This window comes from Apodemus sylvaticus, chromosome 5, assembly GCF_947179515.1.
Source record: "Apodemus sylvaticus chromosome 5, mApoSyl1.1, whole genome shotgun sequence".
Classification (NCBI taxonomy): Eukaryota; Metazoa; Chordata; class Mammalia; order Rodentia; family Muridae; genus Apodemus; species Apodemus sylvaticus.
In genome coordinates this window covers 67,169,176-67,241,264 of record NC_067476.1, presented here as the reverse complement: position 1 = coordinate 67,241,264, position 72,089 = coordinate 67,169,176, and the positions used below count along the sequence as shown (strand labels likewise).

The window sequence follows — 72,089 nt, the reverse complement described above, 5'->3', positions numbered from 1 at the left end:
TTAAAAGGGGTTTGTTGATGTTTTCTCCTGACTGGTAAGCTCTTACAACAGGAATAAGCTGCCTCATATTGTTTTTGGGACATCTGGTATGAGGAGTGAGGGCTCCCAACCATATAATGTTTCCGTAGTCAGTGCACATCCTTATGGGTTAGCTCAGGAATGTCCCATGAGACTAATCCAGCTATTAGGACACAGATCTCAGGGAAAAGAGAGGGCCACCAAGTACATGGAGAGGTGACTTTGGAAGTGGACCAGACCATGTCCCCTGTTTGTGATAATACCTGCCAAGTAAGGGTCATAGGCTCGTGGGGGTTGCTATTCTTTGGCAGTGAGCAGGCAGCATAGGTGCAGCTGAAGAGGATCACCAGTCTGCTCCAGCTTACAGGAGTCATCTCAGGCTGTAGGGGGTTCTGCGTTGACATGAGATGCATGGATCCAAGCAGGGATACCATCAACTTTGATGGGGTAGGACTAGTTAGAAGTACCAGGTAAGATCCTTTCCATCTGGGCTCGAAGGAAGGTCCTTGAAGCAAGGGGAGTGCTCATCCTTGAAGCCGGCAGGAGTGCTGGTCTTTGAAGCCGACAGGGAGTGCTATCTTAAGGTTGATGGTTTTCTAATTTGCACTATGTCTAGGCTAATTGCTAGGGGTTTAAAATTTTTGAGTTGGGGTCTCTCAACAGCAGGTGTTGGCAAGAATGTGGAGAAAAAGGAACACTCCTCCACTGCTGGTAGGATTGCAAGCTGATACAACCACTCTGGAAATCAGTCTGGCTGTTCCTCAGAAAACTGGGAACAACACTTCTTGAAGACCCTGCTATACCACTCATGAGTATATACCTAGAGGATTCTCCAGCATGTAATAAGGATACATGCTTCACTATGTTCATAGCATTCCTATTTAAAATAGCCAGAAGCTGGAAAGAACGCTAATGTCCATCAATGGAGGAATGGATACAAAAAATGTGGTATATATACACAATGGAGTACTACAGCCATTAGAAAGAATTAATTCATGAAATTCTTAGACAAGTGGATAGAGCTGGAGAACATCATCCTAAGTGAGATAACCTAGTCTCAAAAGAACACTCATGGTATGCACTCACTGATAAGCAGATATTAGCCAAGAATCTTGGAATACCCAAGACACAATCCACAAATCAAATTGCCATGGTGGCCCAGTGTAATTGTAAGACCCCCAAAAACCAAGGGTGCCCCAGCACCCCACGCCTCAGAAGGCGACACCCAAATCACTCTCTAGAAACCGTTTCGATGCAATAGCATGAGGATCTCTTTATTCCAGAATTCTGGGTTCCACAGCCGTACAACACGCAGGGGTAGAGGACTGAGGACCACGAGTGCCGAATTGCAACAGCTTTTGTAAGTTTAAAACAAAGCCCTCGAATCACAAGCCAATCATTTCTTAGCATGGAAAGCCCATGAAATGCGAGCCAATCACGACAGCTTCTATAAGTTTACAACATAGCCTGCGATTCACAAACAAATCATTTCTTAGCATGGAGAGCCTGCGAAATGGAAGCCAATTGATTTGTACCACTCAATAGTTTTTAGGCCAATCAGTTTAAATTATCGGAGCCCGTACTCAGTGAACCAATTAGTTTCCTATTTTCTTGAATGTCTACAGCTATGTGAACTCCTGCATAGGGGTAATGGCATAAGTTTACAGAAGCAAGAAAAGCTTAGCCCATTTCCAGTTACCTTATGGGGCCAGGATCACCTATTCAAGGCCTTTCTGCTAGCTCTAAACAAAGGGCCGGCTCTGGAATGTGACCTCTTACCTAGTTTCTAACAAAGCGAGATAGCATTTTAAACTTCTGACTTCTTGGGGTCATTAGAGTTAGGCTGTATTATTTTCTATCCTTTCACTCCCCACTTCTTTCTTGTCAATAGTTCTTATCTTAGAACTATAGAGCTAAATCTCTGACTCCATATATTCTGGATTGTCCTGCCCTAAATCTCTGATATTGTTGGCATAGCATAAGAATCTGCACAGCACTTATTCTTTCCCTAATAAAAGCTATTAACTGGCTAATAACACAGGTTCCAATTGTAAGCAAAAGTAGTAAAATTATAAATGGTCTCATCAAAGCAGAAAGCAGGGTGGTCAAGAGTACAAGATAAGGGTCTTTCACCAAGACTCAATATTTTTTCACAGTGGTGTCTAACATAGACCGAATCTCCAAATTGGAAGCTATGTGAGACTTCTCTTGAGTAGGCCTCCCAGAGCTGCTTCCACACTTGCTGCCTCACCCACTCAAGGGCCTTGAGCCTAGAGAACAAAAGCCTGAAGCAAAAAGGGTAGGAGAGCTATCTAATCATTAATACCAGTCTCTGTGGTCAATTTGGTAAGGGTTTCTTTCATCAGGGTTCCAGCAACAGTTCCTGAAGCCTTCTTATACAGATCCAGTCACCTATCTGGAAGCAGTGAGGAGTCTCTGGCATGCCTGGAGCATTTAAGGCAAGTCATATATAGTGGGACACCTCTTGGGAGGACCCCGTGGACACCAAAGGAGTTGGGGTATCAACGAGGATCTCTAGGGGGCTCAGGTTAAAATGGTAGGGGCTCTTCAGAAACAAGGGGAGAGGCACCACCCAGCCTGAGCCAGTCTCCAAGGTCAATTTAGTTAAGGTCTCTCATAGCCTTTTGTTTATTCTCCCTACCTGCCTTGAGCCCTGGGGAACAGTACATCCAATAATGTTTCCAATTAGTCCCCAATATCTCTGTCAATTTCTGACTTACCTTAGAAACAAAAACAGAACCATTGTCTGATCTAATTACCTTGGGCACTATGAAACTTGAAAATTTTTCTTCTAACCTTGGCAGCTGTTTCCTGCTTCAACTCATCTAGATAAAAGTATCTATAAATGCTATAAGATATTTTATAACCATATTCTCCTGCCATAGCTTTTATAAAAGCTCTTAATATACTCTAGGCTGTTCTCTTCTAGGTCTTTTGCCCTGTTTACTCTTTACTGCATAAGCATTTACTTGCTGGCATATCTTACACTGTTCTATTATCTCTCTAGCCTAAAACCTGGGTCATAAATATATACATTTGGTCCCTTAACTGCCAGGACAGTTTTTTTTTTAATCCCCTAAATGAATCCATCTGTGCATTTGGCCTAGTGAGTTCTTGGCTTACATTCTGGGGAGTATAGTTCTCCCTTCTTGTGTGTACCCTCTCTTGATCATAGTTGGTAGGGTGGCTAGCAATCTCAGTCCTTTTTTAGGTGAGGCTGTTCCTTAATTTTGTCCTATTTCCCAATGGGTGTCTCTTACAGACTCATAATCAGTATAGGCTCCTGTATATCCATTCCTGGAGCCACTTGCTCTGCCTGGCTATTGCCCATTGAGTCTTTTCCCTTTGCACATCCTGGGCAGTGAATACTCACAGTGGCTGACTTCATTAGGACATCTAAGAGGTCCAAGATTTCCTGTTGGTTTCCTCTGATGTGAGCTGTCCTCTTGGCATATATCCCTGTGGACATGGGCTGTGGCAAAGGCATACCTGTAATCCATGTGGCTGTTGATTATCTTGCTGGATCCAAGTTCCAAGGTCTTGGGGAGGGCAGTGAGCTCCACTTTCTGCATTGACATGCCAGGGGGTAAAGATTCTTCTACCTAGATGACATTTGTGCCGTCCACCATAGCAGCACCTGCTTCCATCATGGAGAAAACTGCTCCGGTCTGTAGCAACTTTTAGCAGGGGTCAGTCTCTCTTTTTGGGCCAGTTAGCTGCAGCCCATTGGGCAGGAAGCATATCTGCCCCCTCCCCATTTTGGAAAATATGTCTTACTCCAACAGAGAGTAGGAACAGTCTGGGGTGACCCTAAATGGATGGGCTACCCATCCCATCCCTAGCTCCGCTGTTCTTCCGGTAGTCCATGAATACATTTTGGTGCCAGGGGCTTCTTGGATCCAAGATCTATTCTTGGAAACAGCACCATTGGTTTGGAAAACCGAGTGTTGAGCTCCTGTGTCCACCAAGAACTGAGTGGATTTCTCTTTCACTCCCACAGTTATCCTGGGCTGGGGAGGTGGTCAGAAAACCCATCTCCCCTAGTCGCTGTCTTCACCCAGGGCTAAGACCTGGGCTTGCCATTTTGGGGCACTTTTCCCAAGACCTGGGAATTCCTGCTCCTGACTTCTATTTCTTAGGGCACACTCTGGCTCAGGGGCCTCTTTCTTTATAGTATGCACATTTCTGTCTCCCTTTTCTGCTTTTTCTAACTATTATATCCAGAATTCTCTGTAGCTTCCTTCTCTGTTATTTTCTTTCTTTTTTCTCAGTTTCTTCTCCTCCTCTGTCTCCCTGTCTCAGCAAACTGTATTATATCTCTCTATAGACTTTCTCAATAACCTATATTACTAAATACTTCTACAGACCTTCTCAGAAACCTGCACCAAGTCCCTCTAGCCTCTGAAGCTTTTTCCTGATATCTCTACTAGTCCTGTCTATAAGAGCCATTGTCATAGTAGCTTTATATTCCGGGCCCCTGGATTCATAGCATGTATATTGGCAGAATGCCTCTATGAGCTGCCCTAAAAAGGCTGTAGGTGACTCATCTGGTACCTGCTCAACCTTACATACCTTGGCCAAATTTGTGGGCTGCCATGCCCTTGAGACCTGCCAATGGAGTCTGGTGTTGGTCTGTCAGATGCCTCTTACCTTTTGTCTGAGGGGGTAATCTTTTTGGCTTCCTGTATTATAAATAAAACAGTCTCAAACAGATTAATTAGTCTCTTGGGAAATATACGCTTAGTGAGAGAGCTACCATGGTATCAGGATAGGTGGTCTCAGGTCCTCTCCTGCTCAATTCTGTGGTCCTCTCTAAATATCAATTGAGCATAATTATTACCATTTTGTAAATTATAAACTATAAGATAGACATAATAGCTAGTTTATCATCCCTGTCAATTAAACAGATGAAAACGCTTTTCATCTGTATTATCCTAAAAAGATTATCAGAATTAACACTTAATGTTGCGTTCCATAGCTGCCTGCCACTACTACGAACTGGGTTGCTAGAACTTTAATGTCAGTCAGACCTTTTAACAGTTTGGGCAAGCCCTTCCCCCCAGACCCCAGGCTGAGTTCCAGTGAAGTCATCTGGCAGTTATTGACTCTACTGCTGGGTGGGTCACCTGCTTAATTCAGGAATTTGCAGACCTGGAAGAACAACGTGCTTAACCTTCTTTGAGCTTCTCCACCCTAGGTGGAGCAGGATCCTGACTAGCACAGGAATCCATGCTCAACAAAAGCTGGGAGAAGTTCACCTTGACCAATGTCCAAGTACACTCTTTGCGCTCCACCCTAGGATAAAAATTCCCACTGTAACCTACCTCCCTATTATGCCCTAATGTCAGATTCCTGCCCAAAGCCAGGGATTGTCCTTGACCAAAGTCAAGTTCCTACCATGTGGCATGACCATACCCAATATGGCAATACAACTTACGAATTAACATTGTAAGAATTGACTTATGTACTGGCTTTAAATTTTATGTCACCTGAAAATCATTTATTTAAATTTATATCAGCTTTCTCAAGATTAAAAAGCTTGGGCTATCTGTGAGACTAACACTCTTCAACCCTATCAGAAATCTAAGAGTGGCCAATATTAACTGAAAATATAGAGAAAGCTTAACATAGCTTTTAAGACATAAACATCACATACCATGAATTTTTGACGTTTTTGAAAACCAACTATCTATGTAAAGTGATGTGGACTGTTGTCTATTAAACTATCTTCAGCTATTTCTGATTAAAACCTAGAAAACACCCTAACAATAAACTCAGAGCCTTATATTTCTATTTAGCCCTAAACTCATAGGCTTAAACATCTTAAATCGGTAATAATAACAAAGAACTGGGTGTAAATCCTGTACTTTTAAATTTAGCAATTATACCAATGAAAACCTTGATTTTCTATCAAAATAAACCCTGTATCAAATAAGAACTTATGCCTTGAACTTAATACCAATTATAAAGATTTTAGTATCACAAAGACAGATTTTTTTCACTTAATATTTTAGAATCTAGTCTTCTAGAGGTCTCCCTTATTTTGACCTCTCTCCCAGAGGAACAATATAACCACAAAGTTTGACATCACATCGACCATAACAATTTAAACAAGTTAAAATAAAAGAAATAAACCATTTGTACCAACTTAAACCCAAAATTCTCGCACCTGCCACATTGAATGTCTTGTTAAGACTTGTTTTCCTTTTCAGGGGGCATCAGAGCCCAAGTATTTTGTCTCTCCTTTTGTTCTAAGTTGGCGCACGTGAGGTGTGCTTGAGTCATATGACCTGATTTTGGTGCCACAGAGTTGCTTTTCAGTCAAAGACAAAATAATATCATTCTTCTAAGTCCAAGAACACAAAACATGATACAAAACAACACCCCATAGACACCCTGACCCTGCCATCCTCAGGCCTCTAGATTCAAGAAGACAGAGAAAGGAAAATCACACTATTTGCCCCTAGAGGGGCCCAGTTTCAGACACCAGGCATCCCTGCACACATAGCAGGGATCAGATAAAACATATTTCAGCAAAGCATGGCTTCCATCATTACTGACTTGCTGTTTACAGATGGAGGAGAGCCTTATTCAGCTCTCTCCTGGGTTTAAAGTTTCCTCCAGACCCTCACAGTCTCAACTCTAGCAGCTGCCAGTCAAACACACCACACCAGAAGCTTGCAAGGAAAACCGAAATTTTCAGAAAGGCTTATAGACTCAGACTTTGACACACAGTGAGACAGACAGAAAACAAACCGCAGCACTATCTAGTAGTCAAACTGTAGACAAAGACACACAAAACTAACAAGTGTTCCAAACACACTCATCCACGAGTGGACTTAAACAAACAGTCGCAAACCAATCATTTCTTAGCATGGAGAGTCCATGAAATGCGAGCCAATTGATTTGTACCACTCCATAGTTTTTAGGCCAATCAGTTTAAATTATCGGAGCTCAGTGGACCAATTAATTTCCTATTTTCTTGAATGTCTACAGCTGTGTGAACTCCTGCATAGGGGTAATGGCATAAGTTTACAGAAGCAAGATAAGCTTAGCCCATTTCCAGTTACCTTATGGGGCCAGGATCACCTATTCAAGGCCTTTCTGCTAGCTCTAAACAAAGGGCAGGCTCTGGAATGTGACCTTTTACCTAGTTTCTAACAAAGCGAGATAGCCATACAAGTAAGTGTTGGGTAAAGTAGAAAGAATTTACATTTCAGTTGGTGCATAGCTCATAGCTACCTCCCCCACCCCAGAGGCCAGGTTTTCTATCTTGCAACTGAATTGGATACCTCAGGAGACATCCTCAGACAAGTTAATCTTGTTCTGCCTTTAAATCTTGAGCTTGCTTGTTATGCAGACAGGCTATCTCTACCCAGGCTCACCTGGATAGCAATGGAAGCCTGTGAGGAACTTTTTTTTTTTTTGCAGATACCACCTAGGGAATTGTGGGCAAAACAACATTTTTAGCTTATCCTGGTGTGATTCAAAAGACAATAAATACTTTTTACTCAGAGAGACACTCAGAGTAAGTAGTTAGTTAGCTCACTGAGCTGGACCTGAGGGCAACAGCCGGTTAGTTCACCAGGCTGGGGGCTAGAGTCTGCTACCTGAGCTGATCACCCGGGGGCCTATGGCGGTCCCAGGCATGGCACAGAGAAGAATGCAACGGGTGGACTAGGCAGAAGTGCTCTTGGAGGACAGCAGGAGCCAGGCAGCTTCTCAAGCTCTGCAATGCCACCTTTGTCACAGGGAAGCTAGGCCCGGGAGCCTTTCTTCCCCAGCTCCTGAGCTAGCACAACAGTGGGGCCAAGATGAAAAAGCAGTTTAACTGCATGCGCCAATTGGCCAACCAGATTGTGGCCGGACTATGGATAAGCACCCTGTACTGCCCGAGAAAACTGATGCTTTCACAGATGAAGTGATACTTAATTTGAGATGTTGACTTGACTGGACTTGAAAAATACATTCAGATTCTGATTGTGTCTGTTTGTCTACCTGTCTACCTGCTGGACCTGTTTCCTCTCCTGATATCCAGAAATCCCCCTTGGATTTAGTTTCCAGCTGGGACTGGTCCGTGGCATCAAATGATGTCCAAGAAGAAGGAAGGAGTGGCCCCTGGTTCTGGAAAGGCTCAGTGCAGCAGTATAGGGGAATATCAGAACAAGGAAGTGGGAAGGGGTGGATGGGGAAACGGGAAGGGAAGAGGGCTTATGGAACTTTCTGGGAGGGAGAATCCAGGAAAGGGGAAATCATTTTAAATGTAAATAAAGAATTTATCAAAATTTTTTTTAAAAAGAAGTGCCAATCTAGAGTGTGAGATGAAATATTTGCCACAGAAAATTTAGAAACTGCATGTGTTCTTTTGTGATTGGGTTATCTCACTCAGGATATTTTCTAGCTCCATCCATTTGCTTAAGAATCTCATTAATTCATTGTTTTTAATAGCTGAGTAGTACTCCATTGTGTAAATTTACCACATTTTCTGTATCCATTCATCTGTTGAGAGACATCTAAGTTCTTTCCAGCTTCTGGCTATTATAAATAAGTCTGCTATGAACATAGTGGAGCATGTGTCCTTATTACCTGTTGGAGAATCATCTGGGTATATGCCCAGAATTGGTATAGCTCGGGTGATGCTATGTTCAATTTTCTGAGGAACTGCCAAACTGATTTCCAGAGGGGTTTTCCAGCAATGGAGGAGTGTTCCTACTTTTCCACATCCTCTCCAGCATTTGCTGTTCCCTGAGTTTGTGATTCTGGCCATTCTGACTGGTATGAGGTAGAATCTCAGGGATGTTTTGTTTTGCATTTATCTGATAATTAAGGGTGTTGAACATTTCTTTAGGTGTTTCTCAGCCATCCAAATTCCTCAGTTGAGAATTCTTTGTTTAGCTCTGTACCCCATTTTAATAGGATTATTTGGTTCTCTGGAGTCTAACTTCTTGAGTTCTTTGTATACATTGGATATTAGTCCTCTATCAGATGTAGGATTGGTAAAGATCTTTTCCAAATCTGTTTGTTGCTGTTTTGTCTTATTGACAGTGTCCTTTACCTTCGAGAAGTTTTGGAATTTTATGAGGTCCCATTATACCCATGATACAACTCACAGACCACATGAAGCTCAAGAAGGAAGACCAAAGTGTAGATACTTTGATCCTTATTGGAAAGTAGATCAAAATACTTATGGCTCTCATCCAACCAATAGACTGAACATAGGGTCCTTAATGGATCTAGAAAAAGGGCCCAAGGAGCTGAAGGGGTTTGCAGACCTGCAGGAAAAACAATAAAAGGTACCAACCAGTAACCCCAGAGCTCCCAGAGGCTAAACCACCAACCAAAGAGTACCCATGGAGGGACCCATGGCTCCAGCTATATATGTAGCAGAAGATGACCATTTCAGACATCAATGAAAGGAAAGACCTTATGTGCTGTGAAGACTAGACTTCCCAGAGTAGGGGAGTGTGAGTCAAGAAACTGGTGATGGGAGTGCACACGGAAGGGGGGGGGGGTGAGATAGGGGATTTTCAGAAGGGTAATGTGGAAAGGGGATACCATTTGAAATGTAAAAAAGCAAATATCTAATATAAATAAATAAGAAATTTAAAAACAGGTATAATCTATAATACTAAAGAACTAGAATAGGCAGTGGCTAAAAACAAATCATTTGCATAACAAAGAGCAAATCTTGATGGAAATTTCCTGAAATGAAACATACTACTTGAGAAAAGGTTCTTTTAAAAATATAAAATAGCGGACTTCCGGCGGCTGCAGAGGAGGCAGCGGCAGTGCAGCAGTGGCTGGTCCAGCTGAAGGGCCATCAGCAGTGGAACCAAGGCGACACAGGGTCCAGTTAGGCCCTGCCCCCACGACCACTGACCTTCGCTGACCAGCCGGGTGGCAAGCAGCTGCAGTTGTGCGGCGCCTTTCCTGCACGGAAGCCACTTCAGAACTCGGCCTCCCACCAGTCAGGAGAGGTGCATCCATCTTGGTTCCGTACTCCAACGATCGGACAGACTGAGGTACACAAACATAATCCGAGGCCAACACCGCGGTGGTCTGAACCCGACGGGCGTTGGCCTGCACCCAGGCCCTGGGCTGGTCGGGGGGCCATCGGGGTGCCAACCCAGCCAGGAGGCTTTTTGCCCAGGCCTGCGCGCGTGCCACCATTTTGCCTACAGGACGACAGAGAGCTCTGGCGGGCAGACCTGTAACAGGCATAGCCTGAGGCTAACAAAGTGAGGGTCTAGGCCCCAAAAGGCACAGGACTGACCCCAAGAACTGGGCGGCTTGGTGGGCCATCTGTGAGTCAACCCGCCCAGGAGGTTGTTAGCACAGCAGACTCTCCTGGCGCTTTCAGGGAGTGCGGGCGCGCACGCCCACCATCCTAGTCACCTGGCGGACCCAATTAACAGTCATAGCCCTAGGGGAACTTTGTTCAGACCTTGGCCTCCCAGGCTTTTGCCTGGACTCAGGGACTGGGCTGCCAGGCTAACCTTGTGTGCGCCAGCCCGGTTGGGGGAATCGGCTGCCCAGCGGAGTGAGCAGAACACAGGGGAGGTCACAGCAGCATACACCATCGGCACTCCCTGGGGGTGTACACGGGCTCCATTTGGTCCACAGACACAATCTGGGGCAAGGCCTCAGGCAGAAGCCCTCAGCTCAACTCTCTCTGCTTCCGGATCCAGATCAGCCTGGGCAGCCGCACCATATCTCCAAATCCTGCAAGAGGCTAGCTGGGCTTCCGGGCGGCCAGCTGGGAGAAGTCAGTGTGCTCCAGTGAATCCAGCGGGCCCCAGCGGAAGCCTTCGGGTGCCTGCTTTGGGATCTGAACAGCCTGGGCAGCAGCACCCTGTCTACAAGCAGTGCAGGAGGTAAGCTGTGCACCAGAGGCCAACTGGGAAGGGGCAACTTGCACTGGTGAGTCCAGCACTGACAAGACAAACTAACACCAGTGAGAACTAGATGGCAAAAGGCAAACGCAGGAATGTCACTAACAGAAATCAAGGCAATATGGCAACATCTGAACCCAATTCTCCTCTACCAACATGTCCCGGATACCCCATCACACCAGTAAAACAAGATTTGGATTTAAAATCACTGGTCATGATGCCGGTACAGGAACACATGAAGGACATACTTAAAGAAATTCAGGAGAAAATGGATCAAAAGTTAGAAGCCCTTGCAAGGGAAACACAAAAATCATTGAAAGAAATCCAGGAGAATACAAAAGCCAACAAGGAGGAAATGCAAAAAAACACTTAAAGAAATACAGGAGAACTTTGGTCAACAGGCTGAGGTCATGAAAGAGGAAACACAAAAATCTCTTAAAGAAATACAGAAGAACTTTGGTCAACAGGCTGAGGTCATGAAAAAGGAAACACAAAAATCTCTTAAAGAATTACAGGAAAGCACAAACAAGCAAGTGAAGGAGCTAAGCAAAACCATCCATGATCTAAAATCAGAAGTAGAAACAACTAAGAAAACTCAAAGGGAGACAACTTTGGAGATAGAAAGCCTTGGGAAGAAATCAGGGGACAGAGATGCAAATATCAACAACAGAATACAAGAGATAGAAGAAAGAATCTCAGATGCTGAAGATTCCATAGAAACCATGGACTCAACAGTTAAAGAAAATGCAAAATGCAAAAAGCTTGTAACCCAAAATATCCAGGAAATCCAGGACACAATGAGAAGACCAAACCTAAGGATTATAGGCATAGATGAGAGTGAAGATTTACAACTTATAGGGCCAGCAAATATCTTCAATAAAATTATGGAAGAAAACTTCCCTAACCTAAAGAGAGAGATGCCCATGAATATACAAGAAGCCTACAGAACTCCAAACAGACTGGACCAGAACAGAAATACTTCCCGTCACATAATAATCATAACACCAAATGTTCTAAACAAAGAAAGAATACTAAAGGCAGTAAGAGAAAAAGGCCAAGTAACATATAAAGGAAGACCTATCAGAATCACAGGAGACTTTTCACCTGAGACTATGAAGGCTAGAAGGTCCTGAGCAGATCTCATGCAGACTCTAAGAGAACACAAATGCCAACCAAAACTACTATATCCAGCAAAACTCTCAATCACCGTAGATGGAGAAACTAAGATATTTCATGACAAAACCAAGTTTACCCCATATCTATCCACAAACCCAGCCCTAAAAAGGATAATAGGAGGACAACACCAATACAAGGAGGGAAACTTCACCCTGGAAAAAGCAAGATAGTAACCTTTCATCAAACCCAAAAGAAGTTAAGCATTCAAATTTAAAAAATAACGTCAAAAATGATAGGAAGTAACAATCACTATTCCTTAATATCTCTTAACATCAATGGACTTAATGCCTCAATAAAAAGACACAGACTAACTGAATGGATATGTAAACAGGACCCTACATTTTGCTGCTTACAGGAAACACACCTCAGGGTCAAAGACAAACACTACCTTAGAGTAAAAGGCTGGAAGACAATTTTACAAGCAAATGGTCTCAGGAAACAAGCTGGAGTAGCCATTTTAATATCAGATAAAATTGACTTTCAACCCAAAGTCATCAAAAGAGACCCTGAGGGACACTTCTTGCTGGTCAAAGGAAAAATACAAAAAGAAGAACTGTCCACCCTGAACATCTATGCCCCAAATGCAAGGGCACCCTCTTTCGTAAAAGAAACTTTATTAAAACTAAAAGCACACATTGCACCTAACACAATAATTGTGGGTGACTTCAACACTGCACTTGCCTCAATGGACCGATCAGGAAAACAGAAACTAAACAGGGAAATAATGAAACTAATTGAAGCTTTGGACCAATTAGATTTAACAGATATATATAGAACATTCTATCCTAAAACAAAAGAATATACCTTTTTCTCAGTACCTCATGGTACCTTCTCCAAAATCGACCATATAATTGGTCACAAGACAGACCTCAACAAATATAAGAAGATAGAACTAATCCCATGCCTCCTATCTGATCACTATTGAGTAAAAGTGGTCTTCAATAGCAACAGAAACAAGAGAAAACCCACATACACGTGGAAACTGAACAATACTCTACTCAATGATACCTTGGTCAAGGAAGAAATAAAGAAAGAAATTAAAGACTGTTTAGAACACAATGAAAATGAAAACACAACATACCCAAATCTATGGGACACAATGAAAGCAGTGCTAAGAGGAAAACTCATAGCCCTGAGTGCCTCCAAAAAGAAAATGGAGAGAGCATACATTACCAGCTTAATGACACACCTGAAAGCCCTAGAACAAAAAGAAGCTATTTCGCCCAGGAGGAGTAGAAGGCAGGAAATCATCAAACTCAGGGCCGAAATCAATCAAGTAGAATCAAAGAGAACCATACAAAAAATCAACAAAACCAGGAGCTGGTTCTTTGAGAAAATCAACAAGATAGATAAACCCTTAGCCAGACTGACCAAAGGGCACAGAGAAAGTATCCAAATTAACAAACTTAGAAATGAAAAGGGAGATATAACAACGGAAACTGAGGAATTCCAAAAAATCATCAGATCCTACTACAAGAGCCTGTACTCAACACAACTGGAGAATCTGGAGGAAATGGACAATTTCCTTGACAGATACCAAATACCAAAATTAAATCAGGACCAACTAGAACATCTAAACAGTCCCATAATGCCTAAAGAAATAGAAGGAGTCATAGAAAGTCTTCCAACCAAAAAAAGCACAGGACCAGATGGCTTCAGTGCAGAATTCTACCAGACCTTCAAAGAAGAGTTAACACCAATACTCTTCAAACTATTCCACAAAATAGAAACAGAAGGAACACTACCCAATTCCTTCTACGAAGCCACAATTATGCTGATACCAAAGCCACACAAAGATCCAACAAAGAAAGAGAACTTCAGACCAATTTCCCTTATGAACATCAATGCAAAAATACTCAATAAAATTCTTGCCAACCGAATCCAAGAAAACATCAAAATGATCATCCACCATGATCAAGTAGGCTTTATCCCGGGAATGCAGGGTTTGTTCAATATATGGAAATCCATCAATACAATCCACTACATAAACAAACTCAAAGATCAAAACCACATGGTCATTTCATTGGATGCTGAAAAAGCATTTGACAAAATTCAGCATCCTTTCATGCTTAAAGTCTTGGAGAGAACAGGAATTCAAGGCCCATACCTAAACATAGTAAAAGCAATATACAGCAAACCGGTAGCCAGCATCAAACTAAATGGAGAGAAACTTGAAGCAATCCCACTGAAATCAGGGACCAGACAAGGCTGCCCCCTTTCTCCTTATCTTTTCAATATTGTACTTGAGGTACTAGCTCGGGCAATTCGACAACATAAGGAGGTCAAAGGGATACAAATTGGAAAGGAAGAAGTCAAACTATCATTATTTGCAGACGACATGATCGTCTACCTATGTGACCCAAAGAACTCCACTAGAGAGCTCCTACAGCTGATAAACAACTTCAGCAAAGTGGCAGGTTATAAAATCAACTCAAGCAAATCAGTGGCCTTTCTATACTCAAAGGATAAGCAGGCTGAGAAAGAAATTAGGGAAATGACCCCCTTCACAATAGCTACAAACAGTATAAAGTATCTTGGGGTGACTCTTACCAAACATGTGAAAGATCTGTATGAGAAGAACTTCAAGACTCTGAAGAAGGAAATGGAAGAAGACCTCAAAAAATGGGAAAACCTCCCATGCTCATGGATCGGTAGAATCAATATAGTTAAAATGGCCATTTTGCCAAAAGCACTATACAGATTCAATGCAATACCCACCAAAATCCCAACTCAATTCTTCACAGATTTAGAAAGAGCAATTATCAAATTCATCTGGAACAACAAAAAACCCAGGATAGCTAAAACTATTCTCAGCAACAAAAGAAAATCTGGGGGAATCAGTATCCCTGACCTCAAGCCATACTACAGAGCAATAGTGTTAAAAACTGCATGGTATTGGTACAGTGACAGGCAGGAGGATCAATGGAAAAGGATTGAAGATCCAGAAATGAACCCACACACCTATGGCCACTTGATCCTCGACAAAGAGGCTGAAAACATCCATTGGAAAAAAGTTAGCCTTTTCAACAAATGGTGCTGGTTCAACTGGAGGTCAGCATGCAGAAGAATGGGAATTGATCCATCCTTGTCTCCTTGTACTAAGCTCAAATCCAAATGGATCAAGGACCTCCACATAAAGCCAGACACTCTGAAGCTAATAGAAAAGAAAATGGGGGAAGACCCTTGAGGACATCGGTACAGGAAGAAAATTTCTGAACAGAACACCAATAGCGTATGCTCTAAGAGCAAGAATTGACAAATGGGACCTCATAAAATTACAAAGTTTCTGTAAGGCAAAGGACACCATCAAGAGGACAAATCGGCAACCAACAAATTGGGAAAAGATCTTCACCAATCCTACATCAGATAGAGGGCTAATATCCAATATATATAAAGAACTCAAGAAGTTAGACTCCAGAAAACCAAACAACCCTATTAAAAAATGGGGTACAGAGTTAAACAAAGAATTCTCACCTGAAGAACTTCGGATGGCGGAGAAGCATCTTAAAAAATGCTCAACTTCATTAGTCATTAGGGAAATGCAAATCAAAACAACCCTAAGATTTCATCTTACACCAGTCAGAATGGCTAAGATTAAAAATTCAGGAGACAGCAGGTGTTGGAGAGGGTGTGGAGAAAGAGGAACACTCCTCCACTGCTGGTGGGGTTGCAAATTGGTACAACCACTCTGGAAATCAGTCTGGCGGTTCCTCCAAAAACTGGGCACCTCACTTCCAGAAGATCCTGCTATACCACTCCTGGGCATATACCAGAAGACTCCCCACCATGTAATAAGGATACATGTTCTACTATGTTCATAGCAGCCCTATTTATAATTGCCAGATGCTGGAAAGAACCCAGGTATCCCTCAACAGAAGAGTGGATGCAAAAAATGTGGTATATCTACACAATGGAGTACTATTCAGCCATTAGAAACAATGAATTCATGAAATTCTTAGGCAAATGAATGGAGCTAGAGAATATCATACTAAGTGAGGTAACCCAGACTCAAAAGGTGAATCATGGTATGCACTCACTAATAAGTGGATATTAACCTAGAAACCTGGAATACCCAGAACATAATCCACACATCAAATGAGGTACAAGAAGAAAGGAGGATTGGCCCCTGGTGAAACAGTATTCGGCAAAACCAGAAAGGGGAAGTGGGAAGGGGTGGGTGGGAGGACAGGGGAAGAGAAGGGAGCTTACGGGACTTTCGGGGAGTGGGGGGGCTAGAAAAGGGGAAATCATTTGAAATGTAAATAAATTATATCGAATAAAAAATTAAAAAAATATATAAAATAGCATTCAAAACATATACCACAATATTACTTCCCCATACTAATTATTTCTTTTCTCTTTTATTTACTTATTTATTTATTTATTTATTTATTTATTTATTTACATTCACTTGGGATTTCCTTTGAGGTGTATGTGTGTATGTGTGTGTGTGTGTTTGTTTGTGTATGTATGTTTATTTGTGCATGTGCTTACAAGATTTTAAATTCATAAAGTGCAAATCAGTGCCCATCGATACAAGAAGAAATTATCAGTGGATTCCCTGTAACTAGAGTCTCACAGGCTGCTGTCAAATACTATGCATACTCTGAGAACTGAACTAAGGTCCTATGAAAGACTACTATTGTACTTTTAACTGCTCATCCGTCACTCCATCCCCAGTACCTCCTCATATATAGACTGACCCCTCTCCAAATATTTGCTAGTACTCTTTGTTAATAAAAATTACAGGAAATGAATGTATGAAAATGAAGGTATTTGAAAATTAATGTACTTTAGTAATATCCCTTGCAAGTATGTTTTGAATCTCTGAATGTTTTCTATTGACTGTGGCTTAAATAGATACTATGTAGCAATCTACAATATTCTATAGTTTAGCATTATGTTCAGGCTCCTCTTTATTACATTTTTCAGGATATACTTTTTAAGGTTGAATGATATTCCAGTGACTATGTATAACGTATTTTATATATCTGTTTATTTATTAAGGAATATATATGTTGTTTGTATTTTATATCAAGTTAGAATTAATCTACAATGAATTTATTATCTCTTTGAGTTAATAATGCAAGTAGTTTAAAATAAAAACAGGCATCTGTTGGCTGATATTATAATGCTAGTTTGTTCACATAAAATATAGCTTCTTCCTGACAATTAGTGGACAGTCTCCAGACATTTCATTAAGTGTTCTGACATTTCAGGTTAACCAAGGGTTTGCTAGGCTCACCCACAGGGAGACTCCTTAAAGTTTGAAAAAATATTCATAAGTTAAGATCTAACAGTGTGTTAAATTATTCATGGGTGAAATACTGAGAACATCTCATGACAGGTAAGGGATGCAGGTTTTATGTTATCAGTATCTATAAAAAAGGACAGAGTTTATTTTTGTCATTGAATATCATTGTCTTTTTGTATATTGCTCGTGTCTTTTTCTCCTACTCCTGTGGGATTGAACAAGAAAATCCCTCTCTATCAACTTAAGTTAGAAAAAGAAAGTTGATTAGTGATTTTAAGCATTTATATTTTATATATTCCTAAAATATTTAATTTACTATATATTAGAAGTACAACCTGATCTACACATGTGAAATGAGATGAGGTGTTATTTTAAAATAATAATATTTTCAAGGCAGAAATTAAAAGAAGAAATTCTGCTTTTTAATATGCTTCAGAGTTAAGCATTATGACGGCAGTGTTGTTATAATTATATTTAAACTATACAGTATTTTTGTAATTACACTAATCATAATGATACTCAATACATTAATTAAACAAATATTCTCTATCATCAATATTTTATATATCATGTGAAAGAAATTAGTTGTATTAAGAAATCTATAAGTAATAGCTTTCATGCCAATGATAAAATAGTCTTGTTTCCTACAGTGATCTGTCTACACTTTTCTAGAAGTGTAGGTTTAAAAATTAAATTTGGTTCATTGGAAAAGAGAATAAAGTAGCAGTATTTAGCATCAGATTAATATCTAAAACTATCAAGACAATGTCTATTAGTGTTTCTTCGCTATGCAGGATTACTGCTACATACTAGTCAAATATCTTTTATTATTATTACAGAATATCTATTTTTCTGTAATAATAGATATTACAAAATAATAATAATAATCACAAAATCAAGGAAAATAAAAAGAGCAAAACAAGATTTAAACAGTTTTTTATTGTAATTTTAGAAGACACTTCTCTAATATTTTTAAACTATATCCTTGCTGTATTTATATAATAAGGTCTTTTGGATAGGACAGTGTGGGCTACAAATTATGGGCAATAATCTGAGTATTATTTTATGGGAAGTATGTGGAAATAATAAGAAATATATTCCATAAACAATGCTGACAATTGTATGAGTTTATTCAGTTACTTGAAGTTCTTTTAATACAGTTACCATTGAAATATCTGCAAAATACTGTCTTATATATGATAAGTGAAATTAGTATAACATAGAACTGTAAAAATTATAATCTCCTTCCCTATCTTTTTCTGTCTGTCTGTCTGTCTGTCTGTCTTTTTACATTTTTGAGACAGGTCTTAAATAGCCCAGTAGAGTTTCATATGATATTCTTGATTTGTAGACTGGTGACCTTGAACTCCTACTACTACTGTTTACATGTCCACAAAGTTGGGACCACAGATTGAGCCAATAATCTCAGCATCAGTAATTTTAAATACTGCATTCCTCAATCCATGGGGAAATTTTTTTGTCTTCATTGTATAAAACCTATTTTAAGGTCTTTTTCTATAATTTGATCAAATTGTCTCAGTCTCCTAATTTCTGCCACAACAAAGTGGCCTTTTCTTTTTTTACATTAAAGTAAATAAATATCAGCTATAATAAAGTGACCACACTAATAGAACAATATTCCAGTAAGGTGACATAAATATAGTAAAATATTATTACATTTATAAATGTTAGATGACAAGTAGTGAAAATTAAAAAAAACACTGATTGTTAATCTAGTGACTGTCTTGCAAGGAGAAAGTGGAAAATAGAAAATTTATATGATATTTTCTAATAGCCTTGCCCATCTCGTTATCAATTTTCATATTTTAAAATTTCTACAATATATTTAGATCTTATTTTTTCCATCCATCAATACTTCCCAGGTCATCCACACATCCCTACCCTCCCAGGTACATTTGATCCCTTTCTCTTAAAAAAGTGAAACTAGCCTAAATATTAAATAGTGGGAAAAACTTAAAGAACAGAAAACAAACCATAAAAGAAACCACATGACAAGAAATGGAGTTAATTCGTGTTGACCAACTACTCCTCAATATGAGGTCTCCTTGATATACAGAGAGTCACTCCACTGGAGGAAACTGATTTTCCTTTATAAACATGTATCAATTGCTAATAGCCTTTTACAGGAGTGGAACTTTGTGATCCTTTCTCTGTACTGCCAAACATTTTTGAAAAGAAAAAAGAAACATATTTATTTGTAGAAAATACGTCTTTTACACACATTGTAACTAACTTCAAAGTAATATTACCAGCTCTCCAGAGAGTAGACAGAAGGATCACAATTTCTTAAGCAGCTTTGTCTACACAGTGAAACTGCTTAAATGAGTACTACAGTGGCTATGATTGCTCAGTGATAAAGTTCTTAGCAAATATGTACAAGTGCCTAGGTTTAAACCCCAGTAGATACAAAACAGAAGGTTGAATTCTTTTTGAGAATAAATTAATGACATCATTTCAATATTAAAATAATTAATTGTTCTTCCAAAAATGCTACACAGACATCTTTGGAATTTGTAATTGTATTTTATTAAAAAAAGTAATTGCACAAAACAATGCTTGTGTTTGTTAAGTTCATGACTCAGGTCTATTCCTATATACATTGTTCCTGTATTTTGTTTCTTTATATGAAAGAAAATATCATATCTGATTATGCTGACTTTTATTCATAATGACATTGTGTAGCAAGACTATTAATACCTTTAGTTGCATCACCTACAATAAATATTTTAGAAGACTATACAATGAAGACTTTGTGTGCTTTAAAGGTGTAAATAATTATAATATACCAGATGAATATATGTGCTAGAAAACCATTTGCACACTCTACAATTGTAATGTGTATTTTTACAGCTGAGTCATCTCTCCTGGCACATGTTTGCATATTTTTCTTTTCATAGAATTCTAAAAGAATTGAAATAGGTATTATTGATGTTATTGAATTAATTATTATTACCAACTGAAATTATTTTGATCCATATTGAAAACAGTGCAATGGTAATTCATTTGCCATTTATCTAACAACTAAAATTCTATCAGTATTTGATCATAATTTTACTTTAAATTTCTTTACATTTATTTTCATAACTGCATTTATTCTCTTGTCCTATCAATATATGTATGCATGTTTATATATATATATAAGTCTATTAATCAATTATTTATATCTACCATCTATCTATCTATCCATCTATCTATCTATCATCCTGTAACTATGAAGTATATAATAGAATTTTCTAACCTTACATCTGAGTTGTTGGCCGTGATACTATTTAGAGCTTTATAAGAAATAAATATGGAGAAATAAATATAGTGTTTACCAGACTAATTGGCTGTAAATCCTTAGAGGACAGTATCAATTTATGTTTACATTGAAAATATCTAAATATCTAGTTCAGTATTTTTCAATAGAAATTTCATGAATCAGAAGAAGAAATTAGCTTCTATCTTTTTATTCACATATTCCCATGAATAAATATCTTGGTTTTTAAAAATATTAATATTTTTAAATATTATGTTAGAAATGTAAACTATTCCATACTTGGAATTGTTTTCTCCTTCATATACTAAATCCTGAAACATTTACTATTTTATTGATTCTGTTGATGACAGGCTTTCAGATAGAGAATGGATAAACAAAACCTAACAGTGGTGACTGAATTCATCCTGATGGGAATCACTGAGAACCCTGACCTGCAGGCCCCATTGTTTGGGTTGTTCCTCATCATCTACCTGATCTCAGTGACTGGCAATCTGGGGATAATCATCCTCACCAATGTAGACTCCAAACTACAGACACCAATGTATTTCTTCCTTAAGCATTTGGCTTTCACTGACTTTGTTTATTCAACAACTGTGGGACCCAAAATGTTGGTAAATTTTGTTGTAGATCAAAATGCAATTTCCTACTATCTTTGTGCTACACAGCTAGCTTTTTTCCTTCTGTTCATTGGTAGTGAACTTTTTATTTTGTCTGCAATGTCCTATGACCGCTATGTGGCCATATGTAAGCCTCTGCTCTACACTGTCATCATGTCACACAAAGTTTGTTGGGTCCTAGTCACAATGACCTATCTTTACTGTACATTTATGTCCCTTGTAGTCACCATAAATATTTTCTCTTTATCCTTCTGTGGCTACAATGTCATCAATCATTTCTTTTGTGACTGTATTCCCTTAATATCTTTGCTTTGTTCAAATACACAAAAAGTTGAACTTATAGTTATGATCTTTGCAGCTTTTGATTTGATTTCTTCCCTTGTGGTTGTGCTTATGTCCTACCTGCTCATTCTCATAGCTGTTCTCAGGATGAACTCTGCTGAGGGCAGACGCAAAGCTTTCTCTACCTGTGGGTCCCACCTGACAGTGGTTACAGTATTTTATGGGACACTGATATTTATGTATGTACAACCTGAATCTAGTCATTCCATTGATACTGATAAAATATCATCTATATTTTATACTCTGATCATCCCCTTGTTGAATCCTCTGATCTATAGCCTAAGGAACAAAGATGTAAAAGATGCACTACAAAGAACGTGGCAAAAAATATTCAACACATTTCTTAAAATTTAAATGTAGTACAAATGCTTCAAACCAGGATTGAATACACACTTATTTTACTATCCTCCAGGATGTAGAACAAGTACTAGTGTGTTAAAAATGTATTAACTACTTGAATGCTGGTGCTAATCAAAATTTAAAATATGATACTTGCATTAGAAAATAATAACTTCCTTCTGGGGAGATTATCTACTAGACATAACTGCCAAGCCTATTGCAAAATATAAACAGCTTTAGTAAGTACAGAACTGAATTTATATCTAAAGATGCATTCAGTGCATGAGAGGGAAAAATTATAGTATGTACAAAGGGAGACTTTGAATGTTCAAGTGGAATTTTCTATTAAAATAAACATTGTGACATTTGTATATGTCAGCATATACTTGTTTTATGAAATTTAGTGGTCTTGATTTAATTTTGTTTTATATATTCAACAGTTTCATACATTTATAAAATTAACCTCAATTATTGCCATTTTAATTCTTGACTCCCTCATCATCCTTCTCCATCTGAAACATTTCTTTTGAAGTATTCCCTTCTACTTTCTTCTTTGGATTTGTAACCCAATGAGTTTAATAAGAGTTACAATGTTAGGTAGCAGGTTGCTTAAAAAATAGGGCAAATTAAGTATTGCTTTAACATTGAAGAAAACAACAGTCCATTGATGTCCTTCAAGAAATGTCATCTCAGAAGCTCTCTGAAGACATGACTGTAACATTGGTGAGCTCAGTCTAGTCTAGTCTAATACAGAGATCTACAGACGCAGTGAGTTCATGAATTCAATATCTATGTCATATCCAGAAGACACGATTTTACTTTATATCTTAGTTACTTTAGTCCTTAAATTCTTTCTGCCCCATGTCCTCTGATGTCCCCTAAACCTTACAGATAGAGATATCACTTTTTCATTAATCATGCATTCTACCATTACTTATTCTCATCTCTGCCTGCTATGGTTTTCTGCAGTAAGTATATCCAATTATACTAAGAAATATATTAATAAATGTATAATGTTTATGGCATTTTTTATTTTTTTGAGCTACCATATCATGATGACATTCTAAGGCTGAATTTAATAAAAAATAACTAAAGGACAACATTGATTAGAATTTCATTAAAAAAGGTTTACTTTAGTGGTCTGAAATTTTCAGCTTTTCCTTAGCTCATCATTTCATGTCACTTTTACTTTGCACATGTTTTGAAATTAATTTCAATATTACGTAAAAGAAGAAAAATACAAATTAGGTTCATCTGAAGGACGATTAACACAGTCTGAGGTTTAAGGTTGCACCACTTTAAGTACTGTCTTGCAGTTTGTCATTTACACCAAAGGTAAGAAATGTAGGCTACAGAAGCCCTGAATACCCAAGGCACAAATCGCATAACAAATGACTCCCATGAAGAAGTATGGAGAAGGTCCTGATCCTGGAAAGGATTGATCTAGCATTGGAGGGGAATATAAGGACAGAGAAAAAAAGGAGGGAGGTGATTGGAGAATGGATGGAGAAAAGAAGGTTTATGGGACATATGGGGAGGGGGGATCCGGGAAAGGGGAAATCATTTGGAATGTAAACAAAGAATATAGAAAATAAAAATATATAAAAAAAAAAAGAAAAAAAATGTGGGCTAAAGGCATCATCTTAGGGTCCTGGGAGTCTCTCTCTTCCTTGGCACCTGAGACTTTCAAGTGGCTACCCCTAGTTCTTCATTCCATACTGCAACATAGTTCCTTTCAATTTCCTGACACTGAACTTTTCTCCTTTCCTTTCTAATACCTGATACTGCTCCTCTGTTTCTCATCCCCCTCCTCTTTCCCTCTGAGGTCCCCTCACTCCCTCTACCTTCTGTGATAATTTTGTTCCCCCATTTATGTAGGTTTGAAGCATCCACACTTTGGTTTATCTTCTTCTTAAGCTCCATATGGTTTGTGATTTGTATCATGGTTATTCTGTGCTTTTGGGCTAATATTGAGTACATAATCATGTGTGTTCTATTATGTCTGGGTTACCTCAGTCAGAATGGTATTTTCTAGCTCTACTCATTAGCCTGAGAATTATTTTGTTTTGATTTTTTGTTTTGATTTTATTACTTAAATTTATTTATTTTTTTAAACTCTGTATTTTATCCCTCCATCTACTCTCCAACTATTTCACATCTCATACCTCCTCCTCACATCCCTGTATCCATGTGGATGCCCCACCCTCTATCCCACCTGACCTCTAAACTCCCTGGAGCCACCCAGTCTCTTGAGGGTTAGGTAAATTATCTCTTAGTAAACACAGACCAGGCATTCCTCTACTGTATGTGTGTTGGAGGCCTCATATCAGCTGGTGTATGCTGCCTATTTGGTGGTCCAGGGTTTGAGTGATCTCAGTGGCCCAGATTAATTGAGACTTCTGGTCCTCCTACAGGGTCACCCTTCTCCTCAGCTTCTTTCAACCTTCCCTAATTCAAGAACAGAGGTCAGCTGCATCTGTCCATTGGTTGAGCACAAATATCTGCACATGATTCTTTAAACTCCTGACTCTTTAAACTGCTGGGTCTTCCAGAGTGTGGTCATGATAGGTCCCTTATTGTGGGTGCTCCATAGGCTCCTTAGATGAAATGTCCAACAGTAAGGAGAGGGAACTTATAGAGCCCACCTCCAACAAGAAGACAGGGCATCAAATGAGGGAGTAGAAGGCTATCCCATAGTGACATAAGTGTTGTTGTCTGAAAGAATTACAGGGATGGAAATGGAGAGAATCCTAAGGAAAAGAAGGTCTAGTGACAGGTCCAAAGTGGAATCCAGCTCAAGGGGAGGTTACCCTTTCAGGAAGTGAAACTATTCCTGAGGCTATGGAATGTCTGAGGAGTTAATGAAGCCATTGCTTTTGAAAGCTGAGTAGTACTGCATTATGTTAATATACTACATTTTCTGTATTTATTCTTTTGTTGAGGGGCATCTGGATTGTTTCCAGCTTCTGGCTAACATTAATAAGACTGCTATAAACATTGTGGAGCATGTATACTTATTATATGTTGAAGCATCTTTTGGGAATATGCCCAGCGGTGGTGTAGCTGGATCTTCAGATAAAACTATTTCCAATTTTCTGAGGAACTGCCAGATTCATTTCCAAAGTGGTTTGGGCTAAAATACCCAACTCAAGGGAGATAGATCCTATAGACATCACTTCCAGTAGATAAGCAGAGCCCCCATTTGAGGAATGGGGCCACCCTCCAATAACAAAAACCTTAACCCAGAAATGTTCTGGTCCAAAGGAAAGACAAGGACAAAAAATGGAAAAGAGACAAAAGGAAAGGCTATCCTAAAACTGTCCCACCAGGGGATCCATCCCATCTGCAGACACAAAACCTTTACACTATTGCTGATGCCAAGAAGTTCACTGTGACAGGAGCCTGGTATGGCTGTTCCATAAGAGGTCATTTCATTAGATGCTGAAAAAGCATTTGACAAAATTCAGCATCCTTTCATGCTAAAAGTCTTGGAAAGGACAAGAATTCAAGGCCCATACCTAAATGTAGCAAAATCAATATACAGCAAAATGGTAACCGATATCAAACTAAATGGAGAGAAACTTAAAGCAATCCCACTAAAATCAGGACTAGACCAGGCTGCCCCCTCTCTCCATATCTTTTTAATATAGTACTTGAAACCCTAGCTAGAGCAATTAGACAACATCAGGATGTCAGTTGGATACAAATTGGAAAGGTCACTATTTGCAGATGATATGATAGTATACTTAAGTGACCCTCCCCCAAAAAAACTCCACCAGAGAACTCCTACAGCTGATAAACAACTTCAGCAAAGGGACTGGTTATAAAATCAACTCAAGAAAATTAGTAGCCTTCATATACTCAAAGGATAAACAGGCTGAGAAAGAAGTTAGGGAAATGACACGCTTCACAATAGCCACAAACTATATAAAGTATCTTGGTGTGAATCTAAAAAAAAAAAGTAAAAGATATGTATGAAAAGAACTTCAGGTCTCTGAAGAAGGAAATGGAAGACCTCAGAAAATGGAAAAATCTTCCATGCTGAGGTGGACTGGCAGGATGAATATAGTTAAAATTTCCATCTTGCCTAAAGCAATATACAGATTCAATGCAATCCCCATCAAAATCCCAACTCAGTTCTTCATAGAGTTAGAAAGAGCAATTCTCCAATTCATCTAGAATAACAAAAAACCAAGGATAGCTAAAACTATTCTCAACAGTAAAAGAACTTCAGGGGGAATCAATATCCCGGGCCTCAAGCAATACTACAGAGCAATAGTGTTAAAAACTGCCTGGTATTGGTACAGTGACAGGCAGGTGGATCAATAGAAGAGGACTGAAGACCTAGAAATGAACCCACACAGTTATGGGCACTTGATCTTCAACAAGGAACTGAAAAATCTAGTGGAAAAAAGACAGCCATTTCAACAAATGGTGCTTGTTCAGTGGAGGTCAGCATGATGAAGAATGTGAACTGATCCATTTTTTTGTTTTCTTTTTTTTTACTCGATATATTTTTTATTTACATTTCAAATGATTTCCCCTTTTCTAGCCCCCCCCACTCCCCAAAAGTCCCATAAGGCCTGTTCTCTCCCCCTGTCCTCCCACCTACCCCTTCCCACTTCCCTGTTCTGGTTTTGCCAAATACTGCTTCACTGAGTCTTTCCAGAACAAGGGGCCACTCCTCCTTTCTTCTTGTACCTCATTTGATGTGTGGATTATGTTTTGGGTATTCCAATTTCCTAGGTTAATATCCACTTATTAGTGAGTGCATACCATGATTCACCTTTTGAGTCTGGGCTACCTCACTTAGTATGATGTTCTCTAGCTCCATTCATTTGCCTAAGAATTTCATGAATTCATTGTATCTAACGGCTGAATAGTACTCCATTGTGTAGATATACCACATTTTTTGCATCCACTCTTCTGTTGAGGGATACCTGGGTTCTTTCCAGCATCTGGCAATTATAAATAGGGCTGCTATGAACATAGTATAGCATGTATCCTTATTACATGGTGGGGAATCCTCTGGGTATATGCCCAGGAGTGGTATAGCAGGATCTTCTGGAAGTGAGGTGCCCAGTTCTCGGAGGAACCACCAGACTGATTTCCAGAGTGGTTGTACCAATTTGCAACCCCACCAGCAGTGGAGGAGTGTTCCTCTTTCTCCACACCCTCTCCAACACCTGCTGTCTCCTGAATTTTTAATCATTTCCCTAATGACTAATGAAGTTGAGCATTTTTTAAGATGCTTCTCTGCCATCCGAAGTTCTTCAGGTGAGAATTCATTGTTTAACTCTGTACCCCATTTTTTAATAGGGTTGTTTGGTTTTCTGGAGCCTAACTTCTGGAGTTCTCTCTATATATTGGATATTAGCCCTCTATCTGATGTAGGATAGGTGAAGATCTTTTCCCAATTTGTTGGTTGCCGATTTGTCTTCTTGATGGTGTCCTTTGCCTTACAGAAACTTTGTAATTTTATGAGGTCCCATTTGGCAATTTTTGATCTTAGAGTATATGCTATTGGTGTTCTGTTCAGAAACTTTCTCCCTGTACCAATGTCCTCAAGGGTCTTCCCCAGTTTCTTTTCTATTAGCTTCAGGGTGTCTGGTTTTATGTGGAGGTCCTTGATCCATTTGGATTTGAGCTTAGTACAAGGAGAAAAGGATGGATCAATTTGCATTCTTCTGCATGCTGACCTCCAGTTGAACTAGCACCATTTGTTGAAAAGGCTATCTTTTTTCCATTGGATGTTTTCAGCCCCTTTGTCGAGGATCAAGTGGCCATAGGTGTGTGGGTTCATTTCTGGATCTTCAATCCTGTTCCACTGATCCTCCTGCCTGTCACTATACCAATACCATGCAGTTTTTAACACTATTGCTCTGTAGTATTGAGGTCAGGGATACTGATTCCCCCAGACTTTCTTTTGTTGCTGAGAATAGTTTTAGCTATCCTGGGTTTTTTGTTATTCCAGATAAATTTGAGAATTGCTCTTTCTAACTCTGTGAAGAATTGAGTTGGGATATTGATGGGTACTGCACTGAATCTGTATATTGCTTTTGGCAAAATGGCCATTTTAACTATATTGATTCTACCGATCAATGAGCATGGGAGGTTTTCCCTTTTTGAGGTCTTCTTCCATTTCCTTTTTCAGAGTCTTGAAGTTCTTGTCATACAGATCTTTCACATGTTTGGTAAGAGTCACCCGAAGATATTTTATACTGTTTGTGGCTATTGTGAAGGAGGTCATTTCCCTAATTTCGTTCTCAGCCTGCTTATCCTTTGAGTATAGGAAGGCCACTGATTTGCTTGAGTTGATTTTATAACCTGCCACTTTGCTGAAGTTGTTTATCAGCTGTAGGAGTTCTCTAGTGGAGTTTTTTGGGTCACTTAGGTAGACTATCATGTCATCTGCAAATAATGATAGTTTTACTTCTTCCTTTCCAATTTGTACCCCTTTGACGTCCTTATGTTGTCGAATTGCCCGAGCTAGTACCTCAAGTACAATATTGAAAAGATAAAGAGAAAGCGGGCATCCCTGTCTTGTCCCTGAATTTAGTGGGATTGCTTCAAGTTTCTCTCCATTTACTTTGATGCTGGCTACCGGTTTGCTGTATATTGCTTTTACTATGTTTAGGAATGGGCCTTGAATTCCTGTTCTTTCCAAGACTTTAAGCATGAAAGGATGCTGAATTTTGTCAAATGCTTTTTCAGCATCCAATGAAATGACCATGTGGTTTTGTTCTTTGAGTTTGTTTATGTAGTGGATTGCATTGATGGGTTTCTGTATATTGAACCAACCATGCATCCCTGGGATAAAGCCTACTTGATCATGGTGGATGATCGTTTTGATGTGTTCTTGGATTCAGTTGGCAAGGATTTTATTGAGTATTTTTGCATTGATGTTCATAAGGGAAATTGGCCTGAAGTTCTCTTTCTTTGTTTGATCTTTGTGTGGTTTTGGTATCAGCATAATTGTAGCTTCGTAGAAGGAATTGGGTAGTGTTCCTTCTGTTTCTATTTTGTGGAATAGTTTGAAGAGTATTGGTGTTAGGTCTTCTTTGAAGGTCTGATAGAATTCTGCATTGAAACCATCTGGTCCTGTGCTTTTTTTGGTTGAAAGATTTTCTATGACTCCTTTTATTTCATTAGGCATTATGGGACTGTTTAGATGATCTACTGGGTCCTGATTTAATTTTGGTATTTGGTATCTGTCAAGGAAATTGTCCATTTCCTCCAGATTCTCCAGTTGTGTTGAGTATAGGCTCTTGTAGTAGCATCTGACAATTTTTTGGATTTCCTCAGTTTCTGTTGTTATATCTCCCTTTTCATTTCTAAGTTTGTTGATTTGGATACTTTCTCTGTGCCCTTTGTTCAGTCTGGCTAAGGGTTTATCTATCTTGTTGATTTTCTCAAAGAACCAGCTCCTGGTTTTGTTGATTCTTTGTATGGTTCTCTTTGTTTCTACTTGATTGATTTTGGCCCTGAGTTTGATGATTTCCTGCCTTCTACTCCTCCTGGGTGAAATAGCTTCTTTTTGTTTCAGGGCTTTCAGGTGTGTCATTAAGCTGCTAGTGTATGCTCTCTCCATTTTGTTTTTGGAGGCACTCAGGGCTATGAGTTTTCCTCTTAGCACTGCTTTCATTGTGTCCCAAAGATTTGGGTATGTTGTGCCTTCATTTTCATTAAATTCTAAAAAGTCTCTGATTTCTTTCCTTATTTTTTCTTTGGCCAAGGTGTCATTGAGTAGAGTATTGTGCAGTCTCCATGTGTATGTGGGCTTTCTGTTGTTTTTGTTGCTATTGAAGACCACTCTTACTCCATAGTGATCTGACAAGAGGCATGGGATTAGTTCAATCTTCTTATATTTGTTGAGGTCTGTCTTGTGACCAATTATATGGTCGATTTTGGAGAAGGAACCATGAGGTCCTGAGAAAAAGGTATATTCTTTTGCTTTAGGGTGAAATGTTCTATAAATATCAATCAAATCCAATTGGTTCAAAGCTTCAGTTAGTTTTACTGTGTCCCTGTTTAGTTTCTGTTTTCCCGATCGGTCCATTGAGGAGAGTGGAGTGTTGAAGTCCCCCACAATTATTGTGTTAGGTGCAATGTGTGCTTTGAGCTTTAGTAAAGTTTCTTTTACGAATGAGGATGCCCTTGCATTTGGTGCATAGATGTTCAGAATTGAAAGTTCTTCTTGGTGGATTTTTCCTTTGACCAACAAGAAGTGTCCTTCTGTGTCTCTTTTGATGACTTTAGGTTGAAAGTCAATTTTATCTGATATTAGAATGGCTACTCCTGCTCGTTTCCTGTGACCATTGGCTTGTAAGAGTTTCTTCCAGCCTTTTACTCTAAGGTAGTTTTTATCTTTGACACTGAGATGTGTCTCCTGTATGCAGCAAATTGTAGGGTCCTGTTTCCTTATCCAGTCTGTTAGTCTATGTCTTTTTATTTGGGAATTGAGACCCCTGATGTTAAGAGATATTAAGGAATAGTGATTATTACTTCCTGTTATTTTTGATGTTCTTTTTATATTTGAGTGGTTATCTTCTTTTGGGTTTGATGAAGGAAGGTAACTATCTTCCTTTTTCCAGGGTGTAGTTTCCCTCCTTGTACTGGAGATTTCCTCCTATCATTCTTTGCAGAGCTGGGTTTGTAGAAAGATATTGTGTAAATTTGGTTTTGTCATGGAATATCTTGGTTTCTCCATCTATGGTGAATGAGAGTTTTGCTGGGTATAGTAGTCTTGGCTGACATTTGTGTTCTCTTAGAGTCTGCATGAGATCTGCCCAGGATCTTCTAGCTTTCATGGTCTCTGGTGAGAAGTCTGGTGTGATTCTGATAAGTCTTCCTTTATATGTTACTTGGCCTGTTTCTCTTACTGTCTTTAATATTCTTTCTTTGTTTAGTGCATTTGGGGTTTTGATTATTATGTGACGGGAGGTATTTCTGCTCAGGTCCAGTCTGTTTGGAATTTTGTAGGCTTCTTGCATATTCATAGGCATCTCTCTCTTTAAGTTGGGAAAGTTTTCTTCCATAATTTTGTTGAAGATATTTGCTGGCCCTTTCTGTTGTAAATCTTCACTCTCATCTATGCCTATAATCCTTAGGTTTGGTCTTCTCATTGTATCCTGGATTTCCTGGATGTTCTGGGATACAAGCTTTTTGCATTTTGCATTTGACAGTTGAGTCAATGGTTTCTATGGTATCTTCAGCATCTGAGATTCTTTCTTCCATCTCTCGTATTCTGTTGTTTATATTTGCATCTATGGCCCCTGATTTCTTCTCAAGGTTTTCTATCTCCAAAGTTGTCTCCCTTTGTGATTTCTTAGTTGTTTCTACTTCAGTTTTTAGATCCAGGATGGTTTTGCTCAGTTCCATCATTTGTTTGTTTGTGTTTTCCTGTAATTCTTTAAGAGATTTTTGTGTTTCCTCATTCATGACTCTGCCTGTTGACTCAAGTTCTCCTGCATTTCTTTAAGCTTTTTTTTTTTTTTTTTTTTTTTTTTGCCTTTCTTCTTTATTGGCTTCTATCTCTTGGGCCTTATTCTCCTGCATTTCTTTAAGTGATTTTTGTGTTTCCATTATACAGGTTTCTAGCTTATTCATGTTCCCCTGTATTTCTTTAAGAGATTCATTCATGTCCTTTTTGTGTTCTTCTAGAAGCATCATGAACAGTGATTTTAAATCCAAATCTTGTTTCTCTGGTGTGTTGGCATAACCAGGACTTGCTGGTGTTGGAGAGTTTGGTTCAGATGCTGCCATATTGCCTAGATTTCTGTTAGTAGCGTTCCTGTGTTTGCCCTTTGCCATCTTGTTCTCTGGAGCTAGTCGGTCTTGTCTCTCTGGCTGGTGTTTCAGCCTCCTGAGAGGCTCTAGGGCTATTTCTGCAACACTGGATGTCAGGGTTTCCCCTGTTGCAGATTGCTGATGTGTTGTCCTCCTCTTGGGTGCTTTTGCAGCCCTATTGTGTTTTGCCCCAGATTGTGCCTGTGAACCAGATGGTGCCCGTTTGCTCCTTCAGGGAGTGCTGAGGGTGTATGCTGCTGTGGGGACTTTTCTGAGTGCTAATCACTCTGCTGGCCAGAGTGTGGCTAGCCTTGCTGCTCAGGCCCTGAGTCTAGGCAAAAGCCTGGCAGACCAATGTCCGAGCAAAGTTCCCCTCAGCTGTGAGTGTTAATTGGGTCTGTCAGGTGGCCAGGATGGAGGCGTGCGCGTGCTCACTGAGAGTGCCTGGAGAGTCTGATGGGCTAACAACCTCCTGGCTGGGTTGGCACACAGATGGCCCACCGAGCAACCCAGGCCCTGGGGGCAGTCCAGGGCCTGACTGTCTGAGACCCCTTCTATGTCCGCCTCGGGCTATGCCTGTTAGCCAGTTTGGTTCTGCCTGCTAGGACTCTCTGGCTTGCCGTAGGCAAAATGGCGGGGGCATGCATGCTGGCCTGGGCAAACAACCTCCTGGCCGGGTTTGCACACCGGTGGCCCCCTGACCAGCTCAGTGCCTGGGTGCAGGCCAACGCCCGCCGGACTTAGACCCCCACGATGTTGGTCTCGGGTTGTATTTGCGTACCTCAGTCTGTCTGATTTCTCTGGTGTCCGAGAACCAATATGGAGACCTTGTAACTGACTGACGGGAGGCAGAGTTCTGATGTGGCTTCTGCGTGGTGAAAGGCGCCGTAAATCCGCTGCTGCTTGCAGCCCGGCTGGCCAGCGATGGCCACTGGTCGTGGGCGCAGGGTCTGCTGGACCCTGTCAGCTTGGTTCTACTGCTGATGGCCCTTCCTCTGGACTAGCCGCTGCTGCTGTTGCTGCTGCCACCGCTGTTCCTGCCTCCCACCGAACTGATCCATTCTTATCTTCTTGTAATAAGCTCAACTTCAAGTGGATCAAGAACCTCCACATAAAGCCAGACACACTGAAACTAATAGAAAAGAAACTGGGGAGGAAAACCAATAGCTTATGCTCTAAGATCAAGAATTGACAAATGGGACCTCATAAAATTACCAAGAAAACCCAATAACCCTATAAAAAATGGGGTACAGAGCTAAACAAAGCATTTTCACCTGAAGAACTTCGTATGGCTGAGAAGCATCGTAAAAATGCTCAACATCATTAGTCATTAGGGAAATGAAAATCAAAACAGCCCTGAGACTTCACCTTACACTAGTCAGAATGGCGAAGATTAAAAACTCAGGAGACTGGAGGTACTGGCGAGGATGTGAAGAAAGAGGAACACTCCTCCACTGCTGGTAGGAATGCAAATTGGTACAACCACTCTGGAAATCAGTCTGGCGGTTCCTCAGAAAACTGGGCACGTCACTTCCAGAGGACCCTGCTATACCACTCCTGAGCATTCCCCAGCACGTAATAAGGATACATGCTCCACTATGTTCATAGCCCTAAATATAATAACCAGAAGGTGGAAAGAACCCAGGTGTCCCTCAGCAGAGGAATGGATACAAAAAATGTGGTATATATATACAATGGAATACTATTTAGCCATTAGAAACAATGAATTCATGAAATTCTTAGACAAATTGATGGAGCTGGACAACATCATACTAACTGAGGTAACCCAGTCTCAAAAGATCAATCATGGTATGCACTCACTGAGAAGTGGATATTAGCCTAGAAACTTGGAATACCCAAGACATAATACAAATATCAAATGATGTCCAAGAAGAACTGAGGAGTAGCCCCTGGTTCTGGAAAGGCTCAGTGCAGCAGTATAGGGCAATACCAGAACAGGGAAGTGGGAAGGAGTGGATGGGGGAATGGAGGAAGAAAGACAGCTTATGGAACTTTCAGGGAGTGGGGAGCCAGAAAAGGGGAAATCATTTGAAATGTAAATAAAAAATATATCAAATAAGAAAAAATTTCTGTAAGGCAAAGGACACCATCAAAAGGACAAACCAGCAACCAACACATTGGGAAAAGATCTTCACCAACCCTACATCTGACAGAGGACTAACATCCAATCTATACAAAGAACTCAAGAAGTTAGACCCCCAGAAAACCAAATAACCCTATTAAAAAATGGGATACAGAGCTAAAAAAAAGAATTTTCCTCTGAAGAACTTCGGATGGCCAAGAAGCACCTTAAGAAATATTCAACATCATTAGTCATTAGGGAAATGCAAATCAAAACAAGGTTGAGATTTCACCTCACACCAGTCAGAATGACTAAAATTAAAAACTCAGGAGACAGCAGGTGCTGGCAAGGACGTGGAGAAAGAGGAACACTCCTCCACTGCAGGTGTGTTTGCAAGCTGGTACAACCACTCTGGAAATCAGTCTGGCAGTTCCACATGGCATGACACTTCCGGAGGACTCTGCTATACCATTCCTGGGCATATACCCAGAGCATTTCCCAGCATGTAATAAGGATACATGCTCCACTATGTTCATAGCAGCCCTAATTATAATAGCCAGAAGCTGGAAAGAACCCAGATGTCCCTCAACAGAGGAATGGATAAAAAAAAAAAAAAAAAAAAAAAAAAAACTGTGGTATATATACACAGTGGAGTACTATTGAGCCATTAGAAACAATGAACTCATGAAATTCTCAGACAAATGGATGGAGCTGGAGAACATCATCATCCTAAGTGAGGTTACCCAGCCTCAAAAGAACACTCATGGTATGCATGTTCTGATAAGTGGATATTAGCCTAGAAGCTTTAAATATACAAGACCCAATCCACATATCAAATGATGTCCAAGAAGAAGGAAGGAATGGCCCCTGGTTCTGGAAAGGCTCAGTGCAGTAATGTAGGGGAATACCAGAACAGAGAAGTAGGAAGGGCTGGTTGGGGGAAAAGGTGAGGGAAGAGGGCTTATGGTACTTTCAGGGAAGGGGGATCCAGGAAAGGGGAAATAATTTGAAATGTAAATAAAGAATATATCAAATAAAAAAAGAACATGAAAAAAGGAAACATTTTTTTTCTGTTTTTTTGCTTTGATTTCTAATGGTGAAAATTAAAAAAAAAAAAAAGAGGTGAGAGAGAAATATCATGTTTCCTCTGAAAGATAAAGGAAAGATAATGAAGGAAAGATAAAGCTCCTTCTTGTTCTTAGAAGTTTGGAATTTAAAGGCAAGAAACAACTATCTTTTTAAGAGTTACTTTCCTCTATTGATTATGTCCCTTGCCTTAGAGAATCTTTTCAGTTTCATGAGGTCCCATTTATCAGTTCTTGATCTTAGAACCTGAGCCATTAGAGTTCTATTTAGAAAATTTCTCCCTGTGCAAATGAGTTTGAGGTTTTTTCCAACTTTCTCTTCTATTAAATTCAGTGTATCTTGTTTTATGTTGAGGTTTTTGATCCACTTTGACATAAGCTTTGTGACAAATATGGATTTATTTTCATTTTACTACAGACTGCCAGGTAAACCAGAACCATTTATTGAAGATTCTTTCTTTTATCCAATGTATATTTTTGGCTTTTTGTCAAAGATCAAGTGTCCATAAGTGTATTGTTTTATTTCTGAGTCTTCAATTATGTTCCACTGATCAACCTGGCTGTCTCTGTACCCATATCATTAAGTTTTAATCTCTGTTGCTCTTTAGTATATCTTAACATCAGGGATGGTGATTACCACAGAAGTTTATATATATCATGGATTTTTGATTTTTCATGTGAAAATAATTGCTATTTCCATTTGTTTTAAGCATTGTGTTGGAATTTTAATGGGGATTGCATTGAATCTGTTGATTGCTTTTTGAAGAATGGATATTTTCACTATTAATCCTACCAATACATGAGCATGGGAGATCTCTCCATTTCCTGAGGTCTTCTTCAATTTATTTCTTGAGAGACTTGAAGTTCTTGTCATAAAGATCTTTCAGTTGTTTAGTTAGAGTTATAATGAATAAGACAAATCAGCAACCAACAGATAGGAAAAAATCTTCACTAATTCCATATCTGATAGAGAATTAATATTCAATATATATAAAGAACTCAAAGCTAACCTCAAAAAAACCCCCAAGAAATCCAATAAAAAAATGGGATTTAGAGTTAAACAGAATTCATACCAGAGGAAACCAGAATGACTGAGAAGCAATTAAAGAAATGTTCAAAGTCCTTAAAGAACTGGGAAATGCAAATCTAAATGACCCTGAGATTCCACCTTATAAGAGTCATAATGGCTAAGATAAAATCTCAGTTTATATGTTATTAAGGATGTGGAGAAAGAGGAGCATTCATCCACTGTTAGTGGGTTTTCAAGCTGGTTAAAGCACTCTAGGAATCAATGTGGAGTTTCCTCAGAAAATTGGAACAAACTAAAGGGAAAAAAATATGGTCATTTCATTAGATGCTGAGAAGGCTTTTGACAAAATCCAGCATCCCTTCATGATAAAAGTCTTGGAGAGATTGGGAACCCAAGGCCCATACCTAAACATAGTGAAAGCAATATGCTGCAAACTAGTAGCCAGCATCAAGTGAAATGGAGAGAAACTTGAAGCAATCCCACTAAAATCAGGGACCAGACAAGACAGCCCACTCTCTCCCCATCTATTCAATATAGTACTTGAAGTCCTATCCAGAGCAATCAGGCAGCAAAAGGACGTCAAAAGTATACAAATTGGAAAGGAAGAAATCAAAGTATCACTATTTGCAGATGATATGATACTATACTAAAGTGACCCCAAGACTTCTACCAGAGAACTCCTAAAGCTGATAAACAACTTCAGCAAAGTGGCTGGATATAAAATTAACTCAAGCAAATCAGTAGCCTTCCTCTACTCAATGGATAAACAAGAGGAGAAAGAAATTAGGGAAGTGACACCCTTCACAATAGTCCCAAATAATATGTCATACCTAGGTGTGACCATAACAAAGCAAGGGAATGACCCATATGTCAAGAACTTTTAAGTCTCTGAAGAAAGAGATAGAAGAAAGTCTCAGAAGGTGGAAAGATCTTCCATGTTCATGGATTGGTAGAACCAATATAGTAAAAAATGGCCATCTTCCCCAAAACAATCTACTGATTCAATGCAACCCCCATCAAAATTCAAAATCAATTATTCATAAATCTAGGAATAGCAATTCTCAAATTCATCTGGAATAACAAAAAAAAAAAAAAAAAAAAAAAAAAAAAAAAAAAAAACCCAGGATAGCGAAAACTATTCTCCACACCAAAATATCTTCTGGGGAATCACCATCCCTGACCTCAAACTCTACTACAGAGCAGTAGTGATAAAAACTGCTTGGTATTGGTTTGCAGACAGGCAGGAAAATCAATGGAATAGAATTGAAGACCCAAAAATGAACCCACTCGCATACGGTCACTTGATATTTGACAAAGGAGCTAAAAACATCCAGTGGGAAAAAAAGATAGCATTTTTAACATATGGTGCTGGATCAACTGGAGATCTGCATGCAGAAAAATGCAAATCAACCCATTTTTATCTCCTTGTGCAAAGCTCAAGTACAAGTGGATCAAGGATCTACACATAAAAACATAAAAACTGACTCTTATAGAGGAAAATGTGGGGACGAATCTTGAACACGTGGGCACAGGGTAAAAGTTCCTGAACAGAACAACAATGACTTATGCTCTAAGAACAAGATTCGACAAATGGGACCTCATAAAGCTGCAAAGCTTCTGGAAAGCAAAGGACACAGTCAACAGGACAAAATGGCAACCAACAAATTGGGAAAAGATCTTTATCAATCCTACATCCGATAGAGGGCTAATATCCAATGTATACAAAGAACTTGAGAAGTTAGTCTCCAAAGAGTCAAATAACCCTATAAAAAATGGGGTACAGAGCTAAACAGGGAATTCTCAAGTGAGGAAATTCAAACGGCTCTAAAGCACCTAAAGAAATGTTCAGTACCCTTAGTTATCAAGGAAATGCAATTCAAAACAACACTGAGATTCTACCTTACACCAGTCAGAATGGCTAAGATGAAAACTCAGGGAACAGCAGTTGCTGGAGAGGATGTGGGGGAAAAGGAACACTTTTCTTTTGTTGGTGGGATTGCAAGGTTGTAAAACCACTCTGGAAATCAGTTTGGTGATTCCGCAGAAAATTAGACAAAGTACTACCAGGTGACCCAGCTATACTACTCCTGGGCATATACCCAGAAGACGCTCCTTCATGTGATAAGGACACATGCTCCACTATGTTTATAGATGCCGTATTTATAATAGCCAGAAGATGGGAAGAACCCAGATGTCCCTCAAGAAAGGAATGGATACAGAAACTATGGTATATATACACAATGGAGTACTATTCAGCTATTACAAACAATAAATTCATGAAATTCTTAGGCAAATGGATGGAACTAGAAAGTGTCTTACTGAGCGAGGCAACCCAATCACAAAACACAAATGGTATGCACTCACTAATAAACAGATGTTAGCCCAAAAGCTCAAAATAAATAAGTTACAATTCACCAAGCTCAAGAAGAAGGAAGACTTAAGTGAGAGTGCTTTGGTTCCTCTAAGAAAGGGAACAAAATAGTCAAAGGAGCAATAAGGGAGACAATGTGTAGAGGGGAGACTGAAGTAAAGGCCACCCAGAGACTGCCCTACCTGAGGATTCATCCTATAGTCAACAAACCCTGACTTTACTATGGACGACAAGAAGTGTATACCAAAAGGAGCATGCCATGGTTGTCTCCGGAGGGGCCCTGCCAGAGCCTTACAAATACAAAGGCAGATGCTAGCAACCAACTATTGGACTGGGCATGGGGTCCCCAATGGAGGAGTTGGAAGAAGGTCCAGAGGAGCTGAAGGCATTTACAGCTCCATGGGAAGAACAATGATTTCAGCTACCCAGATGCCCCAAAGCTCCCAGGGACTGAACCATCATGGTTCCAGCCAAAAATGTGGCAGAGGAAGGCCTTGTTGAACATCAGTGGGAGGAATGGTTCTTGGTCAGGTAAAGGATCAACAGAGGCCAGAGCAAAGGGAAAATAAGGGTGGGGGAGGGAATGTGTTGGGTAGAGAGGCATACCTGTGGAGGCAGGGGGAAGGAGGAAGGGAAGGGGTTGGGTGTCTTAGGGGAGGGGGTTATCGGGATAGGTTTTACCATTGGCAATGTAAATGAAGATGATAGTCAATAAAAAATAAATTAAAAAAAGAAAAAAAGAAATTATGGGTGCAGAGGGAGGGAGGTATCTGGGTGGGAGAGGGATGGGAGAGGGGAAAGGGAGAATGTGATCAGATTGAGGAAGGGTCAAGAGAAGCCCTGAGAGCCAACAAAATGAATGGAAATAGGCAAACTCTGAGGTTATAAGGTGAGGGGGGGGACTCTCTTGAATGCACCAGAGACATTGAAAGTGAGAGACTTTCAGTACTCAAAGGGAAGGACATTAAAGGCATGATCTACAGTGAGGAGTGGGAACTTGTAGAGTGCACTTCCAGTGGAAATACAGGACATCAAATGGAGGGATGGGGTTGACATTCCATAGTCAAAACCACTGACCCAGAATTGTTCTGTGTAAAAGAACTGCAGGAACAAAGTGGAGAAAAGTCTGAGGGAAAGGGTATATAGTGATAAGCCCAACTTGGAATCTATCTCAAGGGGAGGCTCCAAGGCCTGATACTATTACTGATGTGCTCTTCACAGTATGTAACTTATAGAAGCAACTTAAATGTCCTTAAAATGTATGAATAGTGAATATGTGGTACATATATCCTATCTAATACTATTTGTTTGTAAAGAAAAAGGAAATAATGAATATTTTTTGTTAATGGATTGAGACAATAAAATACCATACTGACTGGGATAACTCCCATCCAAAGGGGAAAATGTCATTCATGTATTTTCTGTCACTGATGACACCTAATTTCAGATGTTTGTATATTGAATGGATATGCAAAATAAGGGGCTGGGATAGAAATACAGAGTGAAACTGCAGTATTCAGGTTGAAAACTGAGCTGAAATTGGCTTTAATGCCCATCCCTGAATACTGTTTCACATTACCAGAAAATGACATGCAAGCTTCCAAACAGCCATACAAACAATCCTGTTACTTTCTATGATATCTGTGAACCACATCAACCACCAAAACAGCATAATAATTCTATTTGTGCAGTAGTTCCATAGATTGCTTGACAATTGCTATCTTAGATCAGTTACTATGGCTATGTTGAAACACTATGATCAAAGACAAAGTGCAGTTTATTTGGCTTACATATTCTGAGTTATTGTCTATGAAGGAAGCCAAGGTATGAACTCACATCAGGCATAAATCTGAGGTAGGAGCTGATGCTGAGGCCATGAAGGATTGCTGCCTGCTGGCTTTCCAAGCCTACTTTCTTATAAAATCCAATACCATCAATCCAAGGGTGGTACAGCCACTATGGGGCATGCTGTGTCCATCAATCCCATGTTTAAAATGCCTCACAATCTTTCACAGGCCAATTTTATGAAGAAACTTTCTTAGTTATGTTTCCTCTTCTCAAATAGCTCTAGCTTTTGTCAAGTTGATACAAAACACTTTAGAACAATAGCTCAGAGCTCTCTAAATGGACAGAATACCTTTTTGAAAGAAGAAAACTATGCCTGATATTAGAAATCTAGCAAACAACTCCTTGCTACTGATGTCATAGATATTTGATGAGAATTTATAACTGCCTCCTTACAATCAGCAATAACCCTATCTTTATTCTATATATTTTCCTTATAATCACAGTTAAATTTAGTCTTCACCCTCTCATCAAGGAAATGTATTTTTGCTACAGAGGCAGACTATTAGAGAAAACCACACTAATCAAAGCAGTGATGTGAGGAAGCCATGTTAAATAGTACATTCTCATAACATTCCTGTATCAATGGTTAGCACCAAGGGTGATTGGAAAGAATGAAAGATCCAGAAGACTAAGGGTTTTACTTTGTCACTCTTTATAGTTTTTCTGAACTCTGGCTGGCTGGTTCACCTCAGCATTTCTGGCTTAAACGCCTCTCCAAGCATACTGCTTCAAACTTGCTTTTCTGAGCTTCACACTAAGTTGTTCTGCTTGGCCTCAAACTAACTCTGGCAATATCTTCTAATCTGGCTCTATTCTTCACCTAAAACCACTCTCTGTAAAGCTCTCTGGGTTGAACTGTTATTTTTTTCCTTCAACATCTCTGAAATGGTCTCTTAAATTTCTTTGATATATGTTCTCATGAGAATTGGGCATATTATATATCTGACACATTTGGTCAAATCATTTTCTGATTCTTCACTTTGTCAGCTGCACAACTAGACTTCACTTTCAAACATAGCTACTTATGTCTACAAATGAACTTTACCTTCATTATTTTCAATCCAAGGTGATTACTAAGGGCATGTCTATACTCCAGCCATAAGGATTAAAGATTTGTCTTTGAAGCCTATTCACACAGACCTAGAATGTCTCTACATGTGATCACTTGCCAGAGCAGCCATAGTACAAGATTAAAATTGTTCTACAAAAGAACTTCATAAGGAGAAATCTGAGAAAGAACAAAATGCATATGTGAAATCCCAGGAGACCTCAACCCTATCCAAAAAACTACAGGTTATTAAGAAATGTAAATTTAAGGAGAAATCATCTCCCTCATTCAAGAACACATGAACTGCTTTTATAATACCAAATAATCAGTGCTGAAAATGTACAAATATATAACTTTATACATATTGAACATGTTAAAATTAGGAACATCTATTTATAAGCATATACATGTACATATATATGTACATGTACACGCACACCCACATGTATACTTACAAGTACATGATCATGTGTACCTACACCTACAACTACATCTATACCTACACCTAAGCATACATGTACATGTACACATATACAAAAATATATCCATATATATTTATATCTACTATTAGTGAGAATAGAGGCTATGAATATGAAAGAAAAACATAGGACTATACAGGTATATTTAAAGGGATGAAATAGAATGGGGAAAAAAACTATATCATGACCATTAAAAAAATCAAAGTAAATGGAGGAAAGGGACTATTAAAACAGTCTTTCTCTGGCACATTAAAACAATCTTTCTCAGATTGTCAAAAAAAATCTATAAAAAGATTTCACATATTTTAAAAATATGTTTATTTTCATTTACCTTCTTTTTAAAGTAATCATATTATAAAAATTAACACAAAAGAAAAATAAATGAGGTACTACTGGTACTTCGAGTGTTAGAACACACAAAAACAGAATCAGCAATGCAGAGTTCTAGATAGAAATGTCAGAAAAACTTGGGCTCTCTCTGGAAATATTGGTGATATAGACATTTATATACTTCAAACATTCACTTTCTGATATGTCTTTTGTAGATTTCTGAGTAGGCCGCAAGTTGAACCATCACCATTTGTTGAAAATGCTGTCCTTTTTCCACTGGATCATTTTAGCTCCTTTGTCAAAGATCATAGGAATGTGGGTTAATTTCTGCATCTTCAATTCTATTTCATTGATCTACCTTCCTGTCATTGTACCATACCATGCAGTTTTTTTTATCACTATTGCTCTGTAGTACATCTTGAGGTCAGGGATGGTGATTTCCCCCAGAACTTCTTTTACTGCTGAAAATATTTTTTGCTATCCTTGTTTTTTAAATATTCCAAATGAATTTGAGAATTGCTCCTTCTAAATCTATGAAGAATTGAGTTGGAATTTTGATGGGGATTAAATTGAATCTGTAGATTGCTTTTGAGAAGATGGCCCTTTTCTCTATATTAATGAGCAGGAAGATCTTTCCATCTTTTAAGGTCTTTGATTTGTGTTTTTCAGAGACTTGAAGTACTTGTCATACGGATCTTTCACTTATTTGGTTAGAGTCACACCAAGGTTCTTATAATAGGTTTGATGAAAGTCTCACTTTCATTTTATGAAATTATACAGACTCTCTGAGGTTGTTTCAAACATTAAATTATAATGACTACATTATTTGAGAGTCTATGCGATGTCTGGAAGTAATGAAGTAATGTCAAGGATAATTGATATTCTCCTGTGACTCTGTCTGTCTGTCTATCTACTTATCTGTCTATCTACTTATCTATCTATCTATCTATCTATCTATCTATCTATCTATCTATCTATCATCTATCTATCATCTATCTATCTATCTATCTATCTAACAATATATCATGTATCCACCTATCTACCCAGTTATCTAATTTCCAATCCAATAATCACACTTGCATGCATCTTTTTATAAATATTGATAGTAAGATATGAACAATATGTAATACTCTCATGTTCACTTTTGCATATCTTATAGCAAAGGTGTTAAAAATACTTAGATATTATTGAAGTGAAAATATAACTTTTACTTCCTCAAACAAAGGGATAAGATGATAGCCATACCCAAGCTATGAAAATACAGGGCTTGGGCTATGTCCAGAGCATTTCTTTTTCTGTTTTAACCATCCCTATGCCTAGAGCTGTAAGCTTCTAGCCTCTATAAAAATATAATTTTCCAAGCTGAATAATTCAATCTGGTTTCTTTGGGCTTCTGACTGAATTGCTCTGTCTGGTCTCATACTAACTTAGGAAATATGTTCTAATCTTCTGACTCATCCATATTCTCTGACCCATTCTTTCTTTACCTGTGTCTAAACGGTCCCAATAAAAGTGCCATACACACACTTGTCTCTTTCCCTGCTCATAAGAAGCCTCTCTTTCCTGCACTGTTCCTGTGGGAGTTGTGCATATCCTATCTCCGACTCGTGCTATCAAAGCTTTCTCTTATGTATTACTTTATCTACTCATTTAAATGCCCCTTTCAAACATAGCTGTTTCCTTTTCTGAACTAACCTTACCTTCATTGTTAGTGGTTTAAAATGTGTACAAGAGCTTGTGCTTGTATTACAAGCAAAGCATACTATAATTTAGGGCTTGTCTGCATTCTGGCAAGATCATATAGACCTAGAAGGTCTTTGGATGTAATCTCTTACCAAATCAACATTTCACAACATCCAAGGTTAATAATAGAATACATATTATAAATCTTAAGTGCTTATTAGGTTTAAATTCAATCTAAACCTATGTTATAGGAAACCTTGAAGGCATGCTATCTTCTCTGATGCTGACTAACATCTTATAAATATTTGGATTTTTAGATTCTATTACACATAATGAGAGAATATGGCATTTTCATACAGGTGCATGATATACTTCCTTCCTTTCCTTTTTTTTATTCTTTAATCATGTTTTACAATCCAGACTTCTCCCATCCTGGTCTGCTCCCCGACTGATGCCACCCCATACATCCTCTCCACACCCTTGGGTCCAAGAGATTGTCACAGTCTCCCCACTCCCTGGGGCCTAAAGTCTCTTGAGGGTTAGGTACATCTTCTCTTTCTGAAGCCAGACCAGGCAGTGTTCTGATATATATGTGTCAGGGTCCGCATATCACCCGATGTATGCTGCCTGGTTGGTGGCTCAGTGTTCAGAGGTCTCAGGGTTCCAGGACAGTTGAGACTGCTGGTCTTCCCATGGGGGACCACCCTCCTTCTCAGCTTCTTCCAGTTTTTTCCCAGTTCAAACACAGGGGTCCCTGGCTTCCATCCCTAGCTTCTGTTGGCTGCTAATATCTACATCTGACTTTTTCAGCTATTTCTTGTGTCTACCAGAGGGCAGCCATGCTAGGCTCCTGTCTGCAAGCACACTACAGCATCAAAAACAGCGTCAGGGCCCTGGGCCTCCCTTTGAGCTGGATCCCAATTTGGGTCTGTCATTGGACATGCTTCCTCTCATGCTCTCCTCCATTTTTTTTTCCTTGCAGTTCCTTCAGACAGGAACAATTCTGGGACAGAGCTTTTAATTGTGAGATGGCAACCCCATCCCCCCACTTAATGTCCTGTCCCTCCTGAAGGTAGATCCTACAAGTTCCACCTCCCCACTGTAGAGCACTTCATCCAAGGTCCTTCCCTTTGAGTCCCGAGAGTCTCTTTTTATTTATTTATTTATTTATTTATTTATTTATTTATTTATTTATTTTGAATAGTGATTATTTTTTTAATATTTTTTTTATTTTTTTATATTCTTTGTTTACATTCCAAATGATTTCCCCTTTCCCGGATCGCCCCTCCCCATATGTCCCATAAAACTTCTTCTCTCTATCCATTTTCCAATCACCTCCCTCCTTTTTTTCTCTGTCCTTATATTCCCCTCCAATGGCAGATCAATCCTTTCCAGGATCAGGACCTTCTCCATACTTCTTCATGGGAGTCATTTGTTATGCGATTTGTACCTCGGGTATTCAGGGCTTCTGGGCTAATTAATATCCACTTATCAGAGATTTCATTCCATGTATATTCTTTTGTGACTGGGTTATCTCACTTAGGATGATATTTTCCAGATCAAACCATTTGCCTAAAAATTTTGTGAATTCATTGTTTCTAATTGCTGAGTAGTATTTCATTGTGTAAATATACCACATTTTCTGTATCCATTCCTCCTTTGAGGGGCATCTGGGTTCTTTCCAGCTTCTGGCTATTATAAATAAGACTGCTATGCACATAATGGAGCATGTGTCTTTATTGCATGCCGGGGAATCCTTTGAGTATATGCCCAGGAGAGGTATAGCAGGGTCCTCCGGAAGTGTCTTGTCCAGTTTTCTGAGGAACCGCCAGACTGATTTCCAAAGTGGTTGTACCATCTTACAGCCCCACCAGCAGTGGAGGAGGGTTCCTCTTTCTCCACATCCTCACCAACTCCTGCTGTCTCCTGAGCTTTTGAACTTAGCCATTCTGACTGGTGTAAGGTGAAATCTCAGGGTTGGTTTGATTTGCATTTCCCTAATGACTAATGATGTTGAGAACTTCTTAAGGTGCCTCTTGGCCATCTGAAATTCTTCAGGTGAAAATCTTTGTTTAGATCTGTACCCCATTTTTAATATGGTTATTTGGTTCCCTGGGGTCTAACTTCTTGAGTTCTTTGTATATATTGAATATTAGCCCTCTATCAGATGTAGGGTTGGTGAATATCCTTTGCAATTTGATGGTTGCCATTTTGTCCTTTTAACAGTGTCCTTTGCCTTACAGAAATTTTGTAATTTTATGAGGTGCCATTTGTCAATTCTTGATCTTAGAGCATAAGCTATTGGTGATCTGTTCAGGAACTTTTCCCCAGTGCCCATGTCCTCTAGAGTCTTCCCCAGTTTCTTTGCTATTAGTTTCAGTGTGTCTGGTTTTACATGGAGGTCCTTGATCCACTTGGAGTGAAGGTTAGTACAGGGAGATAAAAATGGATCAATTCGCATTCTTCTGCATGCTGACCTCCAATTAAACCAGCACCATTTGTTGAAAAGGCTATCTTTTTTCCACTGGATGTTTTTGGCTCCTTTGTCGAAGATCAAGAGACCATAGGTTTGTGGGTTCATTTCTGGATCTTCAATTCTATTCCATTGGTCCACTTGTCTGTCACTGTGCCTATACCATGCAATTTTTAACACTATTGCTCTGTAGTATTGCTTGAAGTCAGGGATACTGATACCCCCAGAATTTCTTTTGTTGTTGAGAATAGTTTTAGCTATCCTGGGGTTTTTGTTATTCCAGATGAATTTGAGAATTGCTTTTTCTAACTCTGTGAAGAACTGAGTTGGGATTTTGATGGGGATTGCATTGAATCTGTAGATTGCTTTTGGCAAGATGGCCATTTTAACTATATTAATCCTGCTGATCCACAGGCATGGCAGATATTTCCATTTTCTGAGGTCTTCTTCGATTTCCTTCTTCAGAGACCTGAAGTTCTTGTCATATAAATCTTTCACTTGTTTGGTTAGAGTCACACCAAGATACTTTATATTGTTTGTGGCTATTGTGAAGGGTGTCATTTCCCTAACTTCTTTCTCAGCCTGCTTATCCTTTGAGTATAGGAAAACAACTGATTTGCTTGAGTTGATTTTATAACCAGCCACTTTGCTGAAGTTGTTTATCAGCTGTAGGAGTTCTCTGGTGGAGGTTTTCAGGTCACTTAAGTAGACTATCATGTCATCTGCAAATATAAATTTGACTTCTTCCTTTCCAGTTTGTATCCCCTTGACCTCCTTTTGTTGTCTAATTGCTCTAGGTAGAACTTCAAGTATTATATTGAAAAGATATGGAGAGAGAGGACAGCCTTGTCTAGTCCCTGATTTTAGTGGGATTGCTTCAAGTTTCTCTCTGTTTAGTTTGATGTTGGCTACCGGTTTGTTGTATATTGCTTTAATGATGTTTAGGTATGGGCCTTGAATTCCTGTTCTTTCCAAGAGTTTTAGCATGAAAGGATGCTGAATTTTGTCAAATGCATTTTCTGCATCTAATAAGATGATCATATGTTTTTTTTTTCTTTGAGTTTGTTTATGTAGTGGATAGCATTGATGGATTGATTTCCTTATATTGAAACATCCCTGCATCGTTGGGATGAAGCCTACTTGATCATGGTGGATGATCGTTTTGATGTGTTCTTGGATTCGGTTGGGAAGAATTTTATTAAGTATTTTTGCATCAATATTCATAAGAGAAATTGGTCTGAAGTTCTCTTTCTTTGTTGGATCTTTGTGTGGTTTTGGTATCAGCGTAATTGTGGCTTCAAAGAACAAGTTGGGTAGAGTTCCTTCTGTTTCTATTTTGTGGAATAGTTTGAAGAGTATTGGTGTCCTAGAAAGTCTCCCAACCAAGAAAAGCGCGGGACTAGATGGCTTCAGTGCAGAATTCTATCAGACCTTAATAGAAAACCTAACACCAATGATATAGTTTCATAGTCACCCTGTTATTCCTTCCTATCTTCCTTCTTACCCTGTGATATTCCCATTAGTATGTGTGTGAATGCATACAGGATTATGGGTGCCTTCAGCATTTAAATCTTAAACATGTGTCAAGACCACAATGAATGATTGATTTTAATCTCTCAGTGTTATTAAGTTTTTATGATGGAAATAGTTCACTTTAATAGAAAAATAAAAGCCATAGATAGAGGAGACATGTATTTCTGCTCCATGACTCTACCTAACTGAGACACATTCCATGGGAAAGAACCAATTCCTGACACTTTTGACCCTATTCTGTTATGCTTAACTGTCCTCTGTGAGGGCCCACCAGTAGACAATGGAAACAGATGCAGAGACTCACAGCCAAGCATTAGATGGAGACTGGGCAGTCTTGTGGAAGAGTTCAGAGAAATATTGAGGGATCTAAAGAGGATAGGAACTCCATAGGAAAATGAACAGTCAAATAACCTGAATACTTTGGGGCTTCCAGAGACTGAACCACCAACCAAAGAGCTTGGATGGGCTGGACCTTCACATAAGTAGCAGATGTGCAGCTTAGTCTTCATGAGGATTTCATATCAATTTGACCAGGGTCTATCACTGAATTTTGTCTATTTGTAGATCCTGCAGATCTGTAGATCCTGTTCCCCTCACTGCTCCTTGCCTCAGTGGAACAGGATACATCTAGTCCTGCAGACTTGTGTCAGGTTTTTGTGTATATCCAAAGGAGTTCTCTCTTCTCAGGGATATAGGCGAAGGGTAATGGGGAAGGAGCTGTGGGAGGGGACTGGAAAGAGAGGAGGGCTGGATATTGTAATGTAAAGAAGATAAACAAATACATTAACGAAAACAGATAGACCAACTAGGACTGGTAGTACATACATTTGATCCCAATAGTCAATCAAAATGTTCTCTGTGATATTAATGCAATGCAAGTCTGGCATGCATAATGGAGTGAAGAACTGCCCTAGGGTTATATAAAAAGAGCACATCTATCAAAGAGGACACATATTTTATAGGAAATGGGGTGAAATATACATATAAATAAATATTTTTTTATGACACAGGGTTTCTCTGCCTAGGCCTGGCTGTCCTGGAACTCACTCTGTAGACCATGCTGGCCTCGAACTCAGAAATCTGCCTGCCTCTGCCTCGCAAGTGCTGGGATTAAAGGTGTACACCACCACCACCCGGCAAATGAATAATTTTTAAAATTAAACATATATCAGCTGTGATTTGTATGTATGTATGTATGTATGTATGCATGCATGTGTGTGTGGGAACATGATTAAGATTAATCTGGAAAGTGTTAATAAAAATGGCAATATTATTATACATTCATAAAAGTGACATAAGTGCAGAACTTCGTAATGTCCACACAAATGCATAAAATTATGTTTTACCAATGAAATTCTTTTTTATATTTATTCATTCATTTTATTTTTATTTTCTAAATTCTTGGTTTCCAAATGATTTCCCCTTTCCCAGTTCCACGCTCTCCATAAATTCCATAAGCCCTCTTCCCTCTGCCCATTCCCTGATCAACCCCCTCCCACTTCTCTGTTCTGATAATCTCCTGCATTGCTGCATCAAGCCTTTCCAGGACCAGAGCCCTCTCCTTCCTTCTCGGGAATCATTTGATATGTTAATTATGTCTTGATTCTGGACTAATGTTCCCCATCCTCCACTCCTTCATCCTGTGCATTGGGGAGATGATGTGAATATCAGAGATGAATACTGCACATTTTGTTAATGGTTTAAATAAAAATGTTTCTTTGGTACAAGTAAGGCAACAAAATATAGATAAAAAAGTAAACAAGGGCGGCGGCAGTACAGCAGTGGCTGGTCCAGCTGAAGGGCCATCAGCAGTGGAACCAAGGCAACACAGGGTCCAGTTAGGCCCTACGCCCATGCCCACTGACCTTCGCTGACCAGCCGGGCGGCAAGCAGCTGCGGTTGTGCGGCGCCTTTCACTGCACGGAAGCCACTTCAGAACTCGGCCTCTTCATCTTGATTTTGAACTCCAGTGACATCGGACAGTCTGAGGTACACAAACATAATCCGAGGCCAACACCGCTGGGGTCTGAGCCCGACGGGCGTTGGCCTGCACCCAGGCCCTGGGCTGTTCGGGGGCCATCGGGGTGCCAACCCAGCCAGGAGGTTTTTTGCCCGGGCCTGCAGGTGCGCCGCCATTTTGCCTGCAGGACAAAAGAGAGCTCTGGCGGGCAGAACCTTAACGGGCATAGCTTGAGGCTAACAAAGCGGGGGTCTAGGCCCCAAAAGGCACAGGACTGACCCCAAGATCTGGGCCTCTTGGTGGACCATCTGTGAGTCAACCCGCCCAGGAGGTTGTTAGCACAGCAGACTCTCCCGGCGCTTTCGGGGAGCACGGGCGTACATGCCCGCCATCCTGGTCACCTGGCAGACCCAATTAACAGTCATAGCCCTTGGGGAACTTTGCTCGGACCTTGGCCTCCCAGGCTTTTGCCTGGACTGAGGGCCTGGGCAGCCAGGTTAACCTTGTGTGCGCCACCCCGGTTGGGGGATAGGCTGCCCAGCAGAGTGATCAGAACACAGGGGAGTTCCCGGCAGCATACACCATCGGCGCTCCCTGGGGGTGCACACGGGCTCCCTCTGGTCCACAGACACAATCTGGGGCAAGGCCTCAGGCGGGAGCCCTCAGCTCAACTCTCTCCGCTTCCGGATCCAGATCAGCCTGGGCGGCTGCACCACATCTCCAGGTCCTGCAAGAGGCTAGAGGGGATTCTGGGCGGCCAGCTGGGAGAAGTCAGTGTGCTCCAGTGAATCCAGCGGGCCCCAGCGGGAGCCTTCAGGTGCCAGTTTCGGGATCTGAACAGCCTGGGCAGCAGCACCTTGTCTACAGGCAGTGCAGGGGGTAAGCTGTGAACCAGAGGCCAACTGGGAAGGGGCAGCTTGCACTGGTGAGTCCAGCACTGACAAGACCAAGTAACAACAGTGAGAACTAGATGGCAAAAGGCAAAAGCAGGAACGTCACTAACAGAAATCAAGGCAATATGGCAACATCTGAACCCAATTCTCCTCTACCAGCATGTCCTGGATACCCCAACACACCAGTAAAACAAGATTTGGATTTAAAATCACTGGTCATGATGCTGGTACAGGAACACATGAAGGACATACTTAAAGAAATTCAGGAGAAAATGGATCAAAAGTTAAAAGCCCTTGCAAGAGAAACACAAAAATCATTGAAAGAAATCCAGGAGAGTACAAAAGCCATCAATGAGGAAACACACACACACACACACAAAAAAAAAAAAAAAAAAAAAAAAAAAAAAAAAAAACTTAAAGAAATACAGGAGAACTTTGGCAACAGGCTGAGGTCATGAAAGAGGAAACACAAAAATCTCTTAAAGAATTACAGGAAAGCACAAACAAGCAAGTGAAGGAGCTAAGCAAAACCATCCAGGATCTAAAATCAGAAGTAGAAACAACTAAGAAAACTCAAAGGGAGACAACTTTGGAGATAGAAAGCCTTGGGAAGAAATCAGGGGACAGAGATGCAAATATCAACAACAGAATACAAGAGATAGAAGAAAGAATCTCAGATGCTGAAGATTCCATAGAAACCATGGACTCAACAGTTAAAGAAAATGCAAAATGCAAAAAGCTTGTAACCCAAAATATCCAGGAAATCCAGGACACAATGAGAAGACCAAACCTAAGGATTATAGGCATAGATGAGAGTGAAGATTTACAACTTAAAGGGCCAGCAAATATCTTCAATAAAATTATGGAAGAAAACTTCCCTAACCTAAAGAGAGAGATGCCCATGAATATACAAGAAGCCTACAGAACTCCAAACAGACTGGACCAGAACAGAAATACTTCCCGTCACATAATAATCAAAACACCAAATGTACTAAACAAAGAAAGAATATTAAAGGCAGTAAGAGAAAAAGGCCAAGTAGCATATAAAGGAAGACCTATCAGAATCACAGCAGACTTTTTACCTGAGACTATGAAGGCTAGAAGGTCCTGGGCAGATCTCATGCAGACTCTAAGAGAACTCAAATGCCAACCTGAACTACTATATCCAGCAAAACTCTCAATCACCATAGATGGAGAAACTAAGATATTTCATGACAAAACCAAGTTTCCCAATATCTATCCACAAACCCAGCCCTACAAAGGATAATAGGAGGAAAACATCAATACAAGGAGGGAAACTTCACCCTGGAAAAAGCAAGATAGTAACCTTTCATCAAACCCAAAAGAAGTTAAGCAATCAAATTTAAAAAATAACGTCAAAAATGATAGGAAGTAACAATCAATATTCCTTAATATCTCTTAACATCAATGGACTTAATACCCCAATAAAAAGACACAGACTAACTGACTGGATACATAAACAGGACCCTACATTTTGCTGCTTACAGGAAACACACCTCAGGGTCAAAGACAAACACTACCTTAGAGTAAAAGGCTGGAAGACAATTTTACAAGCAAATGGTCTCAGGAAACAAGCTGGAGTAGCCATTTTAATATCAGATAAAATTGACTTTCAGCCCAAAGTCATCAAAAGAGACTCTGAGGGACGCTTCTTGCTGTCAATCCTGAACATCTATGCTCCAAATGCAAGGGCACCCTCTTTCGTAAAAGAAACTTTATTAAAACTCAAAGCACACATTGCACCTAACACAATAATTGTGGGTGACTTCAACACTGCACTTTCCTCAATGGACCGATCAGGAAAACAGAAACTAAACAGGGACACAATGAAACTAATTGAAGCTTTGGACCAATTAGATTTAACAGATATATATAGAACATTCTATCCTAAAACAAAAGAATATACCTTTTTTTCATCACCTCATGGTACCTTTTCCAAAATCGACCATATAATTGGTCACAAGACAGACCTCAACAAATATAAGAAGATCGAACTAATCCCATGCCTCCTATCTGATCACTATAGAGTAAAAGTGGTCTTCAATAACAACAGAAACAACAGAAAACCCACATACACGTGGAAACTGAACAATACTCTACTCAATGATACCTTGGTCAAGGAAGAAATAAAGAAAGAAATTAAGACTTTTTAGAACACAATGAAAATGAAAACACAACATACCCAAATCTATGGGACACAATGAAAGCAGTGCTAAGAGGAAAACGCATAGCCCTGAGTGCCTCCAAAAAGAAAATGGAGAGAGCATACATTACCAGCTTAATGACACACCTGAAAAGCCCTGGAACAAAAAGAAGCTATTTCACCCAGGAGGAGTAGAAGGCAGGAAATCATCAAACTCAGGGCCGAAATCAATCAAGTAGAAACAAAGAGAACCATACAAAAAATCAACAAAACCAGGAGCTGGTTCTTTGAGAAAATCAACAAGATAGATAAACCCTTAGCCAGACTGACCAAAGGGCATAGAGAAAGTATCCAAATTAAAAAACTTAGAAATGAAAAGGGAGATATAACAACGGAAACTGAGGAAATCCAAAAAATCATCAGATCCTACTACAAGAGACTGTACTCAACACAACTGGAGAATCTGGAGGAAATGGACAATTTCCTTGACAGATACCAAATACCAAAATTAAAACATGACCAACTAGACCATCTAATCAGTCCCATAATGCCTAAAGAAATAGAAGGAGTCATAGAAAGTCTTCCAACCAAAAAAAGCACAGGACCAGATGGTTTCAGTGCAGAATTCTATCAGACCTTCAAAGAAGAGTTAACACTAATACTCTTCAAACTATTCCACAAAATAGAAACAGAAGGAACACTACCCAATTCCTTCTACGAAGCCACAATTACACTGATACCAAAACCACAAAAAGATCCAACAAAGAAAGAGAACTTCAGACCAATTTCCCTTATGAACATCGATGCAAAAATACTCAATAAAATTCTTGCCAACCGAATCCAAGAACACATCAAAACGATCATCCACCATGATTAAGTAGACTTTATCCCGGGAATGCAGGGTTGGGTCAATATACGGAAATCAATCAATACAATCCACTACACAAACAAACTCAAAGAACAAAACCACATGGTCATTTCATTGGATGCTGAAAAAGCATTTGACAAAATTCAGCATCCTTTCATGCTTAAAGTCTTGGAGAGAACAGGAATTCAAGGCCCATACCTAAAGATAGTAAATGCAATATACAGCAAATCGGTAGCCAGCATCAAACTAAATGGAGAGAAACTTGAAGCAATCCCACTGAAATCAGGGACCAGACAAGGCTGCCCCCTTTCTCCTTATCTTTTCAATATTGTACTTGAGGTACTAGCTCGGGTAATTCGACAACATAAGGAGGTCAAAGGGATACAAATTGGAAAGGAAGAAGTCAAACTATCATTATTTGCAGACGACATGATAGTCTGCCTAAGTGACCCAAAAAACTCCACTAGAGAGCTCCTACACCCGATAAACAACTTCAGCAAAGTGGCAGGTTATAAAATCAACTCAAGCAAATCAGTGGCCTTCCTATACTCAAAGGATAAGCAGGCTGAGAAAGAAATTAGGGAAATGACCCCCTTCACAATAGCCACAAACAGTATAAAATATATTGGGGTGACTCTTACCAAACATGTGAAAGATCTTTATGACAATAATTTCAAGAATCTGAAGAAGGAAATGGAAGAAGACCTCAAAAAATGGGAAAACCTCCCATGCTCATGGATTGGTAGAATCAATATAGTTAAAATGGCCATTTTGCCAAAAGCAATATACAGATTCAATGCAATACCCATCAAAATCCCAACTCAATTCTTCACAGAGTTAGAAAGAGCAATTTTCAAATTCATCTGGAACAACAAAAAACCCAGGATAGCTAAAACTATTCTCAGCAACAAAAGAAAATCTGGGGGAATCAGTATCCCTGACCTCAAGCAATACTACAGAGCAATAGTGTTAAAAACTGCATGGTATTGGTACAGTGACAGGCAGGAGGATCAATGGAACAGGATTGAAGATCCAGAAATGAACCCACACACCTATGGCCACTTGATCCTCGACAAAGAGGCTGAAAACATCCAATGGAAAAAAGATAGCCTTTTCAACAAATGGTGCTGGTTCAACTGGAGGTCAGCATGCAGATGAATGCGAATTGATCCATCCTTGTCTCCTTGTACTAAGCTCAAATCCAAATGGATCAAGAACCCCAACATAAAGCCAGACACCCTGAAGCTAATAGAAAAGAAACTGGGGAAGACCCTTGAGGACATCGGTACAGGGAGAAAGTTTCTGAACAGAACACCAATAGCGTATGCTCTAAGAGCAAGAATTGTCAAATGGGATCTCATAAAATTACAAAGTTTCTGTAAGGCAAAGGACACCCTCAACAGGACAAATCGGCAACCAACAAATTGGGAAAAGATCTTCACCAATCCTACATCCGATAGAGGGCTAATATCCAATATATATAAAGAACTCAAGAAGTTAGACTCCAGAAAACCGAACAACCCTATTAAAAAATTGGGTACAGAGTTAAACAAGGAATTCTCACCTGAAGAAATTCGGATGGCAGAGAAGCATCTTAAAAAATGCTCAACTTCATTAATCATTAGGAAAATGCAAATCAAAACAACCCTAAGATTTCATCTTACACCAGTCAGAATGGCTAAGATTAAAAATTCAGGAGACAGCAGGTGTTGGAGAGGGTGTGGAGAAAGAGGAACACTCCTCCACTGCTGGTGGGGTTGCAAATTGGTACAACCACTCTGGAAATCAGTCTGGCGGTTCCTCCGAAAACTGGGCACCTCACTTCCAGAAGATCCTGCTATACCACTCCTGGGCATATACCCAGAGGATTCCCCACCATATAATAAGGATACATGCTCTACTATGTTCATAGCAGCCCTATTTATAATTTCCAGATGCTGGAAAGAACCCAGGTATCCCTCAACAGAAGAGTGGATCCAAAAAATGTGGTATATCTACACAATGGAGTACTATTCAGCCATTAGAAACAATGAATTCATGAAATTCTTAGGCAAATGGATGGAACTAGAGAACATCATACTAAGTGAGGTAACCCAGACTCAAAAGGTGAATCATGGCATGCACTCAAAATAAGTGGTTATTAATCTAGAGAACTGGAATACCCAAAACATAATCCACACATCAAATGAGATACAAGAAGAAAGCAGGATTGCCCCTGGTTCTGGAAAGACTCAGTGAAACAGTATTCAGCAAAACCAGAACGGGGAAGTGGGAAGGGTTGGGTGGGAGGACAGAGGAAGAGAAGGGGGCTTACGGGACTTTCGGGGAGTGGGGGGGCTAGAAAAGGGGAAATCATTTGAAATGTAAATAAATTATATCGAATAAAAAAAAGAAGAAAAAAGTAAGCAAATGAGATATATTGCTGCTGTTGACTGTATGTGAAATCTTTTCTTCAGTACTGAAGAATTTAATTGAGACTTGATGCTCATCAAATGGCCCCACAGCTACTTGTACCAACCATCACACATTCTGATTGAATTAGACAGTTTCATGTAGCTCATGGAATTGGGAGTTTACCATATTTATCCTCATATCATTGAGGATTGTTTCACTCAGTATGGTGTTCTCCATGTCCATCCCTGGTGTGGTACCTTGTATTTTTAAAATTGAATTCGTATTTTTTACATTCATCTTGTTGGATGTTTAATTTTCTTTACCTCTTGGCACAGCATGTTCTAAAAGCCAAAAGAGAATACATTTACCTTTGAGAACCTGGCCTCAATATTTTTTGACAAGTACTTGTACATGGGAATGGTGAACAAATAATTAAATCACAGATGAATACAAATTGATCCTGAAAGTTTTAACCCCCAGGTATCACCTCATTAGACTTTCTAAAATTTTGCTGGTAATTAATTATTTATTGGTGTCTCCTTAGGGAGAATGGCCATGGTTTGAAATGTACACATAAATAAATCTCAGAAACCCTTGCTAAGAACCACATTGGGAAATGACAGCATTTTCACAATATGTAACAAAGCTACTCACAAAGCCCTGTCATTTCCAGATGTATGAGGGGGGGCAACTTATGTTAGTGTCTCACCATCTGAAGGTAATCATTTCTGATTCATTTTCTATTCTTTTAATAGTCCATAATGTCTGAGTAGGAATAGAAGCTCTTTATTTTTCTATTCCATGTCCTTTTGAAAACATTTTTACTGAGGTTGAGTGTTAATAAAATGCTAATGATTACTTTTTAAGCACACTAAAAATATTATATTATATGTTGTTATAATAAAACATCCCTTCTACTTTTCTTCTCTCGACTCTCTTTCACACACCCAGATGCTCTCTCTCTCTGTCTCTCTGTCTCTGTCTCTGTCTCTCTCTCTCTCTCTCTCATACACACACACACACACACACATCACACACACACACACACACACACACACACACACACACACTTAATTTTGTAACAAGTTAAGTACTGAGAAAGAATAAGAAATAAACACCATAAGTTTGTTTAAAGAAGAAAACTTGAGAAAATAAATGGTAGGTGTACATTATGCTGTCTTTACCATCCTTAGTTTTATTTTGCCCTAGATTTTTTAAGGATCCCCTACATAAATTATACTAACCCAGACTCATGGAGTATCTAGGAAAAAGGAAATAATTATTCAGTACTGACAGCAAAGACAGAGAAGAATTAAGACAATATATGATGTCATGTACATATATTTGTATGTCATGTATGACATGTTATTTTAAACTGTGATATGAAAATCTATTCTCCTAACTTAGGTTAATCTAAAATAAGTCAATCTTTAACAAGAAATCTTTACAGTAATAAGTTACAGAGTGTTTACCTTTTGTTGCTTTTTATATTTTTACCAATTACTTATTTTTATGTGTGTGTGCACACATGCAGAGAACAGAGGAAAAGTGCATGAGTCCTTTTTCACCTTTTTCATCTTACACTAGACTTTCCTCTTCTTCACACTCAAGTCTGCATACCAAGCAATTTTATGTGTGAAGAGTTCTCCATGAGCCATTACCTGAATCAGTAATGATGCAACTGGAGTTGCATTGCACAGAGGTTGTGAATCTGTTAATGAGGATCAAGAGACACCTAATTACATCCTATGATAAAGGTAGAGTTCCTTAATTGAGAGTGGGCAGAGTAACATGCCAAGATTCAGCAAGTGTATTAATCTATAAAAGAAATAATTTTTCACTGAGTTCTAAAACTATTCTGAGGAAGAAAATTTTGTATCTCCTTACCTATGAGAAAATTGACAGTCAATGTATTTCATTTTATCGATTAACCACGGCAAAGCAAACCAATACAAAAAGGACCAAGAATCGGTTGTTTCAGTTAAGTAATAACTGACGTTTTTACATATTCAATATCTGAAGTTTATGATGGTAAGTGGAAGAATATCAGGAAACCACATGTTATCAAAATCTTTTAAGTAATTAAAGTATAAATTACATACACTCACCTTTACCCAGAACCTTCAAAACTGGGAGTTTCTGTTGCCATATTCTCAGAGACTGCAGCTCTTACCATGATTACCAATGTAGATCAATTTATTTCTGGTTTTATTAAAAATATTTTCATAGTTTAGAATACATATTTTTACAAAAGTAATAATTGTTTCCCTCCTGTGATTTTCTCTCATTGTACTTTAAATATTCAAACACTCCTTGCAGTATAGAAATTTATTGCATTGTGTTCTATGGCATGTTTGGAAGTTGTTCCTTGAGCTAACCACAAAAAATATTTTCTGTTTCCACTTAAGTCCATGCAAATGCTACAGTACTGCATTTTTTTTTGTTTTGTGGTATGTACAACACAGTTAAAATTTAATACAGTGTCAGGCATTAAACATCTTTCACAACACTTGACAAAGATACTTAAAATGATTTTATTAATAATTTTATTTGTAATATAATAGTTCATGCTTTAAAAGGAGCTTTGGACTATATGATAATAATATAATTTAAATGAACTTTCTTAATTTCTTTTGTCAACGTCATATTTTTCTAGATTCCAAGGTTTAGCGTGTGTCTGACTTGAGAAAATAAAATAAATTATGCTATAACAAAATATACCTTCCCAGAAAAAGATTAATTTATATAAAAGAGACTTACTTAAAATTTTACAAAAATAGTAATAAGACAAAAATAAACTAGAATATTTCTTCTTGCCTGAGATATCTACAGGCAATAACTTATATTTACCCAGTTCTTCAAAACTAACTTCTCATTTGCTCATCATTACAGATGTAACAAAGAAGCTATACACCATCTTTTAGGATGTACACATACAAATATATAAAGACCAATTTTTCAGGTGAGTTATTATAACATGTGACTGAAATCAATGTATGCATCATCTCTGTGAACTATGTTAAGGGAGCAAAGACTCCCTGGATCACTTACTTCTACTTCAGTTTTTCAAAGACCATACTGAGACTTCTTGGTATTATATATGCTAAAAAATATTTTATACATCTCATCTTATTTTCCCAAAGGAAAAGTTGTATATAATAGATTAGTATGTAAGAGGATGACACAGATACACTTACCAGCACTTTTGTGAATGCAAATAAAGACAACTATGAGTGAAATTGAATATGACATAGATGGATAGTTATAACAACTCTGGATATTCCAAGCTACATGTCTATAGACTCTCTAGATCTGCCTATGAATAGACTTGTGTGCACTTTTGAAATATGTCAGTACATATGTATATTGTTATTAGCATGTACCTTATATGTTATTGATAAACATCACAATTTACATTGATTATTTCAGAAATAAAAGCAAAGTGAAAATAAATTTTATCCATACGTATATAAATCTATCTATCCACAGTCTGAAGATTATATAATATATATATATATATAATATGGAAAAATACGTATTTATCTATACATGTATTCATGTGGCTATCTATCAACATTACTAGATCCCCCAAAGTAACAGAAATTGAGTTTGCATTTTGCCTATGATAGATGTTTGATGTGGTAAATTAATTTGCTTTCCATATTAACTACTGTTATACCATTAGATTAAAGGATCAGCTCATATTCATTTTGGAGAAACATTTATTGTTAGAAACAAATTATGTTCTCTGAATAAAACATTCATTGGTTGAGAATCAAAGATTCATGTATATTTCTTTGTTTATTGTAAGCCACATGTTTGAATATGTGTGCATAGAAGTTTGTATATACCTATTTTTTAGTGGAATTCTTTTCAAACACATAATTTGACATATTCAGACATATTATATTTAATAAACTTCAATAATATAAATCCACAAAATGATAATATTTGAAACCACTTAACTGTGATTTCTACTCATGATAGGTTTTTTTTAAAGAACACAGATGGAGAGAAAAAACATCACAGTAGTGACTGAATTTATCCTAGGGGGTATCACTGACCGCCCTGAGCTGCAGGCCCCATTGTTTGGACTGTTTCTCATCATCTATCTGATCTCACTGGTTGGCAACTTGGGCATGATCATTCTTACCATAGTGGAATCAAGGCTGCAAACACCTATGTACTTCTTTCTCAGACACCTAGCTCTCACAGATCTTGGTTATTCAACTGCTATTGGACCTAAAATGTTAGCAAATTTTGTTGTCAGGAAAAATACAATATCCTTTCATCTTTGTGCTACACAATTAGCCTTCTTCCTTCTGTTCATTGCTTGTGAACTGTTCATTCTATCTGTGATGTCTTATGACCGCTATGTAGCTATCTGTAACCCTCTACTCTACAATGTCATCATGTCACAAATTACATGTTGGGTACTGGTGGCAATCCCATACCTTTACAGTGTATTTATTTCTCTCATAGTCACCATAAATATCTTCTCTTCATCCTTTTGTGGCTACAATGTCATTCCTCATTTCTACTGTGATGGTCTTCCCTTGATATCTCTGCTCTGCACAAATACAGATAAAATTGGACTGATAATTTTAATTTTATCTGCTATTAACTTAATTTCCTCTCTTCTGGTCATACTTAGTTCCTATCTGCTCATCTTCAGAGCTATTCTCAGAATGAACTCTGCTGAGGGCAGACGGAAGGCTTTCTCTACCTGTGGGTCCCATCTGACTGTGGTCACTGTCTTCTATGGGACTTTGATTTTTATGTATGTGCAACCTAAGACAAGTCACTCCTTTGACACTGACAAAGTGGCTTCCATCTTCTATACCCTAATTATACCTATGTTAAATCCCTTGATCTACAGCTTAAGAAACAAAGATGTAAAATATGCTCTTAGAAAAACAGGAAATATGATACAGAATAATTTCTCATAGAATTCACAGGACATTAAATGTTACCTTAGTTCACAACAAATAAGTTTAAATTCTGTATAAGTTACAGTAAAGAAAATAAGAAAGAACTCCTCTAAACAGAGGACAGATTGTAAAGAAAAGATTTGAAGAAATGAAGTAACCCAGAAAATTCTTTTAAAATGTGTAGACTGAAGAGTGTAACAATGTGTTTGTTCTATGTAAATGAAAAGGACAAGTGCCTCAGGTGATTTTTGATTTTGTAATGATAAGGAAATTTTAGGATGATTTTAATTTTGTGAATTGGACCTTACAATAAATTGCCTGGTGATTATGTGTATCTGTGTATTTACTTGTATGAAAATGCATTGTTATTATATTTCTATTTATATACATTTGGTATCAATGTACATTTCCATTAACTGTATTAAAAGATTTTAATCACAATAAAAATGAATTTTATCAATTTGATAAGGTTCCAGTAATATCAGAGTATGCAGATACTTTCATTCCACAGGAATATTTATGTCTTGATCTTACTTCAATTCTTCTTCATATCACTACATATATGATCACAATAGCAATAACTAATGGCAAATATTTAGTGATTAAGTAGCTCATAATTTCAGTGTATTATCTGATATTTTATAATTATCTTGCTGTGTATGTGCACACTCATATGGAAGCACAAGTGGTGTGTGTGTGTCTGCATGTGTGTGTGTTTATGTAAGATGTTTTGAGTTTTCCATTGCAGCTTGTAATATTTTACTCTTGTCTTGTTCTCAAAACAATCTTAATTATTTTTCCATTTACTATACCAATGATTTGATGTAATCTTACTATACGTAAATTATATTTCCTGTAAGACATATACTAAGTTTGATTATTTAGTAAAATGCCATCACTATAATTAATTGGGATGTAGAGGCAGAAGAATCCAATTTCTAGGAAAGCCTGGGCTACCTAGTGAATCTGAAGTAGATCCAGGGTGAATCAGGTGATTTGAAAAAGAGAAAAACTGAGATATATTAATAAAGAAATAACATTTGGTAATGCTTGAGAATTGTTTTGTGGGTTAGGTAACAAAGCAAATCTAATAATTATATGAATAGATGTTGCGACCACCCTCGCCGGCAAGGAATGACGCAACACAGGAAGATCTTCTCCAAGCAGTTTACTCAGGATTCCTGTACAAGCTTCTTCTGACCCCAGAGAGAATAAGCCAAGCCCTTAAATACTAATAGCCAGCCAATCAGGCTTAGCCATGTGGGCATTGCTGATAGGCTGTATCCATGCGGAAGGCACAAGACTCAACAGGCTCCACCCAAATAAGGAGTTGTTTACGACAGGGAGCCCACCAGCAGGAAGGCAGAAAGCAGAAACCCGTGCCATTTTAAGGGTGCGGTAGCAAGCAGCTCCCTACAAATAGATTTACATTTAAACTGTATGTGGCAAAGAAAATCATGATCAGATCATAAATTGATAATAAAGATATGAAATTCTAATATTTAAATCATATATGAATAATCAAATTTTGACAAGAGAGATTGAGCCAGTGACTTGGCCTTTTTTGTCTTTATCTATAAAACAAATATATAATACAAGATTCAAATGCAATTTGCTACTAAAACTTAATAAAAATTAAGTTTAAAAATTAATATTTTTTTAATTTCAAAAGCTGACCAATTAGTTTGAACACTATATTATTTTAAAGGATAAAATGCCCAAACACATGATAAAAGTGATTCCACATCACAAATAGATTTGGTAATAGGATCTGAAATGTTTTAAGTACTGCTGGAAACATGTTTTTCTCTCAAGGAGCAACAACAGAAAAGACTGTATTCTAGACATATTGTGGTTTTATTTTCTTGCTGTTTTTTGTTGTTGTTGTTGTTGTTGTTGTTGTTGTTCTTTGTTTTAGTATTTGTTGTTTCATTTCGCTTGGTTTGGTTTGCTTTGTTTATGTTTTACCCATGACTTACCATATTTTCCTTTTGCTAATTTCTAACCAGAAGATAAATGTGGCATAATACTACTGGGGCATGTTCTTTAAGTTTTATCATTGATTGTTAAATGGACATAAACAAGGTGAATTAGGGGTACTAAATGTGTTTAAACCTGTATCCTCAGTTCCTTGAGTTAAACTGAATAGCAGAATATCTGTAGCATTTTGGGAGGCTGGAATATAAAATTTAAAGTTTTTTTTTCTATTTTTTTTTATTATTCTATATAATTTATTGACATTTCAAATGATTTCCCCCTTTCTAGCCCCCCTACTCCCCGAAAGTCCCGCAAGCCCCCTTCTCTTCCCCTGTCCTCCCACCCACCCCTTCCCACTTCCCGTTCTGGTTTTGCTGAATACTGTTTCACTGAGTTTTTCCAGAACCAGGGGCCACTCCTCCTTTCTTCTTGTACCTCATTTGATGTGTGGATTATGTTTTGGGTATTCCAGTTTTCTAGGTTAATATCCACTTATTAGTGAGTGCATACTATGATTCACCTTTTGAGTCTGGGTTACCTCAATTAGTATGATATTCTCTAGCTCCATCCATTTGCCTAAGAATTTCATGAATTCATTGTTTCTAATGGCTGAATAGTACTCCATTGTGTAGATATACCACATTTTTTGCATCCACTCTTCTGTTGAGGGATACCTGGGTTCTTTCCAGCATCTGGCAATTACAAATAGGGCTGCTATGAACATAGTAGAACATGTATCCTTATTACATGGTGGGGAGTCTTCTGGGTATATGCCCAGGAGTGGTATAGCAGGATCTTCTGGAAGTGAGGTGCCCAGGTTTTGGAGGAACCGCCAGACTGCTTTCCAGAGTGGTTGTACCAATTTGCAACCCCACCAGCAGTGGAGGAGTGTTCCTCTTTCTCCACACCCTCTCCAACACCTGCTGTCTCCTGAATTTTTAATCTTAGCCATTCTGACTGGTGTAAGATGAAATCTTAGGGTTGTTTTGATTTGCATTTCCCTAATGACTAATGAAGTTGAGCATTTTTTAAGATGCTTGTCTGCCATCCAAAGTTCTTCAGGTGAGAATTCTTTGTTTAACTCTGTACCCCATTTTTTAATAGGGTTGTTTGGTTTTCTGGAGTCTAACTTCTTGAGTTCTTTATATATATTGGATATTAGCCCTCTATCTGATGTAGGATTGGTGAAGATCTTTTCCCAATTTGTTGGTTGCCGATTTGTCCTCTTGATGGTGTCCTTTGCCTTACAGAAACTTTGTAATTTTATGAGGTCCCATTTGTCAATTCTTGCTCTTAGAGCATACGCTATTGGTGTTCTGTTCAGAAACTTTCTCCCTGTACCGATGTCCTCAAGGGTCTTCCCCAGTTCCTTTTCTATTAGCTTCAGAGTGTCTGGCTTTATGTGGAGGTCCTTGATCCATTTGGATTTGAGCTTAGTACAAGGAGACAAGGATGGATCAATTCTCATTCTTCTGCATGCTGACCTCCAGTTGAATCAGCACCATTTGTTGAAAAGGCTATCTTTTTTCCATTGGATGTTTTCAGCCTCTTTGTCGAGGATCAAGTGGCCATAGGTGTGTGGGTTCATTTCTGGATCTTCAATCCTGTTCCATTGATCCTCCTGTCTGTCACTGTACCAATACCATGCAGTTTTTAACACTATTGCTCTGTAGTATTGCTTGAGGTCAGGGATACTGATTCCCCCAGATTTTCTTTTGTTGCTGAGAATAGTTTTAGCTATTCTGGGTTTTTTGTTGTTCCAGATGAATTTGATAATTGCTCTTTCTAACTCTGTGAAGAACTGAGTTGGGATTTTGATGGGTATTGCATTGAATCTGTATAGTGCTTTAGGCAAAATGGCCATTTTAACTATATTGATTCTACCGATCCATGAGCATGGGAGGTTTTCCCATTTTTTGAGGTCTTCTTCCATTTCCTTCTTCAGAGTCTTGAAGTTCTTGTCATACAGATCTTTCACATGTTTGGTAAGAGTCACCCCAAGATACTTTATACTGTTTGTGGCTATTGTGAAGGGGGTCATTTCCCTAATTTCTTTCTCAGCCTGCTTATCCTTTGAGTATAGGAAGGCCACTGATTTGCTTGAGTTGATTTTATAACCTGCTACTTTGCTGAAGTTGTTTATCAGCTGTAGGATCTCTCTAGTGGAGTTCTTTGGGTCACTTAGGTAGACGATCATGTCGTCTGCAAATGATAGTTTGACTTCTTCCTTTCCAATTTGTATCCCTTTGACCTCCTTATGTTGTCGAATTGCCCGAGCTAGTACTTCAAGTACAATATTGAAAAGATAAGGAGAAAGGGGGCAGCCTTGTCTGGTCCCCGATTTCAGTGGGATTGCTTCAAGTTTCTCTCCATTTAGTTTGATGCTGGCTACCGGTTTGCTGTATATTGCTTTTACTATGTTTAGGTATGGGCCTTGAATTCCTGTTCTCTCCAAGACTTTAAGCATGAAGGGATGCTGAATTTTGTCAAATGCTTTTTCAGCATCCAATGAAATGACCATGTGGTTTTGTTCTTTGAGTTTGTTTATGTAGTGGATTGTATTGATGGATTTCCGTATATTGAACCAACCCTGCATTCCCGGGATAAAGCCTACTTGATCATGGTGGATGATCGTTTTGATGTGTTCTTGGATTCGGTTGGCAAGAATTTTATTGAGTATTTTTGCATCGATGTTCATAAGGGAAATTGGTCTGAAGTTCTCTTTCTTTGTTGGATCTTTGTGTGGCTTTGGTATCAGCGTAATTGTGGCTTCGTAGAAGGAATTGGGTAGTGTTCCTTCTGTTTCTATTTTGTGGAATAGTTTGAAGAGTATTGGTGTTAACTCTTCTTTGAAGGTCTGGTAAAATTCTGCACTGAAGCCATCTGGTCCTGTGCTTTTTTTGGTTGGAAGGGTTTCTATGACTCCTTCTATTTCTTTAGGCATTATGGGACTGTTTAGATGGTCTAGTTGGTCCTGATTTAATTTTGGTATTTGGTATCTGTCAAGGAAATTGTCCATTTCCTCCAGATTCGCCAGTTGTGTTGAGTACAGGCTCTTATAGTAGGATCTGATGATTTTTTGGATATTCTCAGTTTCCGTTGTTATATCTCCCTTTTCATTTCTAAGTTTGTTAATTTGGATACTTTCTCTATGCCCTTTGGTCAGTCTGGCTAAGGGTTTATCTATCTTGTTGATTTTCTCAAAGAACCAGCTCCTGGTATTGTTGATTTTTTGTATGGTTCTCTTTGTTTCTACTTGATTGATTTCGGCCCTGAGTTTGATGATTTCCTGCCTTCTGCTCCTCCTGGGCGAAATAGCTTCTTTTTGTTCTAGGGCTTTCAGGTGTGTCATTAAGCTGGTAATGTATGCTTTCTCCATTTTTTTTTTTTTTTTTTTTTTTTTTTTTTTTTTGGAGGCACTCAGGGCCATGAGTTTTCCTCTTAGCACTGCTTTCATTGTGTCCCATAGATTTGGGTATGTTGTGTTTTCATTTTCATTGTGTTCTAAAAAGTCTTTAATTTCTTTCTTTATTTCTTCCTTGACCAAGGTATCATTGAGTAGAGTATTGTTCAGTTTCCATGTGTATGTGGATTTTCTGTTGTTTCTGTTGCTATTGAAGACCACTTTTACTCCATAGTGATCAGATAGGAGGCATGGGATTAGTTCGATCTTCTTATATTTGTTGAGGTCTGTCTTGTGACCAATTATATGGTCGATTTTGGAGAAGGTACCATGAGGTGCTGAGAAAAAGGTATATTCTTTTGTTTTAGGATAGAATGTTCTACATATATCTGTTAAATCTAATTGGTCCAAAGCTTCAATTAGTTTCATTGTGTCCCTGTTTAGTTTCTGTTTTCCTGATTGGTCCATTGAGGAAAGTGCAGTGTTGAAGTCACCCACAATTATTGTGTTAGGTGCAATGTGTGCTTCTAGTTTTAATAAAGTTTCTTTTACGAAAGAGGGTGCCCTTGCATTTGGGGCATAGATGTTCAGGATTGACAGTTCTTCTTTTTGTATTTTTCCTTTGACCAGCAAGAAGTGTCCCTCAGGGTCTCTTTTGATGACTTTGGGTTGAAAGTCAATTTTATCTGATATTAAAATGGCTACTCCAGCTTGTTTCCTGAGACCATTTGCTTGTAAAATTGTCTTCCAGCCTTTTACTCTAAGGTAGTGTTTGTCTTTGATGCTTAGGTGTGTTTCCTGTAAGCAGCAAAATGTAGGGTCCTGTTTACGTATCCATTCAGTTAGTCTGTGTCTTTTTATTGGAGCATTAAGTCCATTGATGTTAAGAGATATTAAGGAATAGTGATTGTTACTTCCTATCATTTTTGACGTTATTTTTTAAATTTGAATGCTTAACTTCTTTTGGGTTTGATGAAAGGTTACTATCTTGTTTTTTCCAGGGTGAAGTTTCCCTCCTTGTATTGGTGTTGTCCTCCTATTATCCTTTTTAGGGCCGGGTTTGTGGATAGATATTGGGTAAACTTGGTTTTGTCATGAAATATCTTAGTTTCTCCATCTATGGTGATTGAGAGTTTTGCTGGATATAGTAGTTTTGGTTGGCATTTGTGTTCTCTTAGAGTCTGCATGAGATCTGCCCAGGACCTTCTAGCCTTCATAGTCTCAGGTGAAAAGTCTGCTGTGATTCTGATAGGTCTTCCTTTATATGTTACTTGGCCTTTTTCTCTTACTGCCTTTAGTATTCTTTCTTTGTTTAGAACATTTGGTGTTTTGATTATTATGTGACAGGAAGTATTTCTGTTCTGGTCCAGTCTGTTTGGAGTTCTGTAGGCTTCTTGTATATTCATGGGCATCTCTCTCTTTAGGTTAGGGAAGTTTTCTTCCATAATTTTATTGAAGATGTTTGCTGGCCCTTTAAGTTGTAAATCTTCACTCTCATCTATGCCTATAATCCTTAGGTTTGGTCTTCTCATTGTGTCCTGGATTTCCTGGATATTTTGGGTTACAAGCTTTTTGCATTTTGCATTTTCTTTAACTGTTGAGTCCATGGTTTCTATGGAATCTTCAGCATCTGAGATTCTTTCTTCTATCTCTTGTATTCTGTTGTTGATATTTGCATCTCTGTCCCCTGATTTCTTCCCAAGGCTTTCTATCTCCAAAGTTGTCTCCCTTTGAGTTTTCTTAGTTGTTTCTACTTCTGATTTTAGATCCTGGATGGTTTTGCTTAGCTCCTTCACTTGCATGTTTGTGTTTTCCTGTAATTCTTTAAGAGATTTTTGTGTTTCCTCTTTCATGACCTTAGCCTGTTGACCAAAGTTCTCCTGTATTTCTTTAAGAGATTTTTGTGTTTCGTCTTTCATGACCTCAGCCTGTTGACCAAAGTTCTCCTGTATTTCTTTAAGTGTTTTTTGCATTTCCTCCTTGTTGGCTTTTGTATTCTCCTGGATTTCTTTCAATGATTTTTGTGTTTCCCTTGCAAGGGCTTCTAACTTTTGATCCATTTTCTCCTGAATTTCTTTAAGTATGTCCTTCATGTGTTCCTGTACCAGCATCATGACCAGTGATTTTAAATCCAAATCTTGTTTTACTGGTGTGATGGGGTATCCAGGACATGTTGGTAGAGGAGAATTGGGTTCAGATGTTGCCATATTGCCTTGATTTCTGTTAGTGACGTTCCTGCGTTTGCCTTTTGCTATCTAGTTCTCACTGGGGTTAGTTTGTCTTGTCAGTGCTGGACTCACCAGTGCAAGCTGCCCCTTCCCAGTTGGCCTCTGGTGCACAGCTTACCTCCTGCACTGCTTGTAGATAGGGTGCTGCTGCCCAGGCTGTTCAGATCCCAAAGCAGGCACCCGAAGGCTCCCGCTGGGGCCCGCTGGATTCACTGGAGCCCACTGACTTCTCCCAGCTGGCCGCCCGGAAGCCCAGCTAGCCACTTGCAGGACTTGGAGATGTGGTGCTGCCGCCCAGGCTGATCTGGATCCGGAAGCGGAGAGAGTAGAGCTGAGGGCTTCTGCCTGAGGCCTTGCCCCAGATTGTGTCTATGGACCAGATGGAGCCTGTGTGCACCCCCAGGGAGTGCTGATGGTGTATGTTGCTGTGACCTCCCCTGTGTTCCGCTCACTCCCCTGGGCAGCCGATCTGCCAACCGGGCTGTCGCACACAAGGTTAGCCTGGCCGCCCAGTCCCTGAGTCCAGGCAAAAGCCTGGGAGGCCAAGGTCCGAGCAAAGTTCCCCTAGGACTATGACTGTTAATTGGGTCAGCCAGGTGACTAGGATGGCGGGCGTGCGTGCCCGCGCTCCCTGAAAGCGCCGGGAGAGTCTGCTGTGCTAACAATCACCTGGGTGGGTTGACTCACAGATGGCCCACCAAGCCGCCCAGTTCTTGGGGTCAGTCCTGTGCCTTTTGGGGCCTAGACCCCCCGCTTTGTTAGCCTCAGGCTATGCCTGTTACAGGTCTGCTAGCCAGAGCTCTCTGTTGTCCTGCAGGCAAAATGGTGGCAGCGCGCACGCAGGCCTGGGCAAAAAACCTCCTGGCTGGGTTGGCACCCCGATGGCCCCCTGACCCGCCCAGGGCCTGGGTGCAGGCCAATGCCCGTCGGGCTCAGACCACCGCGGTGTTGGCCTTGGATTTTGTTTGTGTACCTCAGTCTGTCCGATCCCTGGAGTACGGAACCAAGATGGATGCACCTCTTCTGACTGGTGGGAGGCCGAGTTCTGAAGTGGCTTCTGTGCAGGAAAGGCGCCGCACAACTGCAGCTGCTTGCCACCTGGCTAGTCAGCGAAGGTCAGTGGTTGTGGGCGCAGGGCCTAACTGGTCCCTGTGACGCCTTGGTTCCACTGCTGATGGCCCTTCAGCTGGAGCAGCCACTGCTGCTGCCGCTGCGGCTGCCGCCGCCGCCTTTTTTTTTTCTATTTTTATTAAGGCAATTTACCTAATAAATATGTTATCTCTTTATTGTGTTGTTAAAAATTGCATGAATCGTGTTAAAAACTGCATGGTATTGGTACAGTGACAGGCAGGAGGATCAATGGAACAGGATTGAAGATCCAGAAGTGAACCCACACACCTATGGCCACTTGATCCTCGACAAAGAGGCTGAAAACATCCAATGGAAAAAAGATAGCCTTTTCAGCAAATGGTGCTGGTTCAACTGGAGGTCAGCATGCAGAAGAATGCGAATTGATCCATCCTTGTCTCCTTGTACTAAGCTCAAATCCAAATGGATCAAAGACCTCCACATAAAGCCAGACACTCTGAAGCTAATAGAAAAGAAACTGGGGAAGACCCTTGAGGACATCAGTACAGGGAGAAAGTTTCTGAACAGAACACCAATAGCGTATGCTCTAAGAGCAAAAATTGACAAATGGGACCTCATAAAATTACAAAGTTTCTGTAAGGCAAAGGACACCATCAAGAGGACAAATTGGCAACCAACAAATTGGGAAAAGATCTTCACCAATCCTACATCAGATAGAGGGCTAATATCCAATATATAGAGAGAACTCCAGAAGTTAGGCTCCAGAAAACCAAACAACCCTATTAAAAAATGGGGTACAGAGTTAAACAAAGAAATCTCACCTGAAGAACTTCAGATGGCGGAGAAGCATCTTAAAAAATGCTCAACTTCATTAGTCATTAGGGAAATGCAAATCAAAACAACCCTAAGATTTCATCTTACACCAGTCAGAATGACTAAGATTAAAAATTCAGGAGACAGCAGGTGTTGGAGAGGGTGTGGAGAAAGAGGAACACTCCTCCACTGCTGGTGGGGTTGCAAATTGGTACAACCACTCTGGAAATCAGTCTGGCGGTTCCTCCGAAAACTGGGCACCTCACTTCCAGAAGATCCTGCTATACCACTCCTGGGCATATACCCAGAAGACTCCCCACCATGTAATAAGGATACATGTTCTACTATGTTCATTGCAGCCCTATTTATAATTGCCAGATGCTGGAAAGAACCCAGGTATCCCTCAACAGAAGAGTGAATGCAAAAAATGTGGTATATGTACACAATGGAGTACTATTCAGCCATTAGAAACAATGAATTCATGAAATTCTTAGGCAAATGGATGGAGCTAGAGAATATCATACTAAGTGAGGTAACCCAGACTCAAAAGGTGAATCATGGTATGCACTCACTAATAAGTGGATATTAACCTAGAAAACTGGAATACCCAAGACATAATCCACACATCAAATGAGGTACAAGAAGAAAGGAGGAGTGGCCCCTGGTTCTGGAAAGACTCAGTGAAACAGTATTCGGCAAAACCAGAACGGGGAAGTGGGAAGGGGTGGGTGGGAGGACAGGGGAAGAGAAGGGGGCTTACGGGACTTTCGGGGAGTGGGGGTGCTAGAAAAGGGGAAATCATTTGAAATGTAAATAAGTTATATCGAATAAAAAAAATTGCATGAATCTTAAAATTCTAATTTACTCATAGTAATGCCTAGAGCTGAAAAATCAAGATTTTACTGAAAGTAACAAGCAACCTCAGAATTTACAATATTGTGGTAAAAAGAGTTCTTAAAGAGTTTGTAAATTTCCTGATTAATACAAGTACTTCAAAATTAGGGTGCTTATGAGTGCATAGATAATGAAGAAATGCTTTATATATGATGTGTTAAGCCAGCTATGTGTTAAATGTTAATACAAAGATAATTCGGTGAATGAGCCTTTAAAATTTGAAAATAAGACAGCACTGGTAGTCTCTCAGGGCACAGGTCTTTGAAGAATAATGACCCTTCCATACTCCAGCAATTACAAGTTAACATCAATAGCTTCTCAGTAGTTAGGGTTGGAAATTCATCACTGCTTCCTTATCTGTGTTTTCATTTTTGTCTTTCTTGATCTCAGTTTTCTGCATGTAATCATATTCATTTTCAGTTCATGTATCAACAGCCTCATTGTATCTCCAAAACAATTTGGCTATCCTCTGTGGCCCTGATGTTTATATTCTCTTCATACCCATATCTCTTCTGGGATAGTGTATTTCTACAAAATGATGTGATGAAGATATCACATTTAGATTTGAGTATCATAATATTTTTTATTTTCTGTACTCCAAGCAGTTGTGGGTCTCTGTTAATGTCATTTATTGTAAAACAACACCAACAAAACTTGTTTCTGTGATGAGTGTTAAGAGAAAATACCCAACCTATTTATGACTATATTATAAGTCTTTACAGTCCCATTAACACTGTGTCCTATTATCAAAATCATCATTGTAGAATCTTCTGAAGGGTCTATA

At 39.1% G+C, this 72,089-nt stretch overlaps 2 protein-coding genes across 2 annotated transcripts; both read left to right on the top strand.

Moving 5' to 3' along the window:
* Window positions 1–21,006: 21,006 nt before the first annotated feature.
* On the top strand, window positions 21,007–21,954 carry LOC127684797 (olfactory receptor 8K3-like). The gene has a single exon (XM_052181628.1). The coding sequence runs from the start codon at window positions 21,007–21,009 to the stop codon at window positions 21,952–21,954; it is 948 nt and encodes a 315-aa protein (XP_052037588.1).
* A 38,023-nt stretch (window positions 21,955–59,977) lies between these two features.
* On the top strand, window positions 59,978–60,919 carry LOC127684282 (olfactory receptor 8K3-like). Its single transcript, XM_052181236.1, has one exon. The coding sequence runs from the start codon at window positions 59,978–59,980 to the stop codon at window positions 60,917–60,919; it is 942 nt and encodes a 313-aa protein (XP_052037196.1).
* The last annotated feature ends 11,170 nt before the right edge of the window (window positions 60,920–72,089 follow it).

What these genes read in the sequence shown, in the direction of transcription:
- LOC127684797 (XM_052181628.1), top strand. Translation starts at nt 21,007, where the DNA reads ATGGATAAACAAAACCTAACAGTGGTGACTGAATTCATCCTGATGGGA.
- LOC127684282 (XM_052181236.1), top strand. Translation starts at nt 59,978, where the DNA reads ATGGAGAGAAAAAACATCACAGTAGTGACTGAATTTATCCTAGGGGGT.